This window comes from Pan paniscus, chromosome 9 (assembly GCF_029289425.2).
Source record: "Pan paniscus chromosome 9, NHGRI_mPanPan1-v2.0_pri, whole genome shotgun sequence".
Classification (NCBI taxonomy): domain Eukaryota; kingdom Metazoa; phylum Chordata; class Mammalia; order Primates; family Hominidae; genus Pan; species Pan paniscus.
In genome coordinates this window covers 34,293,571-34,365,659 of record NC_073258.2, presented here as the reverse complement: position 1 = coordinate 34,365,659, position 72,089 = coordinate 34,293,571, and the positions used below count along the sequence as shown (strand labels likewise).

General features: G+C 43.6%; 1 protein-coding gene across 1 annotated transcript; it reads right to left on the bottom strand.

The window, feature by feature from the left end:
• Nucleotides 1–49,386: 49,386 nt before the first annotated feature.
• Nucleotides 49,387–64,072, bottom strand: RCN1 (reticulocalbin 1). Its single transcript, XM_034932360.3, has 6 exons — nucleotides 63,445–64,072; nucleotides 57,585–57,778; nucleotides 56,394–56,572; nucleotides 54,318–54,378; nucleotides 51,440–51,639; nucleotides 49,387–50,555 (listed from the first exon to the last, which is right to left on the bottom strand). Exons 1-6 carry the CDS (start codon nucleotides 63,702–63,704, stop codon nucleotides 50,448–50,450), a joined length of 1,002 nt encoding a protein of 333 aa, XP_034788251.2. The 5' UTR covers nucleotides 63,705–64,072; the 3' UTR covers nucleotides 49,387–50,447.
• Between the last annotated feature and the right edge of the window lie 8,017 nt (nucleotides 64,073–72,089).

Here is a 72,089-nt window from a genome sequence, read left to right as displayed (position 1 = left end):
GGCTAAGTTCTTTATGGCTATTAATTCATTAAATTCCCTCCAACAGCCCTAGTGTCCCATATTACATATGTGGAAACTAAGGCTTAGAGGGATTGTGGCTTGCCTGAGTTCCCGCAGCCAGTAAGCAGCCGTGTAGGGCTCTAACTCAGTGGGTGGGACTGGGATTCAACTATGTGGAACAATGTCACCCATGCTGTGGAGGAGAAGACCATAACTTTTCTTTTTTTGAGGATCTCTTAGGCTCTCAACCAGAATTTCTTAGTCTTGGCCCTATTGACATTTTGGGCTGGAGAAGTCTTTGTTATGGGGCTTGTCCTGTGCATTGTAGGATGTTTACCCGCATCTTTGGTCTCTATCCATTAGATGCCAGTAGCAGCCCTACTCCTCACCTCCAAGTTGTGAAAATTAAAGCTGTCTCCAGAAATGTCCAAGTGTCCCTAGGGGGCAGAATCACCCCTGCTTAAGAACCACTGCTGCAGACCAAGCTCTTCAACCCTCTGCCGCAGTGTCACATGGGAAGGAAGCCCTACTTCTTTCCTGCCCTCACACATTTGACAGGAGCTGCTGTTGGCAGAGATGGGAGTAGTTCTGAGTTTTGTTTCAGGTGAGAGGGAGTTTCCTGAACTCTGAGCTTCTGCTGTCTTAAAGGCATCTGGGCTTCCACTAGTCCAGTAAAAATGCAAGACTCCTTTGAGTCTCATGGCAGTCACATTGGGTGGCTTGCCCAGCTCCTGTTCCCTGGGAATGGCTCAGTGTGCTCAGGGGGCAGCCATGTGTCTAGCCAGAGCTGATGGGCCCAGGGTAGATTCTTAATCCACTTGGGGCAATGAGTTCTGTCTCCCAGGAAGCTGAAAGTGGGACCAGGTTGAGTCTCTCTTGGTGGCTATGACTGTGACCTGCAAATGTGGCAGCTCCATTGACCTTCTTCCTGCCCTGTACACTAGCTGATATAGAGAAATGGTTCTCAAATTTGGTGCCCAGATCAGTAGCAGTAGCATCACTGGGAGCTGGTCAGAAACACACATTCTCAGTTCCCACCCAGACTTACAGATTCAGAAATTTGGAGGAGGTGTCCAGCGACCTGCAGGTTACCAAGCCCTCTGGGGGATTCTGATGTTCACTAAGGTTGGCACAGAGGGTGAGAGAGACTCAAGGAAATACGATCTATGGAATAGAGAGAGGAAACTCCTGTTGAAGAGATAACTTCCCAGTTCCCAGTTCCAGCTCTTCCTGCTTCCCAGCCACATTCCTGTCCTTCGGTTTAGTGAGATGCTTTTATGTTCTAACTACAAAATCTACCTCTGACTTTCCCCCTGCCATTAAGTTGACTGAAGTCAGTTTCTGTTGCTTGCAACTGAAAAATTCTTACTCATTCATGTCACAATACAATTCACGTGGAGAGGAAATTATATGGAGCAATGTCACCCCAGCTGCTCAGGAAAATACTGTAATTTTATCAAGGGCTCTTGGAAATATTTAAAAGCTCCAGAGAAAATACCCCATGTTTATTTTCTTATTATCAAGAGCAAGAATTGTGTATTTGTGTGTCTGTTTAAGGAAGCTTATGTACTGACTGCCCCTACCCCTTATCTCTCTTTGTATTTTTTATTCTTCAGTGCTAAAGGCTTGGTATTTTCTTGACTCTGCCCTCACTTTTTTCTCCCAGGTTAAACCTGGAATTAAGATAGATCTCAATCAGCCAACAAATATTTATTCAATGCCCACAATGTGGCATGTGTTTGGAGGGTCGGTTGGTCATGATTCCTACATAGTCTCTCCTCAAAAGAATGATAGCTTTGTAGGAGAGAATGCAATTATCCTACTCCTGTGACAGTAAGACACACAGTGTGATAAGTCCAGGATTAGGTCTGTGTTTAGGGTTCAGAGGAAACCCAGAAGAGAGAATGAGCCGCCAGGAAGGGGGAAGTTCTGGGAAAGAGGAAGGAAGGGTGGTAATCAGAGAAAGCTTCCTAAAGGAAGTTCTACCTAAATTAGACCTGGAACTATGACTAAATGTCTACCAGGCAGAAAAGGCAAGGGAAGGAGAATGTTCAGTTTGTGGTTCACAAGCACCGGAGAGAAGAATTTGATGCTTTATTGCTTATCTGCTTCTTGATCTGGCTGACTTGGAGGGCTACAGTATCATATACACACTGAAAATAAGGTAAGGACTTTTTAAAATTTCTCAAAGCCTCCAGAAACTATCTTTTATAGCACTGGCAGCGCCTCTTTTTGGACATAGTTTATTAGCTGGACTTTCAGTGTGACATGGCTGAACATCACTGGCCTTTAAAGTCATCCTTGTAAGGAGAATAGGCTGTCTGTTGGTTTATCTCAACTAGAAGAAAAATAAAGAGTATGAAGAGGAAAAAATTCCCTATTAAGTTTTATAATTATAATATGAAAATTCAGTTAATTTCTTTTATCGTAGTGAGTCATTAAAGACTGAAGTAGGTTCCCAGCCTTTTGTTTCCAGAACAATCCCCCAGAGGCTGAGCGCTCTGTCATTCGAATGGGCCTGATTAAAGCAAGGAGCCGCTATCTTCAGATTACTGCTCTTTGTCATTACCATTACGTTATCTTGCTCTTCAGACTGATTTTTAATTTTTATGTTTGCAATTATAAATGATTTACAGGGACATTCATCGCCCGACCTGTCCTGAGTCATTAAATTCACCTAGGTTGAATAGCCCGATGTGCACCTGAAATTAACCAAATCGGTGACATTATCTTGCTGGATTTTTCAGAGGCTTTAGAAATAGGGAAGTGACTCCATTCTCCCTCTCAACTCCTCTCCTTAATGGGAAAATATTTTTAATTGATAAAAGAGGCAATTAGGCAAGGCTAAGAGGTACGCACTAATTATGCAGTATATCTCACATAGTTTGGCCATGGTTTTTGGAATAGAAGTGTAGAAGGAAAGTGATTCAAATACAGACTTGGCTTGTAGTCACATGGGGCTAGGATGAGTGTGTTTTATCCTCAATCAAGTTTAGGAAGAGAACTGTGAGGATTTTTATTGAGCACCTACTATGTGTCAGGAAGATAACTCTCCCAATGGTCTTTTTGCCCCCTCAGTGTTTTGTGTTGCATTGTTCTGACATAAGGAATGGAAACTTCCTCAGGCTGGCTCAGATGAAATGGAGACTGTGATCTCACACAAGCTAAGGAAGAAGGAACCAATAGCAGGCTCTTTCATGCTCTTTCTCTGTTGTTTAGGAGCCACGTTACTGTTCTCATTCTGCTTTTCTCTCTCTGGCATCTGTTTTCCTCCCAGCATTCTTTTTTCTTCACTGGCTTCCTCTACTCATTTGTTTTGTGCTTGAACCCAAATAGCCCTTCCAACCCCCTTCACCCAGGCCCTTGCACCTGAAGTGTCTGCCACTGGCTGGTGGACTCTCCACTCCTTAGTTGACATTCCCTATACAATGTCAGTGGTTTCTTATCGGCCAGTGGGTTTTCTACCCTCGAGTCAGGAATATGTCCCTTCTTTTCTGTGGCCAGAAGGGACAGGAATTGTGGGTGGAACAAGTAGAATGGGGATAATAATATCTGTTTGGTGCATCTTTAAAAGAGGTATGATTTTCCCATTTTACAGAGGAGGAAACTGAGGCTAATGGAGGTTAAGTTACTTGTTAGAGGACAGCTGGCAGGTGTCAGAGACAGGAATTAGGGACAAGGTAAGACAGACTCCATCCTCTTGCTTCCACTTGATGTGCTGACTCTGCAACATCCATGGTATTTGTTGCACAAGATGTGTGAACAGGGGACACTCAACAGCCAGGCTGAATGCTGGTTAATGTGGTTGGAGACCCAGTGACTCTTTGGGCAGTGTAGACAACACTAGCTTCTGCCCCATTCCCATATCTTTTTCTGTGTCTGTCCAGGGACATTGAAATAGCACATGCTGCCCTCCAAAAATCAGAGATGAAAGGGAAGATATGTTGCTTCATTTGAGCTTTGGAAAGCATCCAAAGAAAATCTGGTTGAAGGGTCATAAAAATATTTTTAAGGCTTTGACAGTGAGGTACGCTAAGTGAGGGCACCTGAAATTAACCCTTTCCTCCCTGTCGGAGGATGGAGACCTGTGCCTCCCTCTACCAGCTCTAGTATTTACTAGCTGTATGACTTTGGGCAAATTACTTAACTGTCCTGATCGTCTGTTTCTTCATCTGTAAAATGAGGATGATATAGTTTCAAAATTAGAGGAAGCAGTGTGTACCAACAAGGACAGGCCCTTAGAAACAGCAGTCATCTTACGACTGTTCATTCTCCCTTTTTCCCTTTGCAGAGCCTGGCCCCTTCATAATGGTAGCCTTGGAGTTAGCTATTACTCTGGGTCTGAGACTCCCCTGGAAAATCCTACTGATCAAGGAATTCTAGCTTTCATTTTTCCAGCATCCCTTTCCTCTGTAAGGACCAAGGGAAACTTCCCCTTCACCCTCTGAAGGTTTGCTGAAAAAATCAACTCAAAAAAGACAGATTAATTGGAAAAAAAAAAAGCATATAAACTTACTTAACGGGTGCATGGGGAAAATCACAGTGATTGCCTGTCCTTCAACAGGGTTCAGAAACTTATATGCCTTCCTGGCAACACAGGTTATGAGAGGTGGGAGGAGAAGAGGGGCAATAAAGGATTATTAGGGAGAATGTGTGGATCCCTAGTAATTCACTCATTAGTGGAACAGAAACTCACTTGTAAATAGTTGTCTTTGACAGTGAAAGGGTCTGTTTAGGTGTGGTTACGTTCTTGGTATTTCAGGGAGGGGAAAAAAAAACAATTGTTCTCCTTGATAGGTCTGGATCCTAGGGAGATAAAGGAACTTCAACTTCTTTGGGAGAGATTATGAGGTTCGGGGGGAAGGTCAGAGAGACCTTGAAGCTTCTTCAGTTGATTATGTCAAAGTATCATATTTTGGGGGTTTTGTTTCTGATCCCCAACACCTCCTTTACATAAAACAGCACCCCCTTACTTGGAGGGCAGTGCCGTTTTCTTTCAGTGTGGTCCTGACGAGGCTGCCAATTCAGTACCACCCCTGGCCTGGGCAATGATAAACGCCATCTGCCTGGCCTCCCTGATTGGGCCAGAGATGGGGACATGACTGAAGGTGTTACCCGAAAAATACCAGGTGGCAGACTCATCACCAGGCGGGAGCGTACTGAGGCCCTTCTCCTATTTCCCTTTCGGCAGCACACCTGTTAGCCTGAGCGTGTTTCCTCAGCTCACTGCCTCACCTGTCAGCAGCCGATAAGGGAGGCTGAGTCGGAGCTCAGTCTACAGTTCCACCTGGCTTTGTCCCACCTGGCTTTACCAGATTTGTTACCCGAAAAACACCAGGGTTTCTTACCTGGTGAATAACAAACAACTCCCCACGAGAACACAGGTTTTGATCGATAGGAATTTTATTTCTTGGCACAAGTAAGGATGACACTGGGAGTATTCTCCAAAGCAGCATCTCTCTGAGGGAAAGTGACAGTAGGGCTTTATGGGGTGGTGGAGAGGGAAGACGGGGGTCATTGCATGTCGAGGAGGGGTCCTAGTTGCGTAGATGCAGTGAGTCATCATGTCAACACGTAGGTTGCATGTTATGGTAATGGAGCTACAGCTCCACCTAGGGTGGAGACTTTAGCATGGTCATGAGAAAGTTCACTCGAGTTCATCTATGTTGCTGTGTTGCTGCTCCGTTGAGGAGCTGGTTTAAACCAACAAGGTGACTGCATTCCACCCAGGGTTTGGGGAAGAACAGGCTGCAGGGCAGGAGGCGGTAAACCAAGCTGATGGGTGGTTGATTAAATTCCTGTTATTCCTGGAGACCCTCCCTGTCTGCTTATAAATCTTCCCCCTACAGATCTTCCCCTAGTTGAGATCTTCCCCCTAGAGATATGTCATCCTCATTCTTCAGGGGTCTGAGTCAGAGGTCATTCTTCTGTAACTTCCTCATGCTGACCAGTGCTGCCTGTAACAACTGTAATATTTCTTTTGGATGCTTAATCTACTTATTGCCTGCAGTCAGGAGGCCTCTTTCTTTCCAAATTGCCCCATGGGCGTGGAGTACATAGAAGGCATAAATGACATGGTTTCGCTGTGTCCCCACCCAAATCTCATCTTGAACTGGAGTTCCCATAATTCCCATCTGTCATGGGAGGGATCCAGTGGGAGGTAATTGAATCTTGGAGACGGTTGCCTCCATGCTGTTCTCATGACAGTGGGTGAGTTCTCATGAGATCTGATGGTTTTATAAGGGGATTTACCCCTCTTCACTCTGCACTTATCCTTGCTGCTGCCATGTGAAGAAGGATGTGTTTGCTTCCCTTTCTGCCATGATTGTAAGTTTCCTTAGGCCTTCCCAGCCCTGTGGAACTGTGAGTGTCAATTAAATCTCTTTTCTTTATAAATTACTCAGTCTCAGGTATGTCCTTATAGCAGCGTGAGAACAGGCTAATACACTTAGAGTCTGTGTAGAGAGTGATGGCCTTGCCTAGCCCTAAGGACAAGGCTTCGGTCAGGCTGAGATAATAATCTCAGCCTTCTCGGGCCAATGTCCTGGGAGGTAGGCTGTTAGCCTGCTTAAGCCCAAGTAAGCACACCACTGCACACACTGCTTTTTGCTGGCCCATTGTTATGAAACTACTCCTGTCTACAAACCAGACCTCTTAGAGTTCTGAAGGGGTTCGCTTTCTATGTTTTCCCTATGTTTTCTCTATGTTTCCCAGGCTGGTCTCAAACCCCTGGGCTCAAGTGATCCTCCCGTTTTGGCCTCCCAAAGTACTAGGATTACAGGTATGAGCTTCTGCACTCAGCACCCTTTTCTAAATGTAAATATCTCAAGTCTTTACTTAACACACTACCCAAAATAGTGGGAGAGTTCTTGAATCCCTGAGGCAAGGCTGTCCAGCAATATTGTTGCCTTTGATGGGACTCGGCATCTTCCCATTCAAAGGCAAACAACTCCTGGGATTCTGGGCTCAGGAGGACACAGAAAAAGGTGTCCTGAAGATCTAGCATGGTATACAATTTGCTTTCTCCTGGAAGGTTAATCATAATGTTATAAGGATTGGGTACAACTGGGTGAATATCTTGAACAAACCAATATTCTTGAACAAACCAATATTCTTCAGTTCTTGGCTTTTTGACTGGCAAGATATAGGGCAACTGACAAACATAGATTACACCTTGCTCCAGGAGGTGATGGAGCACCAGTAGAATTCTTCTCAGTGCCTCAGACCTCACTGGGTATTGCTTAGCCCTGTGTCTCAGTTCTGGTTCCTTCAATCGTACTGATGCCACTGGCCTAGCCGTTTTTGCTCCTCTGACCTCTTCCTGAGCTTACACCACAGGGTTAACTTGGCTCTCAATTTCTAAAGGAATCTCCTCTGTGTCCAGAACTTCCCCATGAACCAGGGCCAGCATGGTGGCACCATGGGCCCAGAGAAACTCCACCATATCCTGTCCTGATTTAGAGCAATTATAGCCCCAAACTTAGTCAGAAGGACCTTTCCCAAAAGGAGAATGGGGCATTGAGGGACATAGAGGAAGAAATGAGTCAAAGACTTAGATCCCCTTCACAGACCAGAGGCTCCAGGAATCTTAGAATTTCTTTTAGCAGACATACTTTTATATTATATTCCCTCTTGGAGAGGGGTCCCCTTTTAGTGAGACATAGAAAATGTAGCCCCAGTGTCAAGAACTCAACTGGCTGTCCCCCTACTTCTAGGGTTACCCAGGGATTCTTGAGGGAGATGTGGATCTTAATGATCCAGGCGGGGAGCCCCAGGACCCTGTTAGTCAGTTTTCTCTCCAGTTACAGGGAACTGGTGCTCGGGTTTGTCCTCTTTCCTCCCCCCCTGGGGAGGATCTGGACACTTCCTTTTCCAGTGTCCCTCCTGCTTGCAGTAAGCACATTGTGTGGGTCCCAGCTTAGGCAGCCTCTGAGTCCCATGGCGGGGTCTCTGCTTACTTATCCCTGCTTTCTTCTTCCTTCCTCCTGGTTTACCTGAAGTAGTCTGTAGGGCTACTGCCAGAAAATGAGCCTGTCTCTCCATCTTCTTGTCCTCCCTTTTGTCAGATGCCACATCTCTATTTTTGTTGATCTTGAAGGCAATGTCTATCAGTTGGGAAGGGAGAGTGCCTGGATTTATCGCCAATTTTGGAGTTTCCTCCGAATATCTAGGGTACTCTGAGAGATGAAGTGGGAACCAAGCATTACTCAGCTTTCAGGGTCATCTGGGTTCCAAATGGCATAATCCTGGAGCCATTCTCATAGTCTCTTTAGGAATACTGATGGATTTTCATTAGGGCCTTGTTCTATTTCCCAGAGTTTCCCCAGTTGACCAGGGGCTGGCTAATGTAAGCAGCATATTCCTATAATAATCTAGCTGCTTTTGATCCCTATTACCATTGGGACTCAGTGAGGATTGGCTCTTGGGAATGACACTTTAGCAGCCCAGTAGATTTTGTGACCATGGTTATCAGCACACATTTTGTCTGCCTCCTCCTTGGCTTTGACCATGATGGCAGATTTCCCTTCTCCCACGCAGGGTTGCCATTAAGGTCTGCATGTCTGGCCACTTGGGGTTATGTGTGGAGAATATTCCACTTATGAGAATTATGAACTCTTCTGGGCTCACCCATAAGACCTTAGTATGGAATTTCCAGTTATACAAGTCAGCAGTTGTAAAAGGCACACAGGCCCAAGCAAAACCTCTATGTCCATCAGGCACCTGCCTGAGGGGGAACAGCCCCCTTTAGGGTTATATGTATTCCCACTATGAGTGGTGCTCCCAGACAGGGAGGGGTAAAATGGAGGAGGGCTGCTCTTGCCATAGTAGGAGCTACAGTCAACTCCTCAGAGTTTGGAGGGCCCAGCAAGTGATTCGGTTTGGCTGTGTCCCCACCCAAATCTCATCTTGAATTGAAGTTCTCATAATTCCCATGTGTTGTAGGAGGGACCCACTGGGAGATAATTGAATCATGAGAGTGGTTTCCCCCATACTGTTCTCATGGTAGTAAATACGTCTCATGAGATCTGATGGCTTTATAAGGGGTTGCCCCTTTTGCTTGACTCTCATATTCTCTCTCCTGCCTGTGCCATGTAAAATGTGCCTTTTGCCTTCCACCATGATTGTGAGGCCTCTCCAGCCACGTGGAACTGTGTGTCCATTAAACCTCTTTTTCTTTATAAATTACTGAGTCTGGGGTATGTCTTTATCAGCAGCGGGAGAACAGATTAATACACAAGTATGGAGGAGGATGCTTGCTTTCCTGTGGAGCCACTGAGCATTCAATTCCTGAGGAAGAAGGGGGACTATTTCTTCTCTCTATTGGCAAAAGTTCCAGTCCTTGAACGGGGTTAGAGGGAAGTAGAGACATTCCTTCTTCCTGTTACCTTCCCTACAGGTCCCCACATGACTGTTTTTTCCTCTCCAATGGTGCCTAGAATTGGCAACATAGTTCTCTTTGGCCCTTTGGCCAATTTCCATGCCTCGTATTTCTTCTGCAGAGCTGGGTTTGTATAGAAGGCCATAAACATTGTACATAGGGCATTTCATCCTACTTGCCTTGTTTCTTGCAAAATAAATCCAATTGGAAAATTACATCATAAGTGAGTGATCCATGTTCAGCCCATCTCTCCTAATCTCTTAGGGAGTAGTGGGGCCAGGCTGCATTACATTAATATATCATTTGCATTTTGGTCATGGGTAGATACCCAAACAGTTTCCAATGTCAGAGGAAGTACCTTAGTGGGCTCTCTTTAGGTATTGAGACCTGGTTCCCCATATTCTAGGGTCTTTGCACAGAGTCTGATTCCATGCTCCAAGATACTTCTATTGAGGGTTAGTGGTGACACAAATCCTGCAACTTTTAGCCCTCAGAATATTTCTGCCCTCCTTGCTTGCTACCACACCTAGGCCACCCTAGAGTAGAGGTCCCGGGAAGCTATGAGAGGATAACAGGGATTGCCTCTTCCTGGATTGTTTGGTCTGGGAGGCTTCCCAGGAGATCTCACAAAGCCACTGGAGTAGTTCTGGGCTGGGCTTGCATAGTGGGGAGGTAGGTAAATCAATCAGGTAAGCGAGATGTTCCCTCAGGAGAAGGCACACACACTGTCTCTCTCTGTTCACCTATCCTTTGTGTCACTGCATTCTAGTTCCAAGGATCAGGACCCCACAAAACTGCCTCCTTCAAAAATGGGTCTCCTTGGCAAACCAATAACAGTTCTCTTGTGACTGCTGCAAATGGAAGCTCAGTATTTTAGGGGTTGCTACAGACTAAGGGGAGGGGAATCCAGGCTTCACAGTCATTCAGGTCACAGACAAAGACAAACAAACACTGACAAAGATGAACAAATATTCAGTCCTACGGATATACAAGACGGAATGAAATCCTGAAGATGACAGTCCTTGTCTTTATGTTGGGAGTTCCCCTTGTTAAAATGGATGGAGATGTCTCTCAATCTCCCAGACCTGAAGGGGAGTCCTCCCTTTTCCCAACAACCCTGAATCCCTTGACCTAGGTCCTAACCCTGACAACCCAGAGTCCTAATGATCAAAACTGAAATTACTCTTTTAAGTCAGTTCACAAAACTGCCACCACTTACCGCTGCAAAAGAACGCTGAACTGCTGGGCATGGTGGTTCACGCCTGTAATCCCAGCACTTTGGGAGGCCGAGGCGGCGGATCATGAGGTCAGGAGATCGAGACCATCCTGGCTAACATGGTGAAACCCTGTCTCTACTAAAGTACAAAAAAAGTAGCTGGGCATGGTGGTGGGCTCCTGTAGTCCCAGCTACTCGGGAAGTTGAGGCAGGAGAATGGCATGAACCTGGGAGATGGAGCTTGCAGTGAGCTGAGATCACGCCACTGCACTCCAGCCTGGGTGACAGAGCAAGACTCCATCTAAAAAAAAAAAGCGCTGAATGAAAAGGTCCAAGTGGCCACTTCTGCTCTCCCTGGGAGGTCCTGTGGCACCTGTGGGTTGACCAGACACCAGATAGGAGTGTCCTGAGGCCCTTCTCCAGTTTCCCTCTCAGCAACGTAGGTGAGTTAGCCCAAGTGTCCACAGGTTGTGGCTTCACCTGATTGGAAGCCTATAAGGGAGGCTGAGTCAGAGCTTGGTCCACAGTCCCACCTGGGGTACCAGATTTGTTACCCCCAAAATACCAGGGTTCACTCACCTCATGAATAACAAAGGACTCTCCAGAAGAACACTGTATTTGATCAATAGGAGTTTTATTTAACTCAAGTAAGGGTGACACTGGGGGTATTCTCCAAAGCAGTGTCTTTCCGAGGGAAAGTGATAGGAGGGTTTTATGGGGCAATGGAGAGGAGACAGGGAGCATCATTGCATGACGAGGAGAGGTCTAGTTGCACAGATGCAGTGAGTCATTACGTCAACGCATAAGTTGCATGTCATGGTAATGAAGCTACAGGTTGCCCAGGGTGGAGACTTTAGCGTGGTCATGAGAAAGTTCACTTGAGTTCATCTGTATGTTGCCGGGGGTCTGTCAGGAGCTGGTTTAAACCAACAAGGTGACTGCATTTTACCCAGGGTTTGTGGAAGAACAGGCTGCAGGGCAGGAGGCTGTAAACCAGGCTGATTGCTGAAGTTGGTTAAATTCCTGTTATCCCTGGAGACCCTCCCCATCTGCTTATGAAGGTGGACTGATGAGAATTTATGTTCAGATGTTGGCCAACTGGGGCTCTTGTTCTCTTGGGAGATTGTGAGGCTGGGATGATGTAGACTTGAGTTGCTTCAGTCATGCCTTCTACTTGCTGCAGAAGGAAGAGTCTGCAGGGGCAAAGAGAAACAAACAGAGATCAAGAGGAAGCTGGATGGTGTTCGTCTGAGAAACTTGCTTCAAACCTTACAGTTCCTGAGGCCACTCTTCAACTCCCCAGTTACTCAGGACAATAGATTCCCTTTTTTTGCTTAAGCCTTTTGAGCTGACTTTCTATCCCTTGCAACTAGAAGGGATGGGGTAATTTACCTGAGACTGGTAAATTACCCGGGGTTGGTAAAATACCCAAGACTGAGTAATTTATAAAGAAAAGAGGTTTAATTGGCTCACAGTTGTGCATGGCTGGAAAAGAGAGACTCAGCTTCCCCTAGTCAGGTACCTAGATGAGGCATGGTTCAGGTCCCAGTGAGGACCCCTTCCAGCCAGAGCCATTCAGCCATTGGAGATCACAAAAGGCTCCTTGTAAGAGTGGTACTGCCACAGTGATGTCCCTGACTACTGATCTTCCAGAAAGTAGGCATGAGCCCTGAGGACCTCTTATGCTGTCTTCTGTCCTCACCTCCTAAGCTGTAACATTAGCAAAAATGCAGTGCACCTTATGATCAACTAGCACCATTCCCAGCCATGGCTCAGCACCTGCTATTAATCTCTGACTGCGTACAGCTTGAAAAGCATGCCTCATTTCCTATCACAAAACCATTTAATTGGATTATGGATCCTTGCACTCACAATTTCTTCATGAGTACAAACCATCATTGATGAGGTGAAATGTGCTTACTGTTGCAGCCCTGACACAGGAAGTCCCACATCTCCACCCGCATGCCCGCAGGTTTGCTCTCATCCACATCTGTAATTTGTACCTGTGGGTGTGCCCCCAGTGCAGCTTCTCTTTCTCTTAGGCCTGCGGGGCCTTCACCTGGGTATTGACTCCTCTGGAATTTCTCCAAGCCTCCTCTTGCTGATTTCCAAAGTGAGCCTCATTAACAGCTTCCCTGTATTCTTCTGAACCAAATACACGGTTTCTAAGAGGCAACCTCAAGGGATGGACTTTGGAGTCAAATAGACTTATGTTTGGATTTCAGTACTATTAACAACTAGTTATACAACTCTGGATAAACCTCACTTTTCTCATCTGTAAAATGGAGATGTCCTAGGCTTCCCAGGCAGTGTGGGATGAGATATTTGGCAACAGCTTCCTCCCCTTGGATCCATTTGCATGTGTTATGTTGCATCAGAAACAGGTGCCTTCTGTTTGGAGGTATGCAGTAAAAGTTTTTAACAACCAGCATATATGTACATACATAAGTTCATTATGCATTTTACTGATAAAAAAGATGCTTGGCACACAATTTACAAATCATAATGAAATATACAATCTTCTTTATTGTAAACTCTTTACGGCCAGTTGGTTCTCACAAAATGTCTTTATTGATTTTTGGCTGAATTCTTCTATCCTTAGCCAACTTTTAGCTGCAACTAACAAACAATTGTACTTCTGGCATGAATGTTCGTTGATACTTCTGTGTGCATGTTAATGAGTAAGAAGTATGTTGTGAGCTAAAAATAATAGTTTTTGAATACTTAAAAATATTTCCTTTGGCTGGGCACAGTGGCTCACGCCTGTGATCCCAGCACTTTGGGAGGGTGAGACAGGCAGATTGCTTGAGCCCAGGAGTTTGAAACCAGCCTGGGCAACATGGTGAAACCCCATCTCTATAAAAAATAAAAAAAAAAAAGTTGGGTGTGGTGGGGCACACCTGTAGTCCTAGCTATTTGGGAGGCTGAAATGGGAGGATCACCTGAGGCAGGGAGGTCAAGGCTGCAGTGAGCCATGATCGCACCACTGCATTCCAACCTGGGTGATGAAGTGAGACCCTGTCTCAAAAAAGAATAATAATACTAAAAAAAAACTTTCTTAATTTTTAGTGCTGTTTACACTGCAGACATGATGCACTTTTAAACTTAATATGCATTTTTAATATGTTCTTAAGTCTTTAGTCTAGCTCAGGGATCAACAAATTATGGCCCTTGGGCCAAATCTGGCCCACTGCCTATTTTTGTAAATAAAGTTTATTGGAACACAGCCATGTCCATTCCTTCAGGTATTGTCTGTGGCTGCTTTCATGCTACAAGAGCAGAGCTGGGTGGCTGCGACAGAGACCAGATGGCCCACAAAGCCTAGAAGATTAACCACCTGGCCCTTTAACAGGAGAAGTTTGCTTACCCTCCTTCCCTATACCTACAACCAATAAAATAATAAATTCAATCAATAAATCAAAACAATAAATTTGCAGTGGTTGCTGATTTTCTTGGTATTCATAGTCCCACTATGGCAAATTTCAAGTTCTAACTCTGTGTCACCGAATACACAGTGAGAAGGAGATTGACAGAATATAATATTCTCACTGCACAGATACAATAGATGTAAATAAGCTAAAGAGCATAGATAATAGTAAAATGTCATAAAATAATTAGGGATGATAAGTTTTGAGTATTACTTTGTTTTAACATAATTTCATTAATTGTAAATCTATATTATTTAATTTTTAATAATATCATCTTTAACCAACTCATAAAAAGTTCTGAGAATATAACAATTGGCTGTCGTGAGCTGGTACACACCAGCTCCCTGCCCCTGGGGAAAAATTGGAACTGTTTCTATGCTGAGGTTTGAATATACAAAGGGTGATTTAGTTAAGAGATGGGGTGGGCAAGGGGAAGGGCAGAGGCCAACAGCAGGCAAATAGCAAAGAAGCAGAGTAGACCCCTCTAAAGAGAATTCTTCCTGAAGAGCAAGTGTCTGATTCCATTCAGAGTCTGAGAATCGATGGAGATAAGCCAGGGTCCCCAGGCAGCTGTTGCTTTAATCCACCCAATCCAGTTATTCTGGCGGAAGTTGCATGCCTGATAGGAAGGGGGCTCTAAGTAAACCTAAAAGAGCTGAAATATCTCTGGATGCATCAGCTTTGCTGGGGGACCCGCCCCCAAGTCAATGGGTCTCAGATAAATACAGAGTGCTTCTGTACCCACGGTGCAGCTGGCAAAGGAGCACTCTTATCTGGGGTAGAATGGCAATGGTGGCCACCCAGACACTGGTTCAAGTGGAGCATTGCTTGGTTGCCAGAGCCATTCTGGTTACAGAGATAATAATACCTCCTCACAGGGTGTTTTTGAGTTGAAAGTGAGATAATAACATGCCGGGCACCTAGCACAGCATAGGTATTTAATAAGCATCTGTCCTGTCTGCTGCTTGTTTTCCCTCTCTCTACTATTCCAAGGCAGCTACCTCAACTTTAGTATCTTGGTCCCTGATATGATTAGGCTTTATATCCCCACACAGAATTGTAATCCCCATAATCCCCATGTGTCAAGGGAGATAACAGGTGGAGGTAATTGAATCATGGGGGCGGTTTCCTCCATGCTATTCTTGTGATAGTGAGTTCTCACAAGATCTGATGGTTTTATAAGAGGCTCTTCCCACTTCGGTCGGCACTTCTCCTTCCTACTGCCTTGTGAACAAGGTGCCTTGCTTCCCCTTTGCCTTCCGCCATGATTGTAAGTTTCCTGAGGCCTCCCCAGCCATGGTGAACTGTGAGTCAATTAAATCTCTTTCCTTTATAAATTATCCAGTCTCAGATAGTACCTTTACAGCAGTGTGAGAATGGACCAATACTGTCCCTAAGTAACTTGCCTTGCCTTCCAGATGCACAAAAGGCATCCAGCTCAGGTAACTCACTGAGCATTGTTCAGCATGAAGCCTATATTTCAGTTAGCTCTGCTGTGTAACAATTCATCTCAAAATTCACTAAGATTCACAAAAACAATAATGATTAATGTTGCTCATGAGTCTTTTATCTTTACTAGATAGTTCTTTTAGTCAGAGCTGGGCTTTCTCTGCACCTGTGGTCAGTTAGGTATCTTTATTGATCTTGGTTGTACTCCTTCACATGTCTAGGTCTTGGCTGGGACAACTGGGGTGACTTGGCAGTGTTTTATGTGGTCTCATACTGCAACAGGTTAGCCTGGGCTTGAGCTCATGGCAGAAGAAGGATCTAAGAGAGCAAGCACAAACACTGCAAGCCCTCTTGAAGCCTAGAGTTGGAATTTGCACACCACTTACACTCTATTCGATTGGCCAAAGCAAGTCAAAGGCCTGGCCAGAGTCATAGTGGGTGGGGACAATGAAATTACAGGCAAGGGGCATGAATATAGGAGGCCATTAATCAGGGCCAGCAATGAATCGATCCTCCACAAAGCCAAAGTGTTTGTTACCACCTGCATGACACTTTCGCATGTGGGGGACACACAGGGATCCCAAACAGGGCTGCTTAAGGCTCTGCTTTGCTCTCAGGCCCCCTGCCTCTTCAGGCGTCAGAGGCCACTGTTCTGGGCCCTTGGGGTTTCCTTTTCAGGAGATTATAATTTTGGCTTATTTTCTTACAAATGGTCTTTCTGAACATGAAATATCCAAGGAAAGTCCTTGCCATATTAGAAAAAAAACTGTGGGAACTGGATATGTATAGATTTAGAATTTTATTACTTTTAAGGGTATATGACTTACTTCTCAAGTATTTTCTTTTTCTTTTTCTTTTTTTTTTTGAGATGGAGTCTCGCTCTGTTGCCCAGGCTGGAGTGCAGTGGCGCGATCTCGGCTCACTGCAAGCTCCGCCTCCCGGGTTCACGCCATTCTCCTGCCTCAGCCTCCCGAGTAGCTGGGACTACAGGCGCCCACTACCATGCCTGGCTAATTTTTTGTATTTTTTAGTAGAGATGGGGTTTCACCGTGTTAGCCAGGATGGTCTCCGTCTCCTGACCTTGTGATCCGCCCGCCTCGGCCTCCCAAAGTGCTGGGATTACAGGCGTGAGCCACTGCGCCCGGCCTTTCTCAAGTACTTTCAATGGAGTCCCAGCTCCTCTCTAATTCTCTCTTTCCTTGCTCCAGGGAAATCATTTCTCCTGGTTTTACTCCCATCTCCAGACCTCTTGGTCTCATTCTCCCTGGAGCATCCTTCTTTGTGCGCTCTTGAGTTCTCCCAGAAGCAGATGTTGAAACAAAGATTTGAGTGTGAGTGATCTATCTGGGAGGTGATCATAGGGCACACCAGTGGAGCCATTGAGAAGTGAGACAGGGAAGTGAAAGATGCAAGTACAGGGTATAGTAATGAGGAGGTAACTGCTGTGAGCATCTGCGGCTAGATCCCACCGGGACCTCTGTGAGATGGTGGGGAACACATTTGAGTTGTCCCACAAGAGTCCCATCAACATTGGCTAAGGGCTGTTTACCCTGGCATTTCTGGCCTGCATCAAGCTCAACTTGAGAGAAAGCCCTTGGATGGAGTTACAATACAAGCCATTGGCATGCTTGGAAACAGTGAGTGCTGAGCACATTGGGCAGGGTACTGAGGCTCCTGTCATAACCCCATAAATGCAGGTTTTGCCCTCTATTCTCTTTTCTGCCCATACTCAGTGCTCTCTATGTGCAATCTCATACACTTCATGGCTTCAATATCAATCCACATACCAATTTTTGCCAAATCTCTGTCCCCAGCCATATTCTTTTTCTCAGGTTTTAAGCTTCTATTTTCCACTGCTTAATAGAATTCTCCACTTGAATGTCCAACAGGCATCTTGAAGGAAACACGTCAGAAGCTAAACTTATCACCCTTTTCTTCCTACCCCTCTCCGGACCACACATTCCTTTCATAATCTCATTCTTAGTGGATGACATCACCATTCTCATCCTCCTAAGCTAGAAATTTGAGTCATCTTTTTGCAACATCCCTATGATTAGTCTTACTGCTGTCATATTTTCCTGCTCCAACCTATCCAATATTTAGCAGCCGGAACTATTTTCATACAGTGTGCTCATACCACTTTCCTGAAAGCATGTCTATTATCTGTTGTAAAAGACACCTTTTGAGATATCTGCCTTGCTCCTAATGGCCCCTGTAACTTACCTTTATATTCACATAGATGGGTCTGTTGCAACCGTGTTACCTTTAAGACTATCCTCATCTCCACCATCACAGTTAATTGTATGAGCTTCACTAGTCAGACTTTCCCAGGGACTTCTAGTGTTCTTGAATAGAGAGAAAGTAAAACTTGAGCTGGGCATAGCAATATTTCTTCTACCATACTGACTGAAAACACAGAAAACTGGTCCATAGAGAAAGAAAGAAGAAGCTGTGACGGACATGTTTTGACTGTCCAGTATCTCTGTGAGAAATCACCCTTTTCATTCTCAGTCCACGGTTCAGGTGGACTCCCATCAGGGAGGCATGGCTAGAGAACTCTGCTCCCCTGACTACAGTGATTGGCTTGAGGTTGAACACATGACTCAGGCTTGACCAATCAGTGTACTCTGATTTCTGGCTCCAGTGATTGGTTCAAGAGTGGGTTTATGACCCAACACCAGGCCAATCAGCCATTCCCAGAGCTTTAGCTGGAACTGTCAGGCAAGAGACTCTCTTTTGGCGACAATCATGAGGTATATAGATGATTTAAGATGAGGGTGGCCATCTTTGCCACCAAGTAAAGAGATTCTTCTTGAAAATGAAGCAAACAAAGAGGAAAGACGAACAAAATAGTGACAAGATTCCCATGAAGGCACTTGACCTGTTGCATCTAACAGTGCCTGAAGTTGTATTTATTATACTTCTGGACACCTCACTTAAAAAAAGTTGTGGTAACCTATACAAAGCATTTACTATTTTAACCATTTTTAAGTGTAAAGTTCTGTGGCATTAGGTATCTTCACATTATTGTGCAGTTGTCTCCACCATCCATCTGTGGAATATTTTCATCTTCCCACACTTCCCAATTCCTCCTTGGCCCCAGCCCCTGGCAAGCACCCTTTTACTTTTTGTCTCTATGAATGTACTATAGGTACCTCACAGAAGTAGAGTGATACAATATTTGTCATTTCGTGACTAGCTTATTTCACATAGCGAAATGTCCTCAAAGTTAACCCCTGCTATAGCATGTGCCTAGACTTCCCTTTGAGAGTAAAAAAAATCCCTTTCTGGCTTAAACTATTTTGAGTTATATTTCTGTCACTTATGACCAAAAGAACAGGTTAATAGAAAATAGATATGGAGAGAGGGGGAAAAAAAAACCAAGATAAAAGATTGAGGCGATCACACCTGTAATCCCAGCACTTTGGGAGGCTGAGGCAGGTGGATTGCTTGAGGTCAGGAGTTCAAGACCAGCCTGACCAACATGGCAAAACCCCATCTCAATTAAAAATACAAAAAATTAGCTGGTCGTGATGCTGCGCACCTGTAGTCCCAGCTACTGGGGAGGCTGAGGCAGGAGAATCGCTTGAACCTAGGAGGCGGAGATTGCAGTGAGCCGACATGACGCCACTGCACTCCAGTTTGGGTAACAGAGGGAGACCTTGTCTAAAAAAAAAAAAAAAGAAAAAAAGAAAGAAAAAAAAAAGAGAGGGGAGGAGAGTTTCTTTAGCTTTCCAGTTACCAATTTCAGCCTCTTTTTAAGTCTGACTATATAAAGCCCTTGAGTTCTCTGAACACTGAAGGTCATCTTTTTCACTTTTAGGCCAGTTCATTTGGTTAAAAGCAGAGTTGTAACCAACACACCTCCTCATTCTATCTAGGATAAAGCCTGAACTTCTCTAGCATGGATAAAGAGCTTCCATCTGCTTTAGGGCCTGTCCCCACCAGGTGAATCCTATTCTTAATCCTCTCAGAAGCTCTTGCCGTTTACCAAATAATCTCCCTTTCTCCTGCCTCTCTGCCTCATGCTGTCCTCTCTGCCTAGAATGTCTCTCTTTTCCTAACCAGAAAACTCCTACATAGCCTTCAAGACCCTGCTCAAGTGTTACCTTCTCTTTGCAGGCTTCTCTGACTTCCTTTTCACTCTCCCAAGCCAAGGACACCTTGTATAGCAACTGTTTGTAGGTTTATCAGTCATTAGTCTAAGAGCTCCATGAGGTCATGGGTTGTGTTTGCTTCTTTGTGTCCCAGGACCTGGCACAATTGCTGGCACTTAGTGAGTTTTTCTTGAATAAATGAATATAAAAATTACTTGATAATTTTCAATGTTTGATATCCAAATAATACACTGAAAGCTTTAAAAATATTTTATCATCTAAATGGGTTAAGTATGTCTCTGAAAGCTTTTTAAAACTTACTACTTCCACCACTAATAAAAAATTCAGAGTGAGCCTTCAGCCCAGTGCACACAGATTTAACAAACGTTTCCAAGAGTGGAAACCCAGATTCATGAGACTTGACCATATTTAGTCAGAAGGAGAACAGCATTTTCTGTGGCCTGGTTTGTTCTTTGTGGTATTTATTCTTTTTAAGGACATATGATGCCAGTAAATTTCTAGTTATATTGGATTGTTCTTTAATCCTTAGATTCCTGGGGGAACTACAGAACTGATGGGTCCTGACATAGCGAAAAAATTCCACCTTCCTTTGCTGCCTAGCACTGCCTCTTTCTTTTTCTTTTTTTTGTTGCAATTGTCTCTCACTGACGTATTTGAAGGATATTTGAGCTGGAAAGCTCAACCAAATGATGCGTTTTTGCTAATATGATGACTTCTCCATAGACTTATTTAGATTTATATATGTTCCTGTGCAACTTATCAAACCTTCTCATAGTGCCTCCTGGCTTATCATGGCTTTTGAAAGAATAGAGGATCTTTGTCATTTGAAAAGTTTCATGTCTTTGATTTTTTTTCACCCACTGGTATTAGGATTCACAAGTACAGACTATTTTCTTCAAATTTCTCTCTTCACCTAATTCTGTTTTTTCTCCAAAAAAGTACTTTGTATGATTTTGGTATTATTACATGTTCATTTGGAAACTTGGAAAAGGATAAAGAAGAAAAGAATCATCATTAATAATCTCACAGAGACTAATTTTGTTAAGATATTGGTATATTTGCTACTTGCTAAGATATTGCTATATTCTTCTCCATTCTGTTCTTTCTTTAAAATAACTATGCTGAGGTATAGCTGATGTAAAATAAGATGCACATATTTAAAGTGTGCAATTTGATGAGTTTTAGCATATTTACAAACTTGTGAAACCATCACTACAATCAAGATCATGAATATCACTACCATCGCCCCCAAGTTTCCTGGTGCCCCCTTTGTAATCCCTCCCTTCTGCTCTACCCCCAGGTAACCATGCATCTGCTTTCTTTCACTAGAGATTAGTTTGACTCTTCTAGAAATTTATATAATTAGAACCATACATTATGCATTCTTTTCTTTTTTTTTTTTTGATCCGGCTTTTTTACTCAGCATAATTATTCTGAAATTTTACGTGCTGTTGTGTGTTCATTCCTTTTTATTGATGAGTAGTATTCTATTGTATGGATATGCCACAGTTTGTTTATGAGCCTGTAGACCAACATTTGGTTGTTTCCAGATATTACAAAAAAAAAAACCCTACTGTAAATTAAAATCACAATGAAATACCACCTTACTCCTACAAGAACGGCCATAATTAAAAAGTCAAAAAACAATAGATGTTGGTGTGGATGTGGTCAAAAGGTAACAGTTTTACATTGCTGGTGGGAATATAAGTTAGTACAACCAATATGGAAAATGGTATAGAGATTCCTTGGGGAATAAAAATGAAACTACCATTCGATCCAGCAATTTCACTACTGAGTATCTACCCAGAAGAAAAGAAGTCATTATATGAAAAAGACACATGAACATGCATGTTTATAGCAACAGAATCCACAATTGCAAAGATATGGAACCAACCTAAATGCCCATCAACTGAGTGCATAAAGAAAATGTGGTGTGTATACACCATGGAATACTACTCAGTCATAAAAGGGAATGAAATAATGTCTTCTGCAGCAACTTGGATGGAGCTGGAGGACATTATTCTAAGTGAAGTAACTCAGGAATAGAAAACCAAATATCGTATGTTCTCACTTATAAGTGGGAGCTAAGCTATGAGGACACAAAAGCATAAGAATGACATAATAGACTTTGAGGACTCAGAGGAGAAGTTTGGGAGGGAGGTGATGGATACAAAACTACATATTGGGTGCAGTGTACACTGCTCAGGTGATGGGTGCACTAAAATCTCAGAAATCACCACTAAGGAACTTATCCATGCAACCAAAAACCACTTGTACCCCCAAAACTATTGAAATAAAGATAAACAAATAATGAAAAAAGCTACTGTGAATACTCCTGTACAGGCCGTTTTGTAGACATATGCTTTCATTTCTCTTGGATGAATAACAATGAGTAGAATGGCTGGGTCATATGGTAAATGTATTTTTTACTTTTTTAGGAAACTACCAAAGTAGTTTCCCAAGCAGTTGTGTAATTTTACATTCTCATCAGCAGTATATGAGTGTTCTAATCCTCCACATCTGTATTAGACCATTCTTATGCTGCTAATAAAGAAAGACATACCTGAGACTGGCTAATTATAAAAGAAAGAAGTTCAATGGAGTCACAGTTCCACACGGCTGGGGAGGCTTCAGAGTCATGGTGGAAGATGAAGGAAGAGCAAAGAGACATCTTATGTGGCAGCAGGCAAAAGAATGTGTGCAGCAGAACTCCCCTTTATAAAACCATCAGATCTCATGAGACTTATTCACTATCACGAGAACAGCATGGGAAAGACCTGCTCCCATGACTCAGTTATCTCCCACTAGGTCCCTCCCATGACACGTGGGAATTATGGGAGCTACAATTCAAGATGAGATTTGGGTGGGGAGACAGCCAAATCATATTAGCATCCTTGTCAATACTTGCTATACTCCACCTTCTTAAAAATTTTTTTTGAGCTTCATTTCCAGTTCTACTTTTTTTTTGACTTTTTTTTAGGTTCAGTGGGTACATGTGCAGGTTTGTTATGTGGGTAAATTTCATGTCACTGGGGTTTGGTATGCAAATGATCCCATCACCCAGGTAGCACACACAGTACACGATAGTTTTACAACCCTCACTGCCCCCCACCCCAAGATGTCCCCCAATAGTCCCCAGTGTCTATTGTTTTCATCTCCATGTCCTTGGGTATTGAATGCTTAGTTCCCATGTATAAGTAAGAACTTGTGGTATTTGGTTCTCTGTTCCTGCATTAACTTGCTTAGGATAATGGCCTCTAGCTGCATCCATGTGGCTTTAAAGGACATGATTTCATTCTTTTTATGGCTGCATACTATTCCACAGTGTATATATATATATATATATATCACATTTTCTTTATTCAGTCTATTGTTGATGGGCATCTAGGATAATTCCATGTCTTTGGTATTGTTGAATAGTGCTGGGATGAATATATGAGTACATATGTGTTTGTGGCAGGATGATTTATTTGCTTTTGAATATATATCCAGTAGTGGGCTTGCTGGGTCAAATGGTAGTTCTGCTTTAAGTCCTTTGAGAAATCTCCAAACTGCTTTCCACAGTGGCTGAACTAATTTATATTCCCACCAACAATGTATAAACCTTTCCTTTTCTCTGCAACCTCTCCAACATCTGTTATTTTCATGCAAGTATTAATAAATAAAGACTCCATTGGCCTGACGCAGCTCCCTCAAACTCTGCTTGAAGAGATGACTCTTGACCTGTGGTTCTCCAGTGTAAAAAAGATGACTGAACCTTGCAGAACCTGACTTTTTAATAATAGCCATTCTGACCAATGTGAGATGGTATCTCATTGTGGTTTCGATTGGCATTTCCCTGATGATTAGTGACGTTGAGCATTTTTTCATATTTGTTCACTGTATGTATGTCTTCTTTTGAGAAGTGTCTATTCATGTGGTTTGGTCATTTTTATACAGGGTAATAGGTTGTCTGATTACTCTGTTAATAGTTTCTGCTGTGCAGAAGCTTTTTAGTTTAATGAAGTCCCACTTGTCAATTTTTTGTTTTGTTGCAATTGCTTTTGAGGACTTAGTCATCAATTATTTGCAATGGCCAATGTTCAGCATGGTGTTTCCTAGGTTTTCTTCTAGTATTTTAATAGTTTTAGATCTTACATTTAAGTCTTGAACCCATCTTGAGTTTGTTTTTTGTATATGGCGAAAGGTACGGGTCTAGTTTCAATCTTCTGCATATGGCTGCCTTGTTATCCCAGCACCGTTTATTGAATAGGGAGTCCTTTCCCCTTTGCTTGTTTTTGTCAACTTTGTTGTAGGCATGTGGCTTTATTTCTGGGCTCTCTATCCTGTACCATTGGCCTATGTGCCTGTTTTTATGCCAATACCATGCTGTTTTGGTAGTGTGATGCCACTGACTTTATCTTTTTGTTGTTGTTGCTTAGGATTGTCTTACTATTCAGGCTCTTTTTATTGGTTCTATATTAATTTTAGAATAGTTTTTTTCTAATTCTGTGAAAAGTGATGTTAGTAGTTTGACAGGAATACCATTCAATCTGTAAATTGCTATGACCATCTTAACAATATTGATTATTCCTATCCATAAGGATGCAGTGTTTTTCCATTTGTTAGAGTCATCTCTGATTTCTTTCAGCAGTGTTTTGTAATTCTCATTGTAGAGATCTTTCGCCTCCTTGGTTAGCTATAGTCCAAGGTGTCTTATTCTTTTTGTGGCTGTTATAAATTGGATTGCATTCTTGATTTGGCTCTTAGTTTGAACATTATTGGCATATAGAAATGCTATTAATTTTTGTACATTGATTTTGTATCGTGAAACTTTACCAAAGTTCTAGGAGCCTTTTGGCAGAGTCTTTAAGGCTTTCTAGGTATAGTGTCATATCATCTATGAAGAGAGATAATTTCACTTCCTCTCTTACTATTTGGATGTTTTTTATTTCTTTCTCTTGCTTGATTGCTCTGGCTGGGACTTCCAGTACTATGTTGATTAGGAGTGGTAAGAATAGGCATCCTTGTCTTGTTCTGGTTCTCAAGGGGAATGCTTTTGGCTTTTGCTTGTTCAGTATGAGGTTGGCTGGAGATTTGTCATAGATGGCTCTTATTATTTTGAGGTGTGTTCCTTTGATGCCTAATTCATTGAGGATGTTTAACATGAGGGATGTTAAATTTTATCGAAAGCTTTTTCTGTGTCTATTGAGATGATCATATAGTTTTTGTTTTTAATTTTGTTTATGTGGTGAATCACATTTATTGATTTGCATATATTGAAACAACCTTGCATCCCAGGAATAAAGCCTACTTGATTATAGTGAATTAACTTAGTGATATGCTGCTGGATTCAGTTTGCTAGTATTTTGTTGAGGATTTTCACATCTATGTTCATCAGGGATATTGGCCCAAAGTTTTCTTTTGTATTGTATTTCTGCCAGGTTTTGGTATTAGAATGATGCTGGCTTCATAGAATGAGTTCAGGAAGAGTCCTTCCTGCTTGATTTTTTGGAATAATTTCGGTAGCATTGGTACTAGCTCTTCTTACATGCCTGGTAGAATTTTGCTGTGAATCCATCTGGTCCAGGGCTTTTGTTGGTTGGTAGGTTTGTTTATTACTGATTCAATTTTGGAACTCGTTATTGGTCTGTTCAGGGTTTCAGTTTCTTGCTTCAATTTTGGGAGGTTGTGTGTTTCCAGGAATGTATCAGTTTCTTCAAGGTTTTCTAGTTTGTGTGCATAAAGGTGTTCATAATAGTCTCAGAGGACTTTTTGTATTTCTGTGGGGTCAGTTGTAACGTCACCTTTGTCATTTCTGATTGTGCTTATTTGAATCTTCTCTCTTTTTTCCTTTGTTAGTCTAGCTAATGTTCTATCAATCTTGTTTATTCTTTCAAATAACTATCTTTTGGTGTCATTGACCTTTTTTGTATGGAATATCACATCTCAATTTCTTTCAGTTTTGCTCTGATTTTTATTATTTCTTTTTTCTGATAACTTTGGGATTGGTTGGCTTTTGTTTTTCCAGTTCTTCCAGATGCAATGTTAGGTTGTTAATTTAAGATCTTTCTGAATTCTTGATGTAGGTGTTTAGCACTATAAACTTTCCTCTTAACATTGCTTTAGTTGTGTCCCAAAAATTCTGGTGTGTTGTGTCTCTGTTTTCATTAGTTTTAAAGAATTTTTTGATTTCTGTCTTAATTTCATTCTTTACCCAAAACTCATTCAGGAGCAAGTTGTTTAATTTCTATGTAATTGTATGGTTTTGAGAGGTCTTCTTGGTATTGATTTATATTTTTATTGTACTGTGGTCTGAGAGTGTGATTGGTGTGATTTCATTTTTTTTGAATTTGTTGAGACTAGCTTTATAGCTGAACATGTGGTCAGTCTTAAGAGTAAGTGCTGTTTACACATGAGAAGAATGTATATTCTGTTGTTGAATGGAGTATTCTGTAGATGTCTATTAGGTCCAATTGGTCAAGTGTCAAGTTTAAGTCCAGAATATCTTTATTAGCTTTCAGCTTAGATGATTTGTCTAGCACTGTCAGTGGGGTGTTGAAGTCTCCCACTATTATTGTGTGGTTATCTAAGTCTCTTCTTGGGTCTCTAAGAACTTGTTTTATGAGTCTAGGTGCCCCAATATTGCATGCATATATATTTAGGATAGTTAAGTCTTTTTGTTAAATTGAACGCTTTATCATTGTATAATGCCCTTCTTTGTCCTTTTTGATAATTATTGATTTAAAGTCTGTTTTATATGACACAAGAATAGCAACTCCTGCTCTTTTTTGTTTGTCATTTGCATGATAGATCTTTCTCCATCCCTTTACTTTGAGCCATTACACGTGAGATGGATATCCTGAAGACAGCAAACAGTTGGGTCTTGCTTCTTTATCCACCTTGCCACTCTATGCCTTTTAAGTGAGGTATTTAGCCCATTTGCATTCAATTAATATTGATATGTGAGGATTTGATCCTGTCATCATGTTGTTAGCTGGTTGTTATTTAGATGTGATCGTGTAGTTGCTTTATAGTGCTGGTGGCTATGTACTTAAGTGTGTTTTTTTATGGTGACAGGTATCTTTCTTTCATTTCCATACTTAGAATTCCTTTAAGGACCTCTGGCAGGTCTAGTGGTAACAAATTCCCTTAGCATTTGCTTGTCTGAAAAGGATTTTATTTTTTCCTTTGCTTATGAAGCTTAGTTTGGCAGGATAAGAAATTTTTTGTTGGAATTTATTTTCTTTAAGAATGCTGAAAATATGCCCCCAATCTCATCTGGCTTATAAGATTTCTGCTGAAAGGTCCACTGTTAGCCTGATGGGGTTCCCTTTGCAAGTGACCTGCCCTTTCTGTCTAGCTGCCTTTAATTTTTTTCTTTTATATTATTTTGGAGAATCTGATGATCATGTGTCTTGGGAATGGTTGTCTTGCATAGTGTCTTGCAGGAGTTCTGTGAATTCCTTAAATTTACATGTTAACCTCTTTAGCAAGATTGGGGAAATTTTGTGGACTATATCCTCAAATATGCTTTCTAAGTTGCTTACTCTTTCTCCTTCTCTTTGAGAAATGTCAGTAGGTTTGGTCTCTACATAGTCCCATGTTTCTTAGAGGTTTTTGTTCCTTTTTAAAAATCCTTTTTTTCTTTATTTTTGTCTGCTTACATTGACTTAAAGGAGGAGTCTTCAAGTTCTGAGATTCTTCCCTCAGCTTGATCTATTCTGTTGTTAATACTTCCATTTGTATTATGAAATTCTTGTGGTGAATTTTTCAATTCTAGAAATTCAGTTTGGTTCTTTCTTAAGGTGGCTATGCCATCTTTCAATGGTTGGATCATTTTGCTGTTTTCTTGGAACGAGGTTTAACCTTCTCCTGTGTTTCATTGAGCTTCCTTGCCATCCAAATTCTAAATTCTGTGTTTGTCATTTCAGCCATTTCAATCTGTTTAAAAATCATTCCTGGAAGCTAGCCTGGTCATTTGGAGGTAAAAAGACACTCTGGCTTTTAAAGTTGCCAGAGTTCTTGTGCTGGTTCTTTCTCATCTGTGAGAGCTGGTGTTCCTTTATCCTTTGAAGTTGCTTTCCTTTGGAGAGGGCTTTTCGTTTATATGTTATTTACCTGGAAGCTTTGACTGTGGAATAAGTTGGGTATAGTTGATTGGCTTCATTTCTGGATGCTTTCAGAGGACCAAGGCTCAGCGTGGCACTCCTGGGCTATGTGCTCTAACCCAGCAGAGCTGGGATCAGGCCCACAGCTTTGTCTTCTTGCTTCTCAAAGTTGAGCACTGGCTGAGTTTGGGGGGGTTGGGGGAGACAAGGTGCTCCTAAGCTGCTAGCAAAATTGCTCCACTGGGGGTAGTGGCAAAAGTGCCCCATTGGGGTGGCAGGGGCTGCTGGTGAAAGTGTTCCAGCAGGGCAGTGTGGGGAGCCAGTGAAAGTGCTCTGGCAGAGCAGTGGAGGCTGTGCTGTGTGCCTGCTCCCATGGGAGGGGCTCCCAGGCAGGGACCCTGGGAGGGGCTGGTGGATAGGGAGTGCACAGATCAGACTCACCCCAGTCCTGTGGGAAAGATGGCCTTGCTGTCTTCAGGTCCAACAAATAACAAAGGTCAGAGGCACTTAAAGGAATAAGGAGAGCCTTGGGGGATGGGCATCTCTGGCTGTGTTCCTTTGCCTCTGTCCCCATGCCAAACTCGCTGGGCTCCAAAGAGACTCAGGATCTGTTTCTGCCAACTCTGCAGGCAACCCCCATGCCAACTTAAATGTCCATGATGATGTGGGATCTACTGTAGCTAGGACCCTGCAGGTCTGTGGTGAGAGTGGGCTGCCCTGCAGTTATTTCACTTACTGTTTCCTTGGGAGCCATTTAGTGCCAGGAACAAGCCCCAGCACTCAGAAACCCTGCAAGGGTTCTCAGCTGCCTCCCGCTTCAGCCCCATTGTCTCCATCATTTCTTCATCTGCTCTCAGTGCTTCCTCTCAGAAGATCTGTTCAGAGTATGCTTGTCTGCTTGATATTCTGATCTCTCTCAGGAGGAGAAGCTCTTCCTGGCTCTATCTAGTCAGTCATCTTGTCTACCTTCTTAATTTTAGATGTTCTAGTGGATGTACAATGGATATCTCATTGTGGTTTTAATTTGCATATCCTTAATGACTAATGACATTGAACACTCTTTTATGTTCTTATTGCCATCCGTATGTATTCTTTGATGAAATACCTATTCAAGTCTTTTGCACATTTTAAAATTATACTGTATGTCTTATTATTGAGTTGTGAGTGTACTTTATATATTCTAGATCCCGGTGTTTTGTCAGATATGTTTGGCTACTATTTTCTCTCAGTGTGTTGCTTGTCTTTTCATTTTTGAAATAGTAGGTTTTGAAGAGTGTCTTTGTCTATTTGGGATGCCATAACAAAATGCCTTAGATTGGGTAATTTAAAAACAACAGACATTTCTGGAGGCTGGGAAGTCCAAAATCAAGGTGCCAGGAGATTTTGTGTCTGGTGAGGGCTCTCTCTGTGCTTCATAGATGGCATCTTCTTGCTGCATCCTCAGAGGGCAAAAGGGGCAAGGCAGCTCTCTGGGCCCTTTTTTTCTTTTTCTTTTTCATCCAAAGGATTATGTGAGGAGGGCCATTTTCATAAGGGCACTAACCCCCACTCATGAGAGCTCCACCCTCATGACCTAATGACTTCCCAAAGGCCCACCTTCTAATGCTATCACCTTGGTAATTGGGATTCAACATATACATTTGGGGGGACATAGATATTCATTCAGACTATAGCAAAGAGAAAATGGTGTTAATTTTGGTGGTGTCTAATGTGTTGATTTTTACCTTTATAGCTTGTACTATTGTGTGTCCTATTTAAGAATGTTTGCTAAACCCAAAGCAACAAAGATTTTCTCTTATATTTTCTTCCATACGTTTTTAAAGTTTGAGCTCTTAAATATTGATGTATGATCCATTTTGAGTTACTTTTACATGCGATGTGAGGTATGGATTCAATTTCATTTTTTAAATGTGATTCTCTAGTTGTGGCATTTTGAATAGTTTTGTATCATCCATTAGTACTCATACTAGGATGAACTTGATATCTCTGTTGTGCCATTGACTAATTGTGTGACCTTTGACAAGTCACTTTGACTTTCTGAATATCTCAATTTAAAAATCTGTAAAATAGGGATAATAGCCATTGGCTCTATTTATCTGACAGGGTAGTTACAAAGATCAATTTGAGATAAGTAATATCATTTATGATTTTTTTTCTCTGAACAGTTGGGAACTTGGGAGTCAATTCCTCCCTTCCCATCACCCCCACACTCAGGCACCTCTTAGAGATGTCTTGGATCTTTTGTCTCCTCACTGCTTCTACCCCTACTGTCCTGGTTCAGAGCAGACTCTTCTCTCACCTATACTGTTGCAAAATCCTACTAACTTATTTGCTGCTTCCAGGGTCTTGTTGTCTTCAGACCTAACCTCTCTGCTGACCCCGGGGTGACCCATCAAACCTTATTGGTCATATTCTCTTCAGCTTACCCTGTATCATCTGCAGGGTCAAGTCCAAGCTGTAGATCTTGTGTCCAGGCCATTCATGCTGTAGCTCTGCCTCACCTCAAGCCTCATCTCTCACTGCTCTCAGCCTGGCATTTTACCTGCCAAAACACACTCCCTCCACACTCCCTGAGCAGGTACGCATGCACGCATGCACACACACATGCTCACACACACACACACACGCATGCATGCACAAGCACACACCCATGCCATTGTTCACCTCTATCAATCTTGACTCCAATTATGAGATTTGCTACTTCTCTGTGTTCCCAACATTCTATGGACCTTCCTCCATGCCCACAGCACCACGCTGCCTTTACCACATTGCATTATAAGTACCTACTTGTGTCTCTCACAATAGAATGTAAGTGACTCAAGGGGAGGACTATTGTTTTATTCATTTTTAATCCTTGACATCCAACATAGAGTCCTGCTCAGAGTAGAACCAAGAGTTGTTTGAAGATCTAAACATGATACCAGGAAAGGGATGACTATTATTATGAAGAATTACAGCAGTTTGGTGCAGAAATGGCTCTTAGAAATCATTCAGTAGTGTGACTATGGAACTGTCCTTACTCTTTGAAATACACACTGAAATATTTAGGAGAAAGTGGCATGACATGCACAACCTACTCTCAAATAGTTCAGAAATAATCAAAGTTAATCATAAAGCACATGTGGCAAAATGTTTAAAATGGATGACTCTATATAGAAGATACCCAGGAGTCCACTGTACTGTTCTTGCAAGCCTTTCTGTCAGTTTGAAAGTATTTTAAAATAGAATCAGGCTGGACATGGTGGCTCACACCTGTAATCCCAGAACTTTGGGAGGCCAAGGTGGACGGATTGCTTGAGCCAGGAGTTTGAGACCAGCCTGGACAACATGGAAAAAACCCATCTCTACAAAAAATATAAGAATTAGCTGGGCATGATGGTGTGTGCCTGTGGTCCCAGCTACTCAGGAGGCTGAGGTGGGAGGATCACCTGAGCCCATAAGGTTGAGGCTTCAGTGAGACATGATCGCACCACCGCATTCCAGCCTGGGTGACAGAGTGAGAACTTGTCTCAAGAAAAAACAAAAGCACAAATAAAAATAAAATCATTAAAAAAAAATCACCTTTGGATTCATTAAATAAATGACACTCTGCCCATACAAGGGCATATTCGGCAGTCATGATAAGAAATATATTTACTGGCATGGAAACGAATTCATGATATGTAATTGATCAAAGAAAGCAAGTTTCAGTATGATCTTGGTTTCATTAGAACAAAACAAAAATCTCCTCTCCTAAAAAAGTCTGGAAAGATGTATATACCAAAATGTTAATTCTGGTTATTTCTGACTTACGGAATAAAGGGTGACTTAAATTTTCTTCTTTTTACCTATACGTTCTACCTTTCTACAGTGTGCATGCATTAATTGTGTAAAAAAAGTTAATTATTTAAAAAACATGAAGAAACAAATGATAAACAAGCTTTAAAGCCACCCAAATGCTTGGACTGATGTTGGGATCCTCTTAGCTGGAGTACCTGCCTTATTTAGTAACCTCTTTCTGAGGCAGAGATTCAAGTTCTTTCAACTTCCCAAATCACACCATGGTGATTTCAAGAAAGACAAACTCTTCATGTTCCATCCTCTGTCTCCTCCAATTTTGCTTTCTTCAGAGAGTTATTTCTAGCATATCTGATATTCTAAATTGTTCTCCAGGGATTTTAAGTATTTTCTGACACTGGTGATTTGAAATAGAGTTTTACATTACTGCTGCGCACATTCTCCTGGACTTGTCCATAACGAATTGCAAGATGCTGGACATTGGGGACTTCGTTGAGTGCTGTGGGTGTGGGAAGCATCACCACACTCTTCTGAGCTTCCATTCTCACTGATTCACAACAGGTGCCCAGGAATGATTACTGTATCCCTAATCTGCTTAATTTTGAGGCTTGAACTATCCAGTAATCATGTTTCAGAGATGCTTTCTTAGAAATCTGTTGCTGAGTGGGCAACTCTAGCAAAGGCAAAAAGCACAACAGTTGTGATATCATTAGTGTGTAGATTCAATTTTTATCTAATCTAGTCTCTCTTTCAGAGCCATCTTTAATGGTTGATTCCACTTCTTGATGTCTGAAAAAGCAGATCATTATCTACCACATTTACCCTTTAAGATTGTATTTTCCTGTTAATTGAGCATAATGTCACGGTCTTCTTATTTTTACTCAAAATGTTTTAATGCATTTGTTTCACATCCATCATTTTTTTGTCTTGAATTTTTCATTAGTTCCTTTAACATTCAATTTCTGAACACCGATTTAGAATTTTTTGCTTGTTATATATTGTGCTTCTTGAGACATGTTGGATTTTCTTGTCATTTTGACACTCATTTACCAGAATGAACTTCCTGTGAGAACACTGTGGCAAAGAAATTGTTCTCTCTGACAGTAGATGATTTTCATTATTTTTATTTTCCTCACTTTGGGAGCCCAATGCATGCACATTGAAATGTGAAGTAGCAGTGATCTGCAGCCAAGTGGGTCTAGGCTTTTTCCTAATTTGAACTCTTGCCAGCTCGTTATATTTGCTTCTTAGATTTAGAGCTAGGCAACTTTGTTTGGAAATATCATTTTTAATATTAGTATATTGCCAAGTGGCAAGATAAACATAGCATGGGGTAAAGGCTTATTTTGATATTTGCTCAACCTCGCATCTTGCTAGAGTTGAGTTCTGAGAAATTTTTCTTATTACCTACAGCATTTGTCCTTTAAAATAAAGCCAAATATACTAAGAAGCAACATAAAGCTAAACAAAGGAAAAACTCAGTATTCTCCAGGTCATGGTTCTTCAAAATATGAGATTGTCAGAAAACATTCCTTCCCATTTTTGTCTTACCTCCAATATTTTTGGAAGCAAAACAGTTTATATGTTTCAAATAAATTTATTTATCTATGGGGTCATCTCCTCTAGGTTTGGAAGTACTTGAAAAACCTAGACCTAAAATTATACGTAAATAGAAAATGGGACAAGTTCACAGGTATAGCCATGCAGAATAATAGGTAACTGAGGCAGAAATCTACCCAGGGAGTGTGGTGTTTCTTTATGGTGAAGAACCCTAAGTTTCATCAATAACCTCAAAGCCTGGAAGGAGTTGGTGGAGGCACCTGGTTTTGCTGTAGGTGCCATTGCTACCAAATACTGACCTTGATGACAGCTGGAAGCCAGTAAGCCAGGAAAGGTCCAGGTATCTGTCCTTTAAGCCCTTCCCTGAATATCTCTGGAAGCCACAACTTTCATTTCCATTGTTGCCACTCAGCTCAGTTCTCAATATTTCAATAGTCTCCTAACAGGTGTCTCTGCCCCTACATATGACTTCACTAATCCATTTCCTAGAGTGCTGATCTTGAAATAAAAAGATGGTCATGCCACTCCCTCCCCAGAACAGAATAGCTTCCCTCTGTCTTAGGATAAAATCCAGTTCCTATGTGATTTGGCCCAGCCACCTGCTCCTGCCTCATCTGCTATCTTGCTCCCTTCCAGTCCTGTGGTCTAGCCACAGGGCCTCACTGGTTTCGGTTTCTCAGAAGCTCTTTGCTCCCACCTGCCTCTGTCTAGGTTAGGCTCTTTTGTTATTGCATTTCATACAACCATATACAGTTGTCCCCAGTTTCAGCAGCGGATTGGTTCCAGGATGCCCTGTGGACACCAAAATCCAAGGGTGCTCAAGTGCCTGATATAAAATGCCACAGTATTTGCATATAACCTATGCAGATCCTCGTGTGTATTTTAAATCATCCCTAGGTTACTTATCATACCTAATATAATGTAAATGCTACATAAATATACTGTTTTTTAAAATTTTTATTATTTTAATTTTTTTCTTCTTTTTTTTTTCCTGGATATATTCTATTTGAAGTTGGTTGAATCTGAAGATGCAGAAATGGCAGATACGGAGAGCCAAATGTATATAAACTTCCTGCAGAACACTCACATTTAATTTGTGATGGAGTATTCAATATTGTCTCTCTTTGATTAGTGTAGGGTCAAGAGAAGAGAACCTTTTATCATGGTGGTATCACCAGCACCAAACCCAAGGATAATGTTAATGTATTAGTCCATTTTGCATTGCTCTAAAGGAATACCTGAGACTGGGTAATTTTTTAAATAAAAGAGGTTTATTTGGCTCATGGTTTTGCAGGCTGTACAAGAAGCATGGTGCCAGCGTCTGCTTCTGGTGAGGATCTCAGGAAACTTTCATTCATGGTGAAAGGTGAAGGGGAAGCAGGCATCACGTGGCAAGAGAGGGAGCAAGAAGATAGAGCAAGAGGTGCCAGGCTCTTTAAACAACCAGCTTTCGTGTGAACTAATAGACTGAGAACTCACTCATTACTGTGGGAAATTCATGAGGGATCCGCCTCATGACCCAGACACCTCCCATTAAGCCCAGTCTCCAACTTTGGGGGTCACATTTCAGCGTGATATTTGGAGGGGACAAACATCCAAACTACATCAGTTAAAATGGTAAAACTTAAGTCGAAGTCTAGATTGATTTACCAGTTTCTGTTGAGGAGTTGAGGAGATCTTAGCTCCACTAATTGATTATGCTTGAATCATTGCCACCAAGAGACCAAGCAAGATTTCTGTTGTACCTCTTGAGTAAATTCCTGTTATGACAATGCAGTAAAAATTAGTTACGTTCTATAATATTTACTATGCAAATTTCATTGGCTTAATCTTCCTCTGGCTCAATGGCTGAATAGGTCCTCTCTCCCCTTTGAAGCATCCCTCAGCTTTTCCTGGAGGTTTCTAAAGTGTAACAGTTGCCACCCCTCATCCCTCTGGGTCTTTCCCTCTTGCCCGGCTCCCTGGTTTTGATGTCTGTGACACTGGACACCACCTGAAGGAATAACACAGTGGCCTTCATTGACAATCACCACTATCCACACCCTAGGTGGTTACCAGGGTCCTGATATAAGCAGTCTTCTTAAATAAGGGAAAAGTCTGGACCAAAGGTAAATGTAGGTCTCCACCCATAGAGACCAAAACCATTTGCAAATTTTGAAAAACAAGCAAATGACAACAATAACCACAAAAATGTTTAGGGTCCAGAAATTAGCCAGGACATAAAAAATATGCATTGTCTTATTTTATTGCCACAAAAATCCAGTCAAGTCTGTGTTATTATTTCCATTTTACAGATAAGAAAAACTGGCCGAGCACGGTGGCTCAAGCCTGTAATCCTAGCACTTTGGGAGGCTAAGGCAGGTGGATCACCTGAGGTCAGGAGTTTAAGACCAGTCTGGCCAACATGGCGAAACCTCGTCTCTACTAAAAATACAAAGATTAGCCAGGCGTGGTGGCAGGCACCTGTAATCCCAGCTACTTGGGAGGCTCAGGCAGGAGAATCGCTTGAACCCAAGGGGTGGAGGTTAGAGTGAGCTGAGATTGCTCCACTTTACTCCAGCCTGGGCAAAAGAGCAAAACTCCGTCTCAAAAAAAAAAAGAAAAAAGAAAAGAAAAAAGGAAAAAAAGAGATAAGAAAAACTGACGCTCTGGGACATTGAGTGACTTATTGAGATCACACAGCAGCAGGGCCATGAATCAAATTCAGATCTAATGACCTTAATTAAGCTTTTAGACAGTATTCTGTACTGCATGATGACAGTAATAGAAATGGTTGGTATGTCATTTATTTCTATTAGTCTTCCTGGGCCCTATATACCTGAATAATTCTGTGATGACAATATTAAAATAGGCTTGATTGAAGATAAATTATTTTCATAAAGACACACAGAGTACATTCTTAAGTGCTAGTTTCATCTTAATCTTTTAAATTTATACATGTTCCCATTTAAGGTATTTTCTATTTCTTTTTATTTTTTTTCTTTAAAGAACTTTTTTTAGAGACAATGTTTCATTGTGTCATCCAGGCTTGAGTGCAGTGACACAATCATGACTCACTGCAGCCTTGAACTCCTGGGCTCAAGTGATCCTCCCACCTCAGCCTCTCAAAGCGCTGGGATTACAGGCATGAGCCACCATACCCAGCCTCTATTTCTTAATGTGGGTATTTATCCTTGTAACCACATAATCTGCTACCACCACACAGTCAGAGGCTTCTTTGTGTGGAGTCCCAAGGCCTGAATTGCCCTTCAGCTGCCCGTGCAATGCTCCTTGAGGACTCTGCACAGTCTCAGGTTCATGTGGCCAAGCCCGTGTTTATTCTGATTTGAGGGGAGTGTGGGAGTGGACTTCCTGCCAGAATCCTGCCCTGATATTCCAGGTAACTGACCACAAGCCATGGCCCTTTCTATGCTATTTATAGTGAGTGACAAAAATAGCCTCACCCCTCTGAAAGGCATACCTGTGCCATCTGCCCACTGGCCTCCTACAACCTGACAGGCACTTTCTCTCCTGACCTCAGGAGGAGGCAGGACTGTGTCCTCACACAGACCCAGGAGCACTGGGTCCCTCATGTGCACACTTCCTGCTCCAGAGGGACCCAGGGCTTCAGAAGGCACCAAAGCAGGGCTTCAGCACAGGGGTCCAGGCAGAACCTAGTTATGGATGCAAGGAAGGAGGCGGGAACTTGGGGAAAGGGGAGAAGATAAGACCAAGTCCCATTGTTGGAGCTAGATACAAAGTCAGGCTGGGATCATGGGCACTGCTGGTCTGATTCTGAGCCATGGTTGCCTCGGAGACTCATTGGTCCTCAAGTTTGGGCTGGGGTTGAGTCTGGGGGTGGGGAGGTTAATGAACCCAGCTGAAGGGGCTGGCAGGAGGCCCAGAGTGTAGACCTCACCTGTCTTTCTCTCTTTTTCTTTCTCTTTCTCTTTCTTTTTCTCTCTCTCTTCTTTCCCTCCCTCCCTCCCTCCCTCCTTTCCTTCCTTCCTTTCTTCCTTCCTTCCTTCCTTCCTTCCTTCCTTCCTTCCTTCCTTCCTTCCTTCTTTCCTTCCTTCCTTCTTTCCTTCCTTCAATAGAGTCTTGCTCAGTCACCCTGGCTAGAGCTCAGTGGGGTGATCATAGCTTACTGCAGCCTTCAACTCCTGGGCTCAAGTGATCCTCCTGCTTCAGCCTCCTGAGTAGCTGGGACTACAGGCACATGCTAGGCTAATTTTTAAATTTTTTTTGTAGAGATGGGGTCTCGCCCTGTTGCTCAGGCTGGTCTCAAACTCCTGGGCTCAAGCTACTCTCCCACCTCGGCCTCCCAAAGTGCTGGGATTATAGATGTGAATCACTGTGGTGGGCCCCAATCCTGCCCCTTTCTGGCTGTGTGACTGTGAGCAACTGATTTCATCTCTCTAAGCTGTTTCCCTATCTGAGGGGGTAGCGCTAGACAAGAATGTCTTATGCTCAGGTGTGTACATCAGAATCACGTGGGGAGCTTGTAAAAATAAGGATGCCTGGACCCCTCCATGTGGGTTGATTCTGAAGGCCTGGGAGGATGATGCTGGGATCTGTAGGTTTGCCTGTTTCCCTAGGAGATTCTGATCCATGTCAGTGTAGAAAGCCCCTGTCCCAGATGATCCCCAAGGCATCTGTCTTACACCTCTAACATTCCCTTATTCTAGCGTACACTAAATCAGGGATAAGAAAGCATGACGATAAGAATTCGCTTCCTATGACAATTAGGCAGCATCAGAATCAGACGCTTTATCAGTCACCTGTTATATCCCAGGAAACCCACTGGGAACTTATATTCAGAGCCAATTTTCTGTGTAGAAGGCTGAAACTCTGGCCTCAAGTTCATCATCCCCTCCTATCTTCTCTCCTGGGCAGTGTCTTTCTCCCTCATGGTTTGATGGCCATCTATCTCAGAAGTCACAAACTGGAGGCCCACAAGGCAAACCACAAGGCCCACAAGGCAGGCCACACTGAGTTTTATTCACTCTGCCCAGTATTTTTTAAAGTCTGAATTTGTCTGGTGTCTGGTGTCAGACTGGTATTTGCTGGCCAGTGCACCACAGGCCCACCACAACAACTGGGTCACACCCAGCCAGCTTCAACTCTTTACATTGCCTGTCCGGACCCTGAGTTTAGACCTAATTCAGTCTCTCAACTCCCGTCTCCAGCCCAAACCTCTCTTCTGATCTTCAGGCCCATCTATCCATTTACCTCCTGGTGAGATCATCCAGTTTGTGTGCTTAAAGGAAGGCCTGGCCTGTAGTACATATAGTACAGGGCTAAATAAACGTGAGTTAGTGACGTTATTATTCCTGATGCTCACCTCTTCTTAGAATCTCACAGGCACCCAGCTCAGCCTCTTCAAAATGTCACTTCATTTTTTTTTTTTTTTTTTTTGAGACAGGGTCTCTCTGTATCACCTAGGCTGGAGTGCAGTGGCACAATCACAGCTCACTGCCTCCTTGACCTCCCAGGCTCAATTGATCCTCCCACCTCAGCCTCCCAAGTAACTGGGACTACCCAGCTAATTTCTGGTTTTTTTTTTTGTAGAGACAGATCTCGTTATGTTGCCCAGGCTGGTCTCGAACTCCTGGGCTCAAGCCATCTGCCCAAAGTGCTAGAATTACAGGTGCAAGCCACTGTGCCCAGCCAAAAGCTCACTTCAACTTGACTCCCTCCTCATCTTCACCCCAAGCCTCCCCTCCACCAATGAAATCATCAGCAAGATGCCTGAGACCGGAAGTCATCCTGGGCTCCTTCCTCTCCTTCACTCTAGTGTATCCCCAGACCTTCTGTAAAATCTCTCCTGAATCCATCCAGTTTTTTCCATCTCCTCTAGTCCAAGCCACCATTGTCTTTGCCAGGACTGTGGTAGAGGCCTAACTGCTCTCCCTGCAGATATTGCTGTTTCTATTGTAACCCACTGTTCAATTTGAAGCCACAGATCTTTTTACTAAACATAATCATTTAGTTTACTAAACAGACCATTTTACTAAACTGGATCTTGCTCTCCCACGCATACAACCCATTTATTGACTTCCCATTGCCCCGGGATAAAATCCAAATTCTTTAACAGATCCTTCCCAGCCTGGCTCCTGGGAAGGATCTCAACGTTTTTTCTAGGCAATATGTACAGAAGCCATCTGGGACTTCTGTTATCTCTGGGATGTGCCACAGTCTCTCTCTGGCCTCTGGGCCCTCACACGCATTTCTCTTCCAGGAAGACTCTTCTCCCTACTGTTCACTGGGATAGCTCCTACATGCTCGTCCTATCTCAGCTTAGCTGTCCCTTCTCAGAAGGTCTGCCTGGACTTCCTAGACCAAGTCAGGCCCCTGCTAGATCCTGCAGAATCCCTGTGCTTTTCCCAGCATTGCGTTCATCACAATGCATCATAATCGCATCCAGTGATTGCTTCCTGTCTAGACGAAGGCTATATGTGGGCAGAGACCTTTACCACCTAGCTTGTTCACTGCTGTCTCTTCCATGCCCACCACATGCTTGGAATGTAGTAGGTGCACAATAAATGTTTGTGGAGGAAAGGAAGAAAAGGAGAGGAGAAAAAGAAGAAGCAAAGAGTGGAAGGGGGCAGCCCGATTTTTCTTTCCTCTGCAAGCAGAAAGTAACACAGCTGGCATCTACTTCTTGCCAGAGGAGAAAACGGGAGCTGATGCTACCCAGATCCTTTATTGAGAACTCCTGAGGAAAGGCTGCCCAAAGATGTATCCTCAGCATTTAACTAAGAGCAGGTGTGCAATAGAGATTTTGAATGAATTCACTCATTCTAAGAACTTACTGGACTATAACCAAATGTATAACCAGCCAGAAAAGTGTTTTTTGTATGTGTGTGTGATAAGACTTGAACAACTATTTGAATTTTTAAAAGTAGACACATATATATAAACTTTAATAAAAATTAAAACCTAAAAGAAAAGAATCAAGGGGGAACATTCTCACTCAGGAGCCTATTGTTACTGCCAACCAAATCAGGGCATGAACTTCCAAACATGGGGCATATTGCCTAAATGCGATGACACTGTTTCAAAGTCCCAGAACCACTTAAAAAAAATGCAGTTCATCCACTAGACTGAAATGTAGATTTTGTTTTCTCCATCTAGAGATCCAGAATGGGGGAGAAAATGAGAACTTTGCATCAAGAGAGCCCAAAGTTTGGGTCCAAGTCCACCAGTTACTGCATGCATGTCTTTGGGAAACTTATTCCACCTCTTTGCTTTATTTTCTTCCCTGTAGAGTGGAGAAACTGAGACCTGCTTTGCAGGGTTGTTTTGCAAACTGAGTATAAAATGTAAAGCATCTAGCACCGTCCTGACACATACCAGGTGTTCAGTAGACTGCATTGTTTAAATGCAATTCAATTATTTAAAAATATAATTGGGCTCACACAGAAACAGGCTGCTCATGAAATATTGCTCTCCTAGTGGGAAGAGGCACGATTTCTTTACTGTCCAAGAGGAAAACAGTGGCAGAGAATATAAAAGAAAGGTAAGGGAAATAAAAGCAAGTGATTTTGATTTTCACTGGATCTTGGAGTCATGCTGAAAATTAAGCAAGCCTTTTCTTTTCACCTTTCCCCTTTCCCTCTGCTCTAGACTAAATGTTTGTCCCCACTCCCCATTCATAGTTGAAACCTCATCTTCAGAGGTGAGTCCTTTGGGAGATGATTAGGTTCTGAGGACAGAGCTTTTATGAGTAGAATTATTAGGTTGGTGCAAAAGTAATTGCAGTCTTTGCCATTAAAAGTAATGTATGATGAGCTGATGAGCCCAGCTTCCATGTGAATTAAAAGCAATGGCAAAAACCGCAATTACTTATGCACCAACCTAATAGCACCTTTATAAGGGATCCCAGAAAACTCTCTCACCTTCTTCTGCCATGTGAGCACTCAGTGAAAAGACAGCCACCTGTGAACCAGGAGGCAGGCACACCCCAGACACCCACCTGCTGGCACCTTGATCTTGACCTTCCCAGTCTCCAGAACTGCGGGAAATAAACTTCTGTTGTTGATAAGCACCCCCTGGGCTATGGTATTTTGTTATAGCAGCACTCTCACAGTACTCATGAGGAAGACTTCTAAAGCAGGGAAGTGGGGGCAGGATGTTGGCAGAAGGAAGAAGGAGCCTCATTTATCCCACTGCTCATCCCTCTAGTGCTTCTTTTAAAAAAAAAATTACATTCAGCCATTGAAAAAATAACATGTTCTCTTATTTCAAAGGCAAATTATGTTCATTTGGGAAGATTCAAGTAAGCAAAAAGAAGAAAAAAAATTATCCACAATTCCACTGCTAGATAACTACTGAAAACATTTTGCAGCCTAGCTTTTCAACGTTTTTTCTAGGCAATATGTACATAAACCAACATGTTCTTGTATAATGAGTGAGATCACGTGGGGTAGAACATGCTGTTCTGTAACCTGATCTTTTCCATTGAACATCTTTCCACGTCAGTCAGTGGACGTATCTCATGGCACCATGGGTGACCGTGGTGTACCCTGAAGGGGGCTGGCCACATGACACTCTTGGTGGGTGCCCTCCCTGAGCAGAAACTTGTAGCTTGTTTCTGTTTCCCTCCATGAACAATGCATCAATGAATAACTTTGTAGTCAAACTTTATACAAGCCGTAATTCTTCCTTCACAATGAACTCTCATAGTCAATGTTAATTTTTGTCAAGAGGAGAAGACAGTAAGACAACATGTTTAAAATGTTTAAGTCATCTGTGGGCTTCTTTGGTACAGAGGAGAGGGGGCTGTAACTCAGCTCGATGCTTTTTATTTCCGATTCTGTTCAGCCTCCAAATTTTATCTCAAGTGTCACCTTGTTCCTATTAGACAAACTTAAAAAGTGAACAAGACCCAGCCCCTGTTCTTTGAGATTAATATCTAGCAGCAGAAATAAGAGACACAATAACTTATTATCTCTAATAAATGAGTTTCCCTTCTCATTTAGCATAAAAGCACCTGACTTTTCATCGCGAGAAGCAAGAGAACAAGAGGGACGTAAGTATTAGGTTGGTGCAAAAGTCATTGTGGTTTTTGCCATTAAAAGGAATTGCATGTATTAATAATAGCCAATGTTTAATAAGAACTTACCCTGTCTAGGAACTGTTAATATATTAAATGGTATACACTCGTCATTTAATTCTCACAGTCAGTCTATGAGGTAGGTTATGATGTTAGATTGTTGTAGAGACTGAGATAGACTATATTTTAAGGGATCATTCTATAGTTCATTACTAGAGATTTCTCTGAACATGCAGAGCACTGTAAAATAAAAAATAAATAAAATAAAAGGAAACAAAGGTACAGGGAAGTTAAGTAATTTGCCAAAGGTAATTTGGTTAAGTGGCAGAGCTGGGATTTGGACCAAGGTCCTTTGAGGCTAGAGCCCTCTGCTACTGAAACAGGCTGCCTTTGGGCTGGGAAACAGCATCATGGTGCCCCAGAATAAGCATTGTGATTTAATCTTCTAGGTACTGTGGCCTGAAAACCAGCTTGCAGTCATCCCCCATGCTGGGGTTCATGGTGGCCAATTGGTGTATCTACCACACACCTATCAGGTTTCCTTAGATCCCAGTGGCTGCCTTGGTTGTGGAGAAAGTTAGTCACTCCAGTGTGCATTACCTCCTTGCTCTATTTCCACCTAAGCCCACTGAGGAGCTGCCCTCTGTAGATCACCATGACCTCAGTGATGCCTTTTTCTTTGGCCATCCCATGTTGGCACAGTTTGATGCTCTGGCCTGTACCACTGGTTCTTCAGTTTAAGTCTTTGTGAATCCAGCCACCGGCAAGCCAACAAGCCTTCCAGAAGACTTCCAGAGGGGCCTCCTGCAGCTGATGAGGACAGCTTCCATATGAATCACACATACTGTACATGGAATTATGTATGTCATAAAATAAAGTTTAGGTTATTCTCTAGACAATTTCTTTTGATTCTTTTGCATATATTTTTGACCTTAAAATGACTGTCAATTCATTAATATTTTTTATAACAGAGTCATCTAGCTCCATTGATCAAGTACCTTCTTGCATCAGGGCTTGGGGCTAAGGACTTTCCTCTCTGAGCCCTTGCAGTCACCTTATGAGGTAGGTACTGTTCAGACCTCCCTTTTACAGAAGATGTAAACTTCAGTGCAGTAAAGCCACCTTTCTTTATATGTTTAAAACAACCAACCAATAAACCTTTGACACTTTTCTGTTAAATCCATAACCTCAATCAGTCACTCATGCCATGGATTGCAGTCTAGAGGTAACTATGAATAAAATAAATCTTTGATGCTGAAATACATAAGGACCATACTTGGGGGTCATAATAAAAATGGCTGCCATTTGCTGAATGCTGAAGACACAAAATGCTTTACGGTCATTGCTTCAATCAATCATCATGACTGTTCTATACAACAGGTGTTATTATCACCATTTTCCAGATGAGAAAGTTGAGGTTTTAAAGAAGACAGCTGAGTCAGGTTCTAGTCCAAGATCTGTCTCCACCTCAGTGCCACAGGGAAAACCATGGGTTTAATCTCCCTGGGCCTCAGTTTCCTGATTTGGAAAACATAATCCCCAGTGACCTTTTCCATCTGGATTCTTGAATGCTTTTTGCATGTACGGAGACTCTCCATCTGCTATGGAATTGAGTTCCAAATCCCTGCCACTTATAAATATCTTTGGAATACCCTCACCATAATAAAAACAATTGCCAAGTGCTATTCCTTTGTCATTGAGGCCATTTAGTTCAACCTAGTAATAGATTGATTTGGGGGTTTTAAAAATGCTTCACAGGAATAATTCTAAAGCATGAAAAGATGATTAAACAGCAGCCTGGTGTTTGCAGGCACTGATTACCTGACCTCTGGCACTTGACCTGCTCAGGAGGGTCAACAGAGAGCAATCCTTTTATGTGTGTGTCACTTCCCAGTCCTCGAGCTCCTTGCACATGCATTATCTCACCTCATTTGCACAGCTACTCTGGGAGCTAGGTATGATGATGATGATCCCCACTTTAAAACAGAACAGGCTCTTCAGGAGGAGGGTAACCTGCCAAGATCACAGCACTTCTGAGTGGCAGAGTTAGAACTCGAATTCAACCAGGACTTTGGACCCGTCTTTCCATGCTACCAACTCTGCATCTCATCACAGTAGTCCTGAATTTTCAAATGACACCATGCCCTCCCACCAGTTTTAAAAATTGTGGTGATAGCCCTGTTGGTTCCACTAAGAGGCTCCTGAATCAGAGGCAGTATAATGGAGTGATTAACAGAGAGACCTGTATTTGTATCCCTTATCTGCCATTTATTTATTTACTTACTTATTTATTTATTTTTGACACAGAGTCTCGCACCATCACCCACCTGGGCTGGAGTGCAGTGCCGTGATCTTGGCTCACTGAAACCTCCACCTCCCGGGTTCAAGTGATTCTCCTGCCTCAGCCTCCTGAGTAGCTGGGATTGCAGGTGTGCACCATCACGCCGGGCTAATTTTTTGTATCTTTAATAGAGATGGGGTTTCGCCATGTTGGCCAGGCTGGTCTTGAAATCCTGACCTCATGATCCGCCCACCTCAGCCTCCCAAAGAACTGGGATTGCAGGCTTGAGCCACTGCGCTCCGCCTTATCTGCCATTTCTAAGTAGGGGAACCACATGTCTCTGTTTACCCAAGACGGTCCTGGTTGCCCTAGCATCATGGCAGGCCATCCCCTAATACTTGTGGGCCCCATCATGGGAATAAAAAATGGAGGTCACTCTATTATCGTTCTTCCTACCAATGGGCTCCATGTAAGTGTGTCTGTTAGTCTGTTTTTGTTGCTGTAACAAAATACCTTAGACTGGGTCATTTATAAAGAATAGAAATTTATTTCTCACAGCTCTGTAGGCTAGAAAGTGCAAGATCAGAGCCCTGGTAGGTTTGGTATCTAGTGAAGGCTTCTCCCCGCTTCCAAGATGGTGCCCTGTTGCTGGGTCCTCACATGGCAGAAGGGCAAAAAGGAGGCCTAGCTAGTTCTCTTGAGCCCTTTTATAGAGGCACTAATCCTATTCATGAGGGCCCTGCCCTCATGAACTAATCACCTCCTAAAAGCCCCACCTCTTAATACTGTGAGAGGAAAATAAAAACTTGGGATCCCAATTCGCTCTGCCACAAGGAAAAGTTAAGCTGAAAGCTGAGTCATGCAAGAAGCTCCCTTTCCTTTTGCTCCTGAGCAGATACCTACCGGTAAAGGTTAAGTATTTCCACAGGTAGCTACTTTATATTCCCCTTACTGTATGTAAAGTACCGATTTACTGAGCAGGAGACGAATACGTAATTCACTATTCCCCTACCTGCTCTTTTTTCCTTGCAACCTGTGGATTTCCATATCCTATCTCTCTCTTTCCTCTGCAGCCTCTTTCTCCCTTTAAATATTGAAGCCCTCGAAATCATCCTTGGAGAAAAGCACAGACCACAGGCTGTTTCTTTGATTCTGTGTTTTGTTTTGTTTTTTCCTCCCAGGCATGTCCTTAACCTTGGCAAAATAAACTTCGAAATTGATTGAGACCTGACACATACTTTTTTGTTTACAATGTCATTGCCTTGGGTCTTAAGTTTCAGCAAATGAATTTTGGGTGATTCATAGATTCAAACCATAGCAGTGTGTGTGAACACCTCAGCCTGCATGTTTACATCAAGTCCACCCCCCAACAGCTGCCCGTTGGCCATCCTTTGGGACTAGAGGTGGGCTTACCCGCCAAGTTGCCTGCCCTTTGGAAGATATACCTGGGGAAGAGGCTGACCCAGGCTTTGGAAGAGACTTGGGGTCATTTGGGCAGAGAGTTCTGGAGTCATCTGGGGACTTGGAGCATGGTCTAGAAGCAGGAGGCACTGGCTCTGAATGGGCAAAATTTTTTGGCCCATGGACTTCTCAACCCTTGGGGAAGAACATAGTGAGACAAGGAGTGGAATGAGTCTTTACTAGTCCCAAAGTGAGCAGAGCAGGTTGTCCAGGATTCAGGGAGATATTGATTAAAACTCCTCCCTTTCATTGGCAAAGGTGTCCTTGTCTGGACAATCAATTATACAGTCATCTCATATGTGAGTTGGGTGGCTTTGGGCATTACTTCCCTTTCTAGTTGCCTGATTTGTAAGATGGGAATCCACTGTGGTAACCACAGATGCTGCTCACCAGTGCTTTCAGCAGTAGGATCACACTCTCCTGCTCCCTTGAAGTTAGATGTGGCCACATGACTTGCTTTGACTGACCAATGTCAGTGAGCATGAGTGACAGGGGCCACTTTTAGGTGGCAGCAGTGGATTGCCTGTGTGGGGTCTCCAGTGGATATGGTTGCTTGTGGAGATGCCTTGCTGAGACCCCACACCACAGACAACTGGCCAGGCCACAGCTGGCTTTGCAAAAGCAAAGATTATACCTCTGTTGCTTTAAACCACTGAGATGTTAGCATTGTCTGTTACTGCAACATAACCTGGCTTCTCCTCTTTCCTACAAGTACCAATCTCAAGGGCTGCTGTGAGGGTTACATGAGAAAGAAATATATGTATGTGCTCGGTATAGTTCCTGGTACAGAGCTATTAGTGTTTATCCTAGAAGCAATGAAATGCTTAAGTGCTCACTACACAAACACCTTTGAGGTAGAAGGTAGCCAATCCTTACAGCCATTTTCTTTGATGGACTTCTGTGGGAGAATCAGACTCCATTTTCTATTTTACATGAGAAAAATTATAGAGGTACTAAAAGCACATGGGGTGGTGGGACGCATTACACCTCGGGTATGTGTCCCCAGCCATGGACCCTGGGACTGACCAGAATTGAGGATGGGGATGGTTTCTTTGGAAATAGCCCCAAGTTCATGTAAATCTCATGAGTTTACTGATGACACAAGCTTTCCAGCCAGTACTCAGAATTTTAATACTTCAGTGTGAGCCAAAGTGATGAACGTTATGCCACTCATTGGTTTTTAGTGGGAATTCTAGTGCTATAAACTCATTTCAGTACTTCAGAGACAGCCAAATCTCAATTGCACGTTCTTGGAGAAACCTGAGATTTTATTATGAAAGTGACAAATCTAGAAGGAAAAAAAAAGTCCCGTCAACCACTCACTACCTCACCCCACGAGACATTTTAGCTGAGCTGCTAACAAGCAGCCACACAGCAACTGTTTGCTGGGGACTTCTGAGAAGATACGACTCATGCATTTGCTAATAAGGGAACAACTACCATATTCCAAACAGGTGAAGAAAACCTTCAGGTACGGCAGATTTTCTAACTACATTTTTGTGACACTTGAATTCATTCGAAAACCTACAGTAAGAGACGAGGAGTGTAAAATGTGTGTTCGTGTTTTGCTTGGACAGACTATGGCTCCTAGCAATTAATGCTTTCAGTCACATTAAGCATTAAATAATGCTTTGTGACATTACAGTATTTCCCATTACAGATCAATTTTGTAGCATTTGTTCATAATCAGACTTGAAATGTTACCTAGAAACAAAATATGTTTTCCTTGAAACAGTCAGATCTTATTAGAAATCTAAGGTTTTACAAATCACCATGTTAACAGTTTTGCCCCTAGCTAAGGTTTTCATTCTTTAGTGTTAAATTCAGCCCCAGAAGCTCTAGTATCTTTCAGGGTTAGTCTTCCAATGTGCACTGACTTGAAAGGAAAAAGTTAATGCTCCAAATATATTTAATGTCTTACTACATATAATAATAAATCAACTATATTCCTTTTTGGAGGTGAAAAATAATGTCATCACCTTTTAAATTGTTATGCTTATAATTAGGTTATACAATTTATTTTCTCATTTTTTAAAAAACAGCTTCTCATTGCTTTAAAAAAAAAGCCATATGCTTATTTCTAGTAAAGCAGAGTTATACTCATTTCCTTACCACATAATCATATGCTGTGGATGAGCAAAGAAATAAAGAGAAAACATATGAAATTTTGAGATTTGGAGCAGCAAAACTTAAAGCTAAATGGAAGAGAACTTTGGAGCCAGGAACACCTGGAGTTGATGTCTTGCCTTGCCATTTAATCATTGTGGAATCTTGGGCAAATCGCTCAAAGTTCCCATTTAGCAATTGTTAGCTATTTTAATATTTTTTACAGAATTTTTTTCCCTGAGGGATATTACCTTTGATTAAAGCCATCAGCCTCTCATTCATTCAGCAAATAATTCCTGAGCATTTATTGCTAATAGACTCTACTGTTCGCGGTCCCGGGAAACAGCAGTAAATCAGAAAACGAGACTGCTGGTCTCATGGTTTATATTCTAGCTTGGGAGAGACAAGCAATGTCCAAACAATATAATGTCAAGTGGTGTAGTAGGTTAGCTTGAATGACGGCCCCCCACCAAAAGATATATCCACCTGCTAACCCCCAGAACCTGTGAATGTGATCTTACTTGGCAAAAGGGACGATATAATTATGCACCTCAAGATGAGATCATCTTAGATAATCCAAGTGGGCTCTAAATCAAATGACAAGTGTGCTTATAAAAGACACACCAAGGGGAGACACAGAGAAAGGAGAGGAAGGCCTTGTGAAGACAGAGGCAGAGATGACGCAGTGGAGTGATGTAGCCACAAGCTAAGGAACTCCAAGGAGTCACCAGAAGCTGGAAGAAGCAAGGAGGCATTTTCCCTAGTGCCTTCAGAGGCAGAGCAGCCCTGCTGACACCTTGACTTCAGACCCTGGCCTCCAGAACCGTGTAAGTTTCTGTCACTGTAAATCCCCCACTTTGTGGCAATTTGGACAGAAGGCATGGAAATGAATATAAATAGTATTGCATGCCAAGAAGAAAATAAAATGGGGATGTGAAACCGAGATTCGAGTTGGGATTACTTTAAATAGTGGGGTCTGGAAAGCCCCCCTGAGGAAGTACCATGTGTTACCCGAGGGTGTGAGAGATGGGTATTCTGAATGTGAGGGGGCAGCAAGTGCAAAGGGCCCAAGCTGGGAATGACCTTGGTGTGTCTGAGGACTAGAAAGTCTCTGGGGCCAGACTATAGGCGGTATGAAAGGGACAGTGGTAAGGAGATGATGCTACTGCTGGTAGGGGCCAGATCCCATAGGCCTCCTCCTACAGCGCCTCATAGGCCCCGGGAAGAAGTCCAGATTTTTCAGGTGCAACCTTTTTCAGGAAGATTTTATAGTTAAAATGACCTAGAAAAGTAAAGGCATTAAGTATATACATTTATTAAATTAGTAAATATGAGTCTATTCTGAACATTCTAGTAATTGGATGAAAAAAAACCCAGAACCTTTATAATGTTATTCATGGGATCCAACCCCACTGTTTTATGCTATATGAATAATGTCACAAATAGCATCTGTGAAGTCAAACACCACAGGACACAGTAGAAAATCCTTAGGGGGATCCTTTATTTCATTCACTTCCTCCTTACAAGGTGAAATTTCAATCTGTACAGGTTGTGTCTGCCAGTTCAGTCCACAGCTCAGAGTATCACCTTGTCCTCATTCCATGGGATAAGCTGTTGCTGGGGGACAGGTCTGAGGGTCGTGGATTCACTGGACTGGATGGGACATGATCCAGAACTCCACTTCCTTTTGGCTTCCCAAGGATCCCACCACCTCATTCTAATCAGTGATCATTGAGGAAATGCATTGTATTCCTATTCACTATTTCAAAGATCAGGCCTACCTCATTGGCATATTAAGAAAGTTTTCTCAAGTATATTTAGTGTTTATCATTTTACTATAGTTCTTCAAATGTCTGACATTCATCTTTTCCCTACCTCTAAATTCCTTTCTTTTTCACATTATCTTTCTTGATTGCTTTTTAATAGAAAAACAAACAAAGACATGGATTTACTGTGCATATTAGCAGATCCATACTGGAAAATGCATGGAGGTTTCATATACACCACTTACAGTAAGTAATAACTCAGAGTATAAAGTCGAAAAGAAAGAATCTGAAATATTAGACTTGTTCTGAAATAAGCTTACCTAGGATGATACCACTTTCGCTTAATCAGAATTTCCCCTTTCCAACTATTTAACAGTGGCAAATATAAAAAATCTGGTAGTTAAAATACACAGCAGTCACTTCATATTACTGCCTCCCTCAACCCACTCACCTTCTGAAGAACAGGGCTTTTTCAAGTTTTGTTCCCCTTTAAGTTTTAATAGAAAAAAAAAAGTTTTAAGTCATGTTGTACCAATATATCCCCAGAAAGAATTGCAATTTACCAAGGTTTTCACGTGTTTTGAGAGAAATCTTACTGAAAGACTAGTGATGTCCATTTTCCAGTAAATACTGAGCGAAAAACAATTTTTATACCCCAATCTGAGGTATAAACTTGCTTTTTGTGGGATCACAAATGCTGTAAATTAGACAATTGTAGCAACAATCCAAGACAATAACAGAATGCCTATGACAGTCTGCCATATTCTGGTGAGTGTCTATCAAAGCTCATCATGATTTTTTGTGAGATCTTCCCCGTAATTGGTAGCTTGGCTTCCAACAAACATGTTCCAGTTCTCCAATATTTCCTCTTTAGTTAGCTTCTCATCCTATAGAAGAGATCAAAGAGCACTGTCATGGAAGCTCTGGTAACTGTACTAGTTCCGTATGATGTTCACGTCATTTCACTGATGTGCAACATTTAAAATACTATATTTAGTAATCCAGAAGCTACTGGGCACCTCCTTCATCTACCATGACTGCACTGCAAAACTCCAAATCGGAACAGCCTCTTGCTATAAAAACCGTGCTAACGTGTCAGGGAAGTCCCCGAGTAATTCAGAAGCTAGAATCCATTTGTGTCCACAAGCAGTGTTGGTCTTCCCAAAATAGGCCCTCAAGAATGCCACTTTCCTCTTATGACCTCGCTGCCTAAACTGACTGTTGGCATAACCTGAGAATTTGGGGGCAATCAGCAAAGTGGGGAATAGGCAGGACATTTTTCTAAATGTATTGATTTGTTTATTTGGATGTTTATCAATAGATACCGAAGTACTAGGCATTAAAGCCAGAAACCTGAGCTTGCCTGAGGATGTCTGGGCTTTAATGGGATGGGCTTCCTTGTTCCTGACACCTCACAGATGTTTGGTAAGTATTTGGTGACAACGAATGGATAAATAAGCTGATCCTAGGGCAACACGGGGTATACGTCTTAAATCGTGTCCTGCCCACAAAGTTCTGCAGTCTTAGGAAATGTGACTTAATGTAAGTCTGTGGCTCATAGCTGACTTTCCAGGAAAGTTGGGGCCTAATAATTTTACTGTGGGTTATCACGGTATTAGCTCAAGTTTACAGGTCTCCACTGTAGGACAAGAAGGAAAAGTCAATAAAGACATGGCCACATGGGTCAATGCTATCGCCGAAAAAGCAAACAAAACCGATCTTATGTAAACTGTCTCCCTTCAATCAGTGATTCCAGAAGAATGGGAAATACCTTGTTTTTGTCTGACTCATATACCAGATGCCTGGCCTCAGCCTGTGCATGATCATAATCTTGAGGGAGGATCCAGTGGCGAATCTCATCTTTGTCTAACTTCCCGTCCTTGTTCAGATCCCGGAATTCGTTAAACTGCTCCCGTTCTGATAAAACCCAGTCTGGCTCAGGGCCATTCTCCTCATGGGAAAACATATCCGCTAGAAGGGAAGGTTATTGTTGGTTACAAAGGAAAGTGGGAAGGTAAACCTCCCCCCGCCAGCATAAAAAAAACTTGACCTCCTGAGCTTTAGGAAAGGCGACAACCAATCCAGAGACCTAACTCAAACAGCTGGTAGGTAGTTTCTTGGGGATAATGATGCAGTAATTTATTCATGATGAAGGCCATGTGATGGAGTAGAAAGAACTGAGTTTAGAAGCCAAAAGATAAATCCCGGCTTTTGACTTAGTTCAGTGACTGAGCCTGAAGTTTCCTTGTCTGTAAAATGGAGATGATAATTTATAAATCATGGGGCTATTATGATCAAATGTGCCATTTTGATGTAAAAGCCCTCTACAACCCAAACTGGCACTACATAAGCGAAAACTAATAATAATGACTAACATTGAACACTATGGTCCAGATACGGTATAAAGTGTTCTACACACAGTTTTCATTTGATTTTCACACCACAACCTTACAAAGTGAGTGCTGTTATAATTCCCATTTTACAGATGAAAACAATGAGGTAAAGTCTTACCCAATGACCCACAGCTCATATGAGCTGGAGGCTGCACAGGAACATGGCCACTCTGCTTTCAACCCAGAGTCTTAGCCACTGTGTTTAGTACTATTGTTTATATCATTTCCAAAGGGCTTTCACTTGTCATTATATTTCATCCTTATAACAATTCTACAAGATGGGTCATTATCACCATTGTACAAAATGGCAAGGAAAAGAAAAAGGAAACATTTTTGCATTGTGTGTGTGTGTCAGCAGCTCTCGGAAAAGAGAGATAGCCAGCAGGCAGTTTCTCTGTCATGGAAACAGAGCTTGGAAATGTCAGGTGGTGAATGAAGCAGGTAGTAAGTGAAGGAAAAAAAAAGACAAGACCCTTGACTACAAGGTAGACCCCTAACTGACATGTCTACATTGTTTTTGAGAAAGAGCTGTAATATGTATTAGCTAATTCGAGCTTCATCGAATCCTGTAAAAATGGGCTCGCTTTTTTTTCCCCCATTTTACAGATGAGGAAGCTGAGGTTTGAAGCCATTACGTGATTACCCCAGGGTCACAAAGCTAATCGGTGGAGAAGGTAGGGCTCCTAATTCCAGTGCTCTTCCTACTACCACCCCCCACCACACACTTTCCACTTGGTGCCGCTTGAAGAGAAGCCTCCCCGAGAAGTGAAATGACGAGTCAATACATTGGGTTTCCTCTGCCTGTGAGTCACTAGGTATTCGATTTTCAAGCGCAACGCCTCCACCTCCCTCTCCCTGTTCACTGTAAAGAATGGGATGCTTCTTTTAGGCAAAGCCACTCAAAGAGTTCTGCCCCTGACTTTGCACCATTTCACTGCACAGTTCCGGAGGGCTGGGCAGAGCGCACACTTTCAATCAAAAGCACTACATTGTTTGTTTTAATCATGCAGTCTTTGCTGTCAGTCTCATTTCATCCCCAGTGCCACGGTAAGAGGTCTGCGCCTCCGAACGTGACCCTTGCACGTGGACCCAGCAAGAGGAAGGCTCAACTGCTTGCTCTGATGAGGGAGCTGTCAGCATACGTTATTCTATCAGGGTAGTGCCACCAAGATCACTTTAATTACTGTGGCGAGAGCTACCTTGTCTGTTACCAATGACACACAAGGAACAGTGTTTGGCTCATGATCAAACATAATTTCTAATGATTAGAGGAAAGTCTGCTCTTCATTGCTGAAGGTACTTGTTCTCGTGTCTGGGATGGCAAAGTAATACAACCACAAAACCAGAGACGGCAACTCAGGCTCTGAGTTTTACATTTAAAGGTAATTAATGGCTTTGATTAAAAATCTGTACAAAAATTATACATATTTCATTTCTCTTTTCATAGGTCAACACCTAAATCAAATGATTTTCCAGCTTTTACTTTATTGAGACTTGGGAAAAGAGCTGCCATGAGAAGGGAGCCTGCAGCTGGAGCCATGTGCCATAGCAGGTGGTGAGGATCAAATGGAATTGTCCTTGTTGCCTGCTCTAGTCCTTTCTAGCAGGGGTTGGGCTGTGGGGGATTTGGGGCTACCAGGAAGGGCTCTAACCAGCAATGGTGGGTTCAGACCCAAATACATTAATTTGACACTATAGGACTGCCATCCAAAGGATGGGAAACGAGGGGCACAAAATGAGCATATTATTGGGCAATTGTGCACTCTGTAAAGCATTTATCTTTCTAAGAAGAATGCCTTTCTGCAAAGTGCTCAGACACATAAACAGTTCTGTTAACCACAGCTGCATCTACTCAGAGTTTCTAGGCCCCATCGACCCAGTCCAGTTTTAGAGTCTTTGCCCTGACACTGTCTCCTCTATCTTCACTGTAAATCTATGGGATCTCCAATGTCCTTTTGCAAAGGTAAAACTAGGCAGTGTGATAAAGGGCACCTCTCAGAGTCATGGGGCCAACTGTTGGCCAGCCTTGTGTAGGGCCAGCCTTTTCATCTCTTCTCCACTGAATGAGGCCTAATAATACTTCCCTGATACTACACCACTAGGGCTGATGGGACAAGCAGGCTGGAAGCTTCCAGGAGTGACTTACAGACTTGCAGCTGTTGCTAAAAGAGACGTCTGGGGAAAGTAGCCAGACGTGTGGGTGGGGTCATGTGGCCCAGTCAGGACAGCTGAGCAAGACTCTAGGTCAGTACTCACCAATATACTCATCCTGATCCACAAACCCATCCCCGTTCTTGTCGATGTCCTCCAGGGTTTCCTAGGAAGCAAAAGGTAAAACAGAATGCAAGATGGCCATGTGCTCTAAGAAGTCTGAGAATTCTATTGTCCTCCTTTGTCCAGCTTTTATGGCTGAATGCTTGGTGACTTCTGGCTCATCTCCTTACTTCCCTGGGAACTAGTTTTTTATCTGTAAAAAACAGGCAATAGTTTCTGTTCCTAATCCCCCACCCCAATTTCCAGAGCAGAATGCTTTCTTCAAAGCAAGATGTACCTGTAACCCCAGAGGTGCTCTGACGGTATCGGGAGGCCCTGCCAGGCCAACCAACTCCACCATCCAACCAAAACACCCACTGGGGAACATGCGAGAAACCCAGTGTGAGAACCACTGGATTAGATGACCACAAGAATAGACTCTAGTGCTAACAGGACTATGAATACTGAGTTGGTGTCAGAGAAATGTGAAACAGTGGGCAACTAAAAAATAAAAGTATATCTGACTTTTTAATGTATTGTGCTCTGTATTTAGTATACTTGACCTCTTATTTAGTTTTTGATTGGGTCAATAATTAAATGAGTTTACTGTTCATTGGCACAGCAACTCAGAGGCATCCTGGGTCAAACCAAAGAGCCAACCTGAGAGCAGAGAGCCACTCCCAAAGGCTCGTAGTCTACTCTGGATCATTCACCACCTGCACTGTCCTCTGCCACATTAGCTAACACTACACGAAGGTTGAGTGGTAAAGAGAAATGATTCTTGGAGCCACTGCCCAGTCCTTACAGTCATGGCAGTCAGGAGGATGAAGCATGAGTGGACCCTTCCACCACCTGGATAACTAAAACCATCCACAGCTCGTGTAAACAAAAGCTCTAGCCATCTGTTTCCCAGGATTGAAACAGTTGGAACTGGGTTGGTGCATCTGCCCAGGAAAACAGGTGATGGCATTTATTTAATTGTCATGGAAAATGAAGACATTTGGGACCCAACAAGACACTACGGAAAGCAACTACATTCTGAGGCCTTACAAGCATAGTCATTCCTCAAAGCCTAGGGCCTGATCCACCCACCCTCCAAAGACCCACCCCCTAAGGGTACCATCTCTTCCAGCCATAATTTTTACTTTACATTTCCATACAGTTTTAACAATCCAATTCATTCCATTTCTGAGTCTTTTTCCAAGTCCCTTAAAATTGAAAAATGGGGCAGAGACTAGCTAGTTGCTCACTTAAGCCATTTGCTCTTTCTTTTTTTTTTTTTTTTTTGAGGAGGAGTCTCACCCTGTCGCCCAGGCTGGAGTGCAATGGCACGATCTCGGCTCACTGCAACCTCCGCCTCCTGGGTTTAAGCGATTCTCCTGCCTCAGCCTCCCGAGTAGCTGGGATTACAGGCACATGCCACCATGTGTGGCTAATTTTTTTTGTACCTTTAGTAGAGACAGCATTTCAACATATTGGCCAGGCTGGTTTCAAACTGCTGACCTCATGATCCGCCTGCCTCGGCCTCCCAAAGTGCTGGGATTACAGGCATGAGCCACTGTGCCTGGCCCCCATTTACTCTTTCTAGGCACGTATCTAAACTGTATTTCCCAGCCTCTTCATATCTAGGAGGGACCAGTGAAACATATGTGAAGGGGATGTGTCATTCCCTGGCTGGAAGAGTAAACAAAGACTGTATCTTCTCATTCCCTCTCTTTTCCTTTGTCAGCCAGCTGGGTGTTGCCAGGATGACTTTGAAGCTACAAGATGGCAGAGCACAAGCAGGAGTGCTTAGAGGAGAACTGGGTACCCAACTGTGCTCAGAGAACAGCCCAGGAGGTCCATCTGGCTGGAACAAGCTTTGCTAGTGTTAAATGGCTACAACTGGGGGCTATTTGTTACAGCAGCCAGCCTGACTTGACTAATTTTCTGGGTGGACAGGTATTCCAACAAACTCTACTTCAGAGTCCTTCTCCAATTCCCTTCAGGCTGAAAAGTTTTCTCTCTTTGGAAGAGACAAGATTTGGAGGCAGTTTTCTCCCCGGTCTCTTCCCAGCCCAGACTCTTCACTTATCTTACCAAAACCACAATTTCCTTCATATGTTCAAACTCTTCAGGATGCAGAAAGGCAGTGAACTCCTCCCGAGTAGCTGTCAGGTCACCATTGAGGTCTGCAGCTTTGAATCTTCTCTCATCACGTGGCAGCATCTTTTTAAAGGTGTGATGATCTGAAGAATCATGAAACTCTGCAGGGTTTCCTGCAGGATGTACGTATGCAGAAATGTTTTTAAACTGTGCGGTCAAGAAAGGCGTTTCCTCCCAGATCACTCATCCTGCATGCTCAAATGGTACATACAGGGAAAAAAGGTCCCGACCTACTGAGTTCTTTAAAACATTTTATGTCAGAATGCCTCTAATATCAGTCCCTTCAAGCCACCCCATAATCTAGGCCTCATGGCATATTAGGGGAATTACTGCAAGTGGTTAAGAGCGCAGGCTTTAGACTATATTACTGCCATACTTCTCTTTGCAGAACTCTACTTTCATCATCTCATTCTTAGATCTGGAACATACAGAGGCTCTTTGGTACCCAAAACATCTTGTCTCAACGCCGTGCCTGGCTTTCAAGATCTCCCCGATTCTGGCCGCGTGCGTGCATCTTTGGTTCTCCTTGGGCCTGTTTCTTTGCCAACCTCACCATGCACCCAGCAGGTCTGCACCCCGTGCCTCTGTAATCTCACTTCTCCTTCCTTCTCCCGATCTTGTTTGTCTTGGATCTAAACCCTTCCCATTACTGCATGCATTGCTGCATCTTTGCCCCTCCAGTTGACCCACCTTCTCCAAATATAAATCCATTCTCCAAGGCTCCAGTTTCCAAACCACCCACACCAGGAAGCCTTCCCTGACTGCTCCGGCCCACTCAATCCTTGCTATCCAGAATTAGGCAGCATTTTGAAAATGTACCACAGACACACTTCCTTTCTGCTTTCTTCTCCGTGTGTGCATCTGAGACGAAGTTGAGATGGGGTCTCAATCTAAGGGATTTTTTTTATTAGCCCTCACAGCCCTTCCCTCCCACCTGTAACTTCACTCAGTGTAAGCAACTCAGTACATTCTGAGTTTGCAGAGGAGGGTGTTATACAAGCAGGTTCTACTTAGGAGGCTGTGACATCTCCCTGAAGGGAGTGGATATGATAAGAGAAGAGAGAGTCTACAAAAAGCTTGTGACCTGGGCCCCCGCTGTGTCATCGCTCCTGCAGCACCTCTTACCTAGGTAGTAACCATAGGTGGCTTGTTTGTATTCTTCCCAGGAAATTTTATCATCCTTGTCCCTATCATAATCCTTCCAGACTTTGGCGACATTATCAAAGATGTATCTTTTCTGCACCCGTTTGATCCAGGTTTTCAGCTCCTCAGTAGTGACAAAGCCATCCCCATCATTGTCGATTCGATCAACAATCTTCCTGCAGTACAAAAAAAAAAAAAAAAAAAAAGAAACCCACACACAGGCACAAGGCTGTTATATTATCAAGGCTTGTGTGATGCTGGTCCAGCAAAAGATCAAACACCTGCACAATCCAAAATGCACATACAACTACAACAGAATCAATGATCCAAGGAGGCTGGAAGGAATCTTCAAGTTTATCCTTCCAAGGTTGATGTGCTTTCCCCCAACCAGTGCTGATGGCAGACACTGCTAATGGATCATGCCCCTCTGTCCTGATAAACCTAGAGGTGCTCTCAGAATTCTCAGCACTGTGCTCTGGTGATGGCCATTATCAACGGATCAGAGCTGATCTGTAAGATGAAACCTATTAATCTTCCCTGCTGTAGTCCAGCACCCTCATTTTGGAGTAATGGAAACTGGGGCCCAGAGAAATGGAATAACTTCTAAGATTACACAGCCAGTATTTGGTAAAACTGGGGTGAGAACCCATGTCTTCTGGCTTAGGTCCAATGCAAAAAGTGGAAACTGTATGTAAATCAAAAGATAAGTGAGTTTTTTTTTTTTTAAATCCCACCACCATGGATACAAAGACTTGAAACGTAAAGCAGGAAGACACCAGATGGTGGACACAGCACAAATGTCAGGGCTGAAGGAGCCTTGACATCACAGAATCTATTCACAAAACTTGACCAGCTGATCCACTCTAGGAACCTTAAACCCTCTGCTCTTAGGGTAAAGACTCCTATACCAGCTCCACAGCTGGCCTAGGTTTCACAAATTTCCCACTGAACTCCACCGAGTTACCCTAAATGCTAGCCCAGAGCAAACTTCAGGCTGGGTACCCACTTTTGTCATCTCTAGACCAGATGGTCCCAAACCAGGACAGCATCCCAGTAGGGAACTTCAAAAACACCCCCAAGCTATTCCCAGTGTTTAAAAAAGTTTCACCCTTGTAGTCCATTTATCTGGGAGGAGGTCATACAGGCTAACTCTAGATTTATTTCTTTGTTTTGGGCTGGAATTCTAACAGCTTCAGTGGTAAAACTTTCTTGTCAACAGACATTCTGAGTGGCAATTAATCTTTAATTAATAAAAAATGGGAAACAAATTCATCAGTAGTTTGATAGTTTGATAGAGAAAATCTCCTATAACTTTTTTTTAGGTGGGGGAGGGTGTACACGAGAAGGGGTGGAGTGAATAATCAATGTCTCCCCCTCCTACCTGAACCCAAGAACCCAAGCTCCTCTTTCTCAGGAAGGTGTAAACATCACCAACAGCTTGAAAGTACCCTTTCATTTGCAAGTTTAACAGGTCTCAATCCTAAAAGATAGGCTGGATCTGTGATCCCAGTGCTTCAGGAGGCTGAGGTGGGAGGACTGAGGTAGGAGGCCAACAGTTTGAGAGCAGCCTGGGCAACATAGTGAGATCCTGACTCTACAAAAAATTTAAAAATTAGCCAGGAATGGCCGGGCATGGTGGCTCATGCCTGTGGTCCCAGAACTTTGGGAGGCTGAGGCAGGTGGATCATGAGATCAGGAGATCCAGACAATCCTGGCTAACACGGTGAAACCCCGTCTCTACTAAAAATACAAAAAAATTAGCCAGGTGTGGTGGCGGGTGCCTGTAGTCCCAGCTACTTGGGAGGCTGAAGCAGGAGAATGGCGTGAACCTGGGAAGCTGAGCTTGCAGTGAGCCGAGATCATGCCACTGCACTCCAGCCTGGGCGACAGGGCGAGACTCCGTCTCAAAATAAAAAAATTAGCCAGGAATGGTGATGCATGCCTGTAGCTCCAGCTACTCAGGAGGCTGAGGTGGGAGGATTGCCTGAGCCCAGGAGGTCGAGGCTGCAGTGTGAGCTATGACTGTACCACTGTAAACGAGCCTGGGCAACTAAAACATGAAACTTCAAGTGTCTTCAGGCTTCTTCCCCCAGGAAATCATAGCCAGACACAGCAGAATTCTTTTAACGTTGTGCAGTGTTGAGCCCAGTTATGTGCCAAGCACTGCTCTGATCCTGGGGACACAGTGGAGACAGGCCAATGGGTTACACAACGCCAACTGGGAAACATAATCTCAGGGTAACGACATCAGACTCTACAATCCTCTTTTGTGGAAAGGACAGCATCTAATCTATGCCAAATAAACATCTAGGACATAGCTCAGCCTGACAAATATTAGGGACTCAATAAATATTTGTTGTAAGAATAAATAAGATCTTAACCTTCTCTTTAACAATGTCAAGTGAGATCCTGGGAAAGGCAGCTAGGATGGAGATGAAGCCCAGCACTTTCATCAGAACACCTGGATCCCCGTCCTGCCTCTGGTCCCCATTATCTGCGTGATCTTGGGCAAGTGTCTCGACTCTCTGAGTTTCCCCATCTGTAAACTGAACACCTACTTCACAAGGAATGTTGTGAGGAATAAAGGAGAGAATGCATGCTTTTCCTCACTAAAGACAATAATCTAGATCAGTGGCTGATGGTAGCTGCTACACAGTAGCCATTCGGATGTTTGTTGCACGAATAAATGAATGAAGTTAAGGTGTTGATGCAAGGAGCAAACCCAGACCAACTCCATCATCATTTGTTCTCAACATCAACAGGTAACAGAATGAGCAAAACCTTTTGATGGGACCTATGGCCACTTGGAGGTACCCTGCTAGCCACCAAATAGGGCTGGCCGACTCTGCTGCAGACGATGACTGACACATGGGAATAAAGGTGTCAAGAGAAGCCAGATATGGGGGTCTGTATGTGAAACCATTCAAACTTTAAACGTGGGCAAGTAATTTACACTGTGTGGCATATTTATGAATGCATGCAGCCTACGGGTTCCCACTTTGCAACCTCTGGTCAAGGTGTCTTTAGGGGCCTTAGAGCTGTCACATTTTCAGGATTGACAGGTGCTGGTGACAAAGTTGCCTAGATCCAGCCACACTCATTCCTTCTCAGCCCAATCTTGGAGGCGACCACTGAAACAGAAGCTTTGGACAGAGGGGCAGCTTCTCACACTCAGCCCCATCCCAAACAGGACCCATAATTTCCAGCACCTCCTACCCCGCCTCTACCCCACATTTAACCTACAAGTGAATGGTGCATCCATCACCCATCTGGTGGCTAAGGCCAGAGACCCGGATGTCCCCTTGATTCCTACCTCTCTCTTCTCCCCCTCATTGAGTCAAGAGCAAGAGCTGCCAGTTCTGCCTCCCACTGGTGTCTAGATTCATCCCCTCCTGGAATCCGGAGAGACAAAGCCCCTTTGGCATTCACCTCCTCTCCCTGCCAGTGGTCTAGTCTGTGCCTTGATTATGTTCTCTGTGTACTGCCCTCCTGCCAGCCTGACTTTCCCAATGAGTTTTGGGGATTATGACATTTTGACAACGTACAGGATAACATCTCATGTCCATCTCACCAAGGTCCTTCCTGCTCTGCCCTTGGTTTCCCCTCCATTCTCACCTCTCACTTCCCTTCCCTGCCCCTTTGCAGACTCACCACCCTTCATGCCCCAGAACGCTTTTCAAACCCTTTAGAAATGGCTGTTTTCTCTTCAGGAAGGCCTTCCCTGCTGTACACCTGGCAACCTCCAAGTCATCCTACAAACTCTGATCAGGTGACAGCCCCAATCCCCTCTTTCTAACCTGCAGCCTTGGCGGCTCCTTCTCCTGAATATGCTCACAGTAGGTTTTATGGCCATCATTGCAGCAATTGTGCATAATGGCTAGTTTGTCCGTGCTTCTCTCCTCCACATTTGCTTACAAGCACTTCGACGCCCAGAGCATAAGGTTTCATCTTTGTACCTGCCGGTTATCTAAACTGGGGCCCGGTACACAGTAGCCATTCAAATGTTTGTTGCAGGAATAAATGAATGAAGTCAAGGTGTTGATACAAGGATCAAATCCAGACCAACTTCACCGTCACTTTTTCTCACTACTAGGCTGAACTGTCATGATGAAGGCATTAACTGGAAGCTGTAGGACCACACCTTATAAAGTTTTCCAAATCCCAAAACCTCTCCCTGCCTCCTCTCCAGTGACAATGTGGCTGCCACTCAGGGCTCCAGGATAAATCAGTCTCCAAGTGCCTCAAAGCAATACAATAGACTGAACTCATCAATGGCCCCCATTGTTAAGTCCTAACCGAGAAGAGAAAGTACTCTGCAAGATAAAAGGTAATTGTTTGGAGGTGACTTTGAAGTTCAAAGGTCTTTTTATCAGAGCAGGCAAATGGTGCATCTACACAATAGGTATAATTTATCCTCATATTCCAATGAAACACTTTGGCCTTTGGAGGCCCCCAGGAGCACAGGGATGGCTGTGTTCTCTTTCATGTGGCAGAACATGAAGATCCTCCACCCCCAGGAATCAGGTTCAGGGAGATCTGAGACCTGGTGCCCAGTAGGCAGGACTGCTGGTTTCTTCCCCAGCCCTGCCTCCATCTGGGACCAGGCTGCCTGCTGGGTCCTCTGTGCAAGGACCACCAGATACCTCCGCACAATGCCCAAGTGTCTCCTCAGGGGGACCCGGGGAGGGTGTACTAAAATACGCCGAAGTTTTGTTTCCCGGGTTTGGTTCCTGACTCAACTGCCTTTAACAGCCCAAGTCAAAGTCCTCCACCACCAAGAGAACCCTCCAGCTTTTTGCCCCCCAAACAAATCAGTTGCCAAAGAACTGAGTGCTTCTGCAGACATCTGCTGCCAACAGAAACGTTTCAGGCGACCCGTTTCCATTCCTGCTCCCTCGTGTTTCCAATCGGAAACTGCGTGTCCCTTTTCAACCGGATTTTTGTATCCCTACACTAGATTTTATTTTATTTTTATTTTTATTATTTTTGAGATGGAGTCTCACTCTAGCCCCGGCTGGAGTGCAGTGGCGCAATCTCGGCTCACTGCTACCTCCGCCTCCCGGGTTCAAGCGATTCCCCTGCCTCAGCCTCCCAAGTAGCTGGGATTACAGGCGTGTGCCACGACGCCCGGCTAATTTTTGTATTTTTAGTAGAGACGGGATTTCGCCGTTTGGTCAGGCTGGTCTCGAACTCCTGACCTCAGGTGATCTCCCCACCCGCCCCCCCGCCTCGGCCTCCCAAAGTGCTGGGATTACAGGCGTGAGTCACCGCGCCCAGTCTCCTTACGATAGATTTACAGGGCGATTAGGCAAAAGGCAAGACCACTGCGGCCGAGACCAGGAAGCAAGCCTGTCGCTCGCCTGCCCCTTCATCTTTTATCCATTTATGTTCATCCCTGAGATTTTCTTAGCGAGTGTCTCAAGCCCTTCTCCCCGGGAGTGGGGGATCAGAGAGAAACTGCGAGAGAGTGGGGAGGAACTCATGTCACTAACAGGCCACTGTGGACAAACTCTTCTTTTGTGCACTCTCCCCTCCCTTCTGATGCAACCTGGGGGAGGGGGCGGGCCCTCGCCGTCCTGGCTCCCGCGGCCGCTGCCACGTTCTCGCCTCCCCGCGAGAAACCACCCCGGCCGGGGCGCGGCGGCGGCGATCTCCAAGCTGGGGTCCCGGGGCCCTCCAGCAAGTTAGCCTGAGCCCCAGCGCCGAGTTGGGCAGGCCCCCATCCTCGAGGCCGCGCGCGCGATTTCGCTTTCGCTTTGGCGGTGGTATCCCGCGTGGCTCCCGCCCAGGCGGCCCTCGGACACCTGCGCCGCCCCCCACGGGGCCCTGGCCGCGGCCTCACCCTAGCCTCTCCTTGCTCTCGTCCGGGGTGAGCTGGTCGAAGGTCTTGGAGTCCTCCTTGCCCAGGAAGGCCTCGTGGTCGTACTGGAAGCTCTGGTTGTCCTCAGGGGGCCGCTCGCCCAGCTCCGAGTCGGGCCGCACCACGCGCTCTTTGCGCACCGTGGGCTTGGCCCGCAGAACCCGCGGCGCCAGCGCCAGCACCAGCGCCAGCAGCAGCCCCAGGGCTAACCCCAGGCGGCGGCCGCGGCCACCGCGCGCCATCGTCCCGAGGAGAGGGCGGCCGGGAGGGAGACGCTGAGCGAGCGACAACAGCGGCAGCTCGGGAATGGGGGCTTGGAGCGCGGCGGCAGCGACAGGGTTGGGGCCGGCGCGGAGGAGGGGACTGGCCAGTCCCTCCGCCAGTGCCCGCCCCGAGCCGGAGCAGAGGGGCGCGCCGGGGCCTCGGGCTGGGAAGCTGCGGGCGGCCCCGCTCGCGCGCCCATTGGTCGCTGAGCTGCCGGGGGAAGCCGGGGCCGCGGAGCCACGTCGCCAGCTGGGGTGGTGGGCGCGGGGCTCGTGTTTCGCCTCGGCCCCTCCCCGCGATCTTGTTGCTAGGGGCGGGCCCGGGCGAACTGGGCTAGGGACTGGAGGGCTCGGAGGAGGATTGGGAAGTTCTTTGTCAAGCAACAGATGTGCAGGATAAAATTCCCTCTGACTTCCTACAGTTCCGGGAAAACTGTAAGGAAGGAGACGTTGCCCCTCCTCAACTTCCAACTGAGACCCCGAATCTCAGCCCTAGACCCTGCTCTAAGATGTGCTCTCAAACCCAATTCAACCCCATTTAGTAAAATTTGGAGTCTGGTTACAAACGCGAGCTTGGAAGGAGACCAAGACGGGCGAAGTCCCCTAGAAACGAGGGTCGTACTGTCAGTCGTCAAGGAGGGTCAAGCGGGGAACTTCTATATGACCAAGAGTCCCTCTAAAGGGAGCGGTACTGTGCGTTCCAGCTGCCAGCGGAACGCAGGCCCCACGCTGATAGATAGTCCTGTTTCCCAAATGAAATCAATCAGGATTTTAGATTTTTATGTTTTATTTCTAAATGTTGGTAACTCATTTTACAAAAGCACTAGTTGGATCCAATCTTACCTGTATTCAGTTGGTAATGCTACCAATACAGATATCTGTCCCATCAAACTTTCTGCAATGATGGAAATGCCCTCTATCTGGTCTGGCCTGTAGGTAGTGGCTGTTGAGCACTTGATGTGTAGCTTAGTGTAAGTGAGGCACTGAAATTTTAATTTAAATCTAAACTTAAAGAGCCACACGAGACTAATGGCTACCGTATTGGACGGTGAGGTCTCGAGCAGTCTCAGCCTTTTGACACTCATTGAAAGCCATGATCCTCTTCCAGAAAAATGCACATACAGCTACTGACACGGGTGCTTGATTAAAGAGTCGGAGGATTCATGGATCTTTTGAAGTCCCACCTATGAGCCCCAGGTTAAGAATCCCTAGAAGGCCGGGCACGGTGGCTCATGCCTGTAATCCCAGCACTTTGGGAGGCGGAGCCAGGTAGATCACTTGAGGTCAGGAGTTCGAGACCAGCCTGGCCAACATGGTGAAACACCGTCTCTACTAAAAATACAAAAATTAGCTGGGCGAGGTGGCGGGCGCCTGTAATCTCAGCTAGTCGGAGGCTGGGGTAGGAGAATCGCTTGAACCTGGGAGGCGAAGGTTGCAGTGAGCCGAGATCATGCCATTGCACTTCAACCTGGGAAACAAGAGAGAAACTCCATAAAAAAAAAAAAAAAAAAAAAAATCCCTAGAAAACTGAAACGATAGTTGAAGAGGGAAACCCACCATGACAGCTAAATATCTGTACTCCTAGAAATTTCCTCCATCTTGCCTTGCCTCCCACCTCCATCCCTGATGTTTTCAAAAAGGTCTGGGATGTGCTTCTTGCCCTTGCAATAAAGATGTCGTCGCAACATAGACGCAAGTCCCTTTTTCGGGACGCCCTCTTTCAATCAATTAATAAATCATTACTGTCTTACTACTACAGCCTAAGCACTGGACTGGGTGCTGAGGGTACAATGGAGAACAAGATAATCATGGTGTCTGCAGAGCTATAGTGTATATGAACAGATGTTCATTCGTTCGTTCGTTCCATAAACTGAGCACCTGCTAAATGTCAGGCTGTGCTGGATTCTGGCTAACTGAGATCCATGGATCACAAGTCAGCATGACAAGTGCTCACAGAGAAAGGCATTTAGTGGTCTGGGGGTACTGAATCGATCCAGACATGGGAATCAATCAGGGAAGGCCTCCCGGAGGAAGACACATTTAAATTGAGACTGAAGGTGAGTAAGATAAGCTAGATGGAAGGATGTAGTTATGTGAGAGAAGGGTAAGATCCTGTACGAGCTAGCAGAGGACAGCTCCACATTTGAGGCAATGCCTTTGTGACCCCACTGGCTGGCAGTGAGAGCTGGGAAGCCAGTCCTTGGATCCCCGCTTCCCTTCCTAGTCCCCTTCCTTTCCTTGGATCCCCCCCCCCTTCCCACCAGCTGACTTTGCATGGGACAAGAAGTACTGTGCCTGAGACCAGACATGCTTCCCACAGCCAGCCTAGAGATCTGAATTTCTAGCAATAGAGGAGCATTACCTTGGGGGTGTAAGAGCTCCCTGCTGAAATCCAAGTGTCCTAAGGTAGGCGGTTTAGTACCTTCTGTGCTCATCAGGCAAGCAGGATATGAATTGTTGAGTGAGTGAGGGAGGAGAAGGAGGAGTGGGAGGAGGAACAGGGAGAAAAAGATTGGGGCTAGAAAAAGAAGGGGACTAGGACGGGAACGGGAAAGCGAGTGGAGACTGGTGACAGTTTTTGCATATTCACAACTTTGGCCACAGGCTGGCCTGGGTCCCTGGGATTGGTCCAGACTCTCCAAAAAGGCATATCTTTTGCCCTTGTTAGAGTTGGCTTCCTGCCAGACACTGGTGGTTTCCAACAGTTAGATTGTTTCAGAGGTAGTCTTGGCTCCTGTGGGAATTACCAGAGAATTCTAGCACTGCTGTGAATCCGGAAGAATTTACATAATTTCCCCTGGGCTTGCCTACACTCTTTTCCTTTATATTTATTTTCATCCCTCCACCCTACCATAAGAGTTCAAGTCCTCCCAATCAAAGGTTCAGGAAGGATGATGGGACAGAATAGTCAAGGTATTGCACTGTGTAATTGCTTTCTTTCATTTTCAAAGCTGTTTTGCATCTCCCCCCATGTGCATGTTTGGGAAGAGTGACTAAGTGCATTGTCATGCCTTAGGTCTTAGGTTAACCTCCATTCTTGATGAAGCAGAGGAACAAGAACAAGATAAGTAACATTTAGCAGAGGGTTGATTCAGTGAAAAGGAAAAGCGAGTTTCAAATGGGTAAACTGATCAGCTTAGGGTATGCTGGTCTCCCGCATGTGGCCAAAAGTAACACCATCAACTACAACAAAAATCCAACCAGAAGTTACTGGAACAAGAAGAAAACTTTAGCATCTCATGCAACAAGAAGTCATGAGTTATATTGGTTTCAGATTGGTTAATTTCAGTGGTTTCAGGACATCATCAAGGAATCAGGTTTTTTTGTTTTTGTTTTTGTTTCTCCCTCAGAAACAGTAGGGGAAAGGAATGTTCTCTCCCTTTCTTTGAAAAATAAACTTTCCCAGCAGACTTTCCCTCATATCTCATTGGCCAGAATTGTGTCATGTGCCTATGCTGGATCCAGTGACAGGCATGGGGAATAGAAATTCCATGATTGATTTCAACCAATCAAGACTCACTGGTAGGAGCTGGAAAGTACTGTATATAGCATCCTCTGAAGCACATGATTAGGGTTCTGTGGGCGAGGAAGAACAAGCCAAATAGCTGTGTCTGCCACATGTTTAAAAGCACTTTCAGCATCTCTACCTCCCTGCTGCTTCTCCACCATTCAAAATTACATGAACTTTTCAGGTCCCAACTCAAATGTCACCTTCTCCATGAAGTTTTCCCTTATACCTTAAATCAGAATTAATTATTTCTTCATCAATATGCCCAGAGCCTTTGTATCTCACATACTTCTCACAGTCAGCTTTGTATTAATTTTTCTTCCCTCCTAATTCTGAATTATTGAGAGAAATGATCACAGCCGATTCATGTCCATGTTCGTAAATCCAGGGCCTAGCATATTTACTGCCTTCTGGCAGAAGTTGATCGCCTTAAGACAGATTTGCTGTGAGGCCAGGACCATATTCTTTTGGCTCACCACTGTATACTCAACCTAGTATAGTGCCTGGCTCATAGTAGGTGCCCCTAAAATATCTTGAATGAATGATAAAATAACAGTAGCTACCAACTTCTGCTTCTGGTCAAGATGGAGTGAAGGAGGGACTGGATTTATCCTCCCATTTGAAACAAACAAACGAAATATATGAAACAACAGTTTTCAAGACACTGGACACCAGGCAATGAACAACATTGGAAACAAACTAGGTGAGTCCCAGGATTACCCCAGAATTACCTTGGCAGAGTTGCCAGGTCACTGTGCAGAGAGGGAGAACTAAGATGGATCCTGACAGACTCCTGAAGTTGAAAAGACAGAAGTGAGTGTCCAGAGAGACCAAGTCAGCCGTGGTTCTAAAGAGAGAGTACCGGAGAGAAGATGGCTGCACAGAGAGAGAATCCCAAAGCTCCACAGAGGATCCTCTTGGCCATTCAGCAAAGTGGTGAACAGTGCATGCATGTGAGGCTGAGGAATGAGCCATCTGAAAGGATTAGAAGGAACAGTGGGTGCCAGGCATGGTACCTGTTCCCATCAGTCAGACTGGAAAAACTCATCATTCATAGGGCACTGGGTACTTAGTAAGGTCTTGCCTCAGTGGTGGGGAATAATTAACCCTAGACCGAGCACTGCTCCAGAAAGTGCCTCTCAAAGCACAAAGGCAAGACCTGAAAAGCTCAAGAAAACATACAGGAATTAAAAAAAAAAAAATTTGGCACCCAACAAGGTGAAATTCACAATTTGCATTATCCAATCAAAGACACAGCAAGGCAGGAAAACACAGCGAGGAGAAAAATCGGTCTGTAAAAACTGACCCAGAACTGACACAGATATTAGACTTAAGAGAGAAGAACATTAAAACAATTATTGTAATTGTGTTAAATGTTTTAAAAGTTCAGAAAAGCCAGAGAAAATACAAAAAAGACACAAATTGAAAGCCTAGATAGCAAAACTTTGAAATCTGGGACGAAAAATACACCATATAAGATTAACAGAAGGTTAGATATTGCAGAAGACAATATCTTTTTACTAATTAAATACTTTATTGAATAAATACAATAGCAAAGAATGCATTCAAATGCTTTCTAAAAAATTAATTTTAAAGGCCTTTCTATTCAGACTAATGATAAACGCAGTAAAGGCAGATGTGCTAGTTTAACATAATTGGCTTATTTCATACAGCACTTTTATCTTTTAGTCCACAAGTATATTATTAAATGATAGAGAACATCTAATGCAACCATTTCCATGGGACTAGGGAATACATTTCTAAGAAAGAAAGATGTTACAGACCCCATCTTTTATACCCACCCCCTCAGTCTCACTCTAAAGAAGATAAAAAATAATGACTATCTTCACAAGAGCTCATGACTAATGTCACTTTGCTATCAAAATCTGTATCTCTGATCGATTTTAAGCATTGAGACAAGATTCAAATATTTCCAAAGAAGGAAGCACAATGCACATTGTGGTCACTTATTCAGCAACAACGAGGACTGCATCCAAAACTATCTCACTTCGGAATGAAATAAGGTCAGCCACATGCATGGGCATCTCTTCTGCTATGGTATCGTAGAAAGTCTCAGTGTCATGAACAATCTATTTGTCTTCTTCAGTAACAGTTTATATCCACACCTTTCTTCCCAAGTCGACCCCCTCTGCCAATTCTTTATTCTAATTGTGTGCTGTCTCACTTATGATTCCACGTCCTAAATTACATCAATGCCATTTCTGAGTACCATCTTGCCATCAACTGCTGCTGTCGACTCCTGTGAATATAGTTTTCACAATTGGTAGGTAGATCACAGTTTGTAACCAAAGACACTCATTGCTCCTCCATCCCACAAGCCGACAAGTCATTAGTGATCAGAACACAGCTTGACCCTGATCAGAAATCCCTCATGCTAACATCTTTTTCCTTCTAGTCCATATCATCATGCAGAGCAGGAACTGTGAAGTCCCTGGTGTGCGTTTTCTCAGTGAGCCTGCTCACCTTGCGTCTTGCACTGATAAAAATCACAGCCTGTGTGACGGTCAGTGTCTCGTGGAAGTCACAAAGTATATCTAACTTTCATTCCTACAGTATTTCAAAGAGAAAGGTAACAGTCATTTAGTTTTCAACTTTCTTTTGTTAGATATTCATTCTGTTAGGTCTACTGATATATTGCACCAAATCTTAAGACAAAGATCACTTAAGAAAGAGGTCCCCCAGTCTTTACAATGAGAAGAAAATATTAATGAACTTGGAGGCATAGCAATAGAAACTGGCCTAAGTAAAAGACTCAGACAAGAATGAATTTTAAAAATTAAAGAGCATTAGTTATCTCTGGGACAAACTTAAATTTCTGTCTTCCTTGAGCTGCTGTGGCCACTTCAGGAGGGAGGGGCTGAAGATGTGTTGGTTGGTAGGGTCTCCAGGGAGGTAGGACTATCCCACTGAACCCAGGAAGTGGGATGTGCCACCTGGAATTATATATATAATTCAAGTCTGTGAATGGGAAGCAAAAAATATGCATATTTTAAAAAATGATGTGAAAAAAATCTCCAAACTTTGTGAAAATTATAATCTGCAGATCCAAGAAGCTCAATAAACTCCAAGTTCAAGAAACATGAAGAAAACTCCACTAAGGCATCTCATAATCAAATTGCTTAAAACCAGTGATAAAGAGAAAATCTTAAAAGCAGCCAGAGAAAAAAGGTAAGTTAGGAATCTATTGTCAGTGTAACAAAGATAGCAACTTTGATATCTTAAAGCAAGTTATTTTTATTTCTGGTGCTATTGACTGAATTGTGTCGCCCCAAGTTTCATATGTTGAAGTGTTAACACTCCCTCTTCTCTGCCCTATGTGAATGTATTTGGAGACAGAATCTTTAGGAAGTAATTAAGGTTAAATGGGCAGGCGCGACAGCTCATGTCTGTAATCCCAGCACTTTGGGAGGCTGAGGCGGGAGAATCACTTGAGCCCAGGAGTTGGAGACCAGCCTGGGCAACATGGAGAAGCCCTGTTTCCACAAAAAAAATACAAAAAATTAGCCAGGCATGGTGATACACACCTGTGGTCCCAGCTAGTCACAGGGCTGAGGTGGGAGGATTGCTTGAGCCTGGGAGGTTGAGGCTGCAGTGAGCCATGAGCATGCCACTGCACTGCAGCCTGAGTGACAGAGCAAGACCCTGTCTCAAAAAAACAAAAAACAAAAAAGTTAATTGAAGCCATAAGGGATACAGATGGGGCTGTAGTCTAATAGGACTAGTGTCCTTAGAAGAGGAAGAGAGAGGCCCCTTGAGTGCATGCACCAAGGACAGGTCATGAGAGCATGTGAGGAAAATGTGAGAAAGTGGCTATCTGCAAACCAGGAAGAGAACCCTCACCAAAAGCCAACCATGCTGGCACCTTAATCTCAAACTTCCAGCCTCCAGAACTGTGAGAAAATACGTTTCTGCTGTTTAAGACACCCTGCCTATGATATTTTGTTATGCCAAACAGAGCAGACCAATACACCTGGTAATTATATTTCATAGTTGTCCATGGCCCTGGTACACCCAGGTTATGTGTAGATGGAGAAGGGGATACCAGTTGAAAGGGAGGGAGCCTAAAAATGCAAGAAAGAGAGGGTAACTGATAAAGCACTGTCTAGATCTATACAGCCCTTTGGAAATTAAAAGAAAGCTAGGGACTCACACCTAAAAATTGACATAAAGATTCTGCTTTGCTTTCTGAAGATTTGTGGATCGCCTTCAGGGCCTCATGGACTCCTCATGATCCTCTGGATCTGAACCGAAATAATCACTGTCCTAGGGAAAACCAGTTGGGTTGGGGTCGAGAGCTTGGCGGGAGATGGGAGGTGAGGAGGGTGATACACTGGAAACAAACAGCAGGGAGCCATTTACAGGGAGATGCAAGGGCAGTTGTTGGGCATGTTCTGAGTCTATGTCTCCACAGAATGTCGGTAGGACAGGAGAGCTGGGGCATAAAAGTGCTGAAAAGATTAAGATCTATTCGAATTCAGCAAAAGGATAAGGAAGTAGGAATGATGAAAAGAAGTGAGTGTTTTAGGGACAAGCTGGGATCGGATTATATGATTCCATGAGACCCCATCAGCCTGATGGGTAATTTTCACCAGCTCTCTGAGGAGGGTTTTAGCAACAGCACCAGTAATGGCAGAAAAAAAAAAGTATTTGGGATTTATTGCAAATTGAGAACTGGTAAGGACAGTAAAGGGACGGATCTACTTGCTTTAAACTAGGATTTGTTTTAGGTAAAAGCCTAACTGCAAATGGGATAAGAAAGGAAGAAAAGAGGAAGAATGAGAGAGAGAGAAAAAGAAAGAGAAAAATAGAGCAAGGAAGGAGGAAATGCAGGCAGG

Coding starts and splice junctions, on each gene's coding strand:
- RCN1 (XM_034932360.3), bottom strand. CDS start 63,704: ATGGCGCGCGGTGGCCGCGGCCGCCGCCTGGGGTTAGCCCTGGGGCTG. Junction 57,779..63,444: donor GAGAGCAAGGAGAGGCTAGG/GTGAGGCCGCGG, acceptor TTTGTACTGCAG/GAAGATTGTTGATCGAATCG. Junction 54,379..56,393: donor TGAAGGAAATTGTGGTTTTG/GTAAGATAAGTG, acceptor TTTGCTTCCTAG/GAAACCCTGGAGGACATCGA.